The sequence below is a fragment of the Equus przewalskii genome, chromosome 13 (assembly GCF_037783145.1).
Source record: "Equus przewalskii isolate Varuska chromosome 13, EquPr2, whole genome shotgun sequence".
NCBI classification, from domain to species: Eukaryota; Metazoa; Chordata; class Mammalia; order Perissodactyla; family Equidae; genus Equus; species Equus przewalskii.
This window is the reverse complement of record NC_091843.1, coordinates 1,687,652-1,745,485: the sequence shown is the minus strand read 5'-3', so window position 1 is coordinate 1,745,485 and position 57,834 is coordinate 1,687,652. Positions and strand designations below refer to the sequence as shown.

The 57,834-nt window shown below is 56.1% G+C and overlaps 4 protein-coding genes and 2 long non-coding RNA genes across 12 annotated transcripts; 3 read left to right on the top strand and 3 right to left on the bottom strand.

The window, feature by feature from the left end:
* The first annotated feature begins 1,950 nt into the window (after positions 1-1,950).
* On the top strand, positions 1,951-5,078 carry LTC4S (leukotriene C4 synthase). Of its 2 annotated transcripts, none has more exons than XM_070570075.1 (5): positions 1,951-2,156; positions 4,240-4,322; positions 4,424-4,494; positions 4,578-4,659; positions 4,828-5,078. In XM_070570075.1, the coding sequence occupies exons 1-5, from the start codon at positions 2,099-2,101 to the stop codon at positions 5,071-5,073; spliced, it is 540 nt and encodes a 179-aa protein (XP_070426176.1). In that variant the 5' UTR covers positions 1,951-2,098; the 3' UTR covers positions 5,074-5,078. The 2 variants fall into 2 exon arrangements, with proteins under 2 accessions (XP_070426176.1, XP_070426177.1); XM_070570076.1 differs by having other exon boundaries at positions 1,957-2,156; positions 4,223-4,322.
* Positions 5,079-6,031: 953 nt separating this feature from the next.
* MGAT4B (alpha-1,3-mannosyl-glycoprotein 4-beta-N-acetylglucosaminyltransferase B) lies at positions 6,032-15,684 on the bottom strand. Of its 3 annotated transcripts, none has more exons than XM_070570072.1 (15): positions 15,488-15,684; positions 10,341-10,526; positions 10,115-10,255; positions 9,896-10,029; positions 9,438-9,484; positions 9,009-9,122; positions 8,733-8,808; positions 8,506-8,620; positions 8,000-8,130; positions 7,724-7,831; positions 7,410-7,603; positions 6,963-7,041; positions 6,795-6,882; positions 6,597-6,709; positions 6,032-6,473 (listed from the first exon to the last, which is right to left on the bottom strand). In XM_070570072.1, the coding sequence occupies exons 1-15, from the start codon at positions 15,582-15,584 to the stop codon at positions 6,450-6,452; spliced, it is 1,647 nt and encodes a 548-aa protein (XP_070426173.1). In that variant the 5' UTR covers positions 15,585-15,684; the 3' UTR covers positions 6,032-6,449. The 3 variants fall into 3 exon arrangements, with proteins under 3 accessions (XP_070426173.1, XP_070426171.1, XP_070426172.1); XM_070570070.1 differs by having other exon boundaries at positions 6,795-6,902; positions 15,488-15,669; XM_070570071.1 differs by having other exon boundaries at positions 6,795-6,873; positions 15,488-15,669.
* Positions 15,685-23,875: 8,191 nt separating this feature from the next.
* LOC139075227 (uncharacterized) lies at positions 23,876-25,158 on the bottom strand. The gene is made up of 2 exons (XR_011525389.1): positions 24,712-25,158; positions 23,876-24,423 (listed from the first exon to the last, which is right to left on the bottom strand). It is a non-coding gene; the product is annotated as an uncharacterized lncRNA (long non-coding RNA).
* Positions 25,159-26,984: 1,826 nt separating this feature from the next.
* SQSTM1 (sequestosome 1) lies at positions 26,985-40,023 on the top strand. 2 transcript variants are annotated; one of them, XM_070570073.1, is made up of 8 exons: positions 26,985-27,294; positions 29,697-29,792; positions 30,311-30,540; positions 30,636-30,777; positions 31,620-31,700; positions 37,472-37,686; positions 37,978-38,173; positions 39,144-40,023. In XM_070570073.1, the coding sequence occupies exons 1-8, from the start codon at positions 27,090-27,092 to the stop codon at positions 39,299-39,301; spliced, it is 1,323 nt and encodes a 440-aa protein (XP_070426174.1). In that variant the 5' UTR covers positions 26,985-27,089; the 3' UTR covers positions 39,302-40,023. The 2 variants fall into 2 exon arrangements, with proteins under 2 accessions (XP_070426174.1, XP_008532108.1); XM_008533886.2 differs by having other exon boundaries at positions 27,058-27,703.
* Positions 40,024-40,028: 5 nt separating this feature from the next.
* Positions 40,029-55,878, bottom strand: MRNIP (MRN complex interacting protein). Of its 3 annotated transcripts, none has more exons than XR_011525387.1 (7): positions 54,955-55,155; positions 52,348-52,407; positions 46,959-47,047; positions 44,093-44,168; positions 42,763-43,003; positions 42,099-42,174; positions 40,029-40,679 (listed from the first exon to the last, which is right to left on the bottom strand). XR_011525387.1 is itself a non-coding variant. In XM_070570074.1 (7 exons), exons 2-7 carry the CDS (start codon positions 52,405-52,407, stop codon positions 40,194-40,196), a joined length of 945 nt encoding a protein of 314 aa, XP_070426175.1. In that variant the 5' UTR covers positions 55,739-55,878; the 3' UTR covers positions 40,029-40,193. The 3 variants fall into 3 exon arrangements, 2 of the variants coding, with proteins under 2 accessions (XP_070426175.1, XP_008532107.2); XM_070570074.1 differs by lacking the exon at positions 54,955-55,155 and adding an exon at positions 55,739-55,878 and having other exon boundaries at positions 42,846-43,003; XM_008533885.2 differs by having other exon boundaries at positions 42,846-43,003; positions 54,955-55,179.
* LOC139075228 (uncharacterized) lies at positions 55,293-57,404 on the top strand. The gene is made up of 2 exons (XR_011525390.1): positions 55,293-55,852; positions 57,282-57,404. It is a non-coding gene; the product is annotated as an uncharacterized lncRNA (long non-coding RNA).
* Positions 57,405-57,834: the final 430 nt, after the last annotated feature.

Here is a 57,834-nt window from a genome sequence, read left to right as displayed (position 1 = left end):
CGGGGCGCACGCTGTGTTGACTGACGGGCATCAGGGCATGTGGACACGCATGGTTCACGCAATCATGCTGGCACACAGCCCACCCATTGGCATATGTCCCACCCTTCAGGACGGCCTGGCTGGGGCTGGAGGGGAGACCAGAGTAGGGGGCTGTAGTCAGGACAGTTTTCAGGGAGGAAGGGGGCTGAGTGGACAGAGCAGGGTCTTGAGGACGCGTCTGTCATCTGCTCTCAGGCACTCCTGTTTCCGAGTCATTTCTCCATCACTGAGCAGCTACTTCCACCACTGTCAGGCCTCGTCTAAAGCAGAGCACAGACATGGAGACCCGGCCCTACCCCAGAGGAACCCGCAGAGCCCCCAGCTGGGGAGTAGCTGGGTCCCTGGGGTGGTGATGGCCAAAGGGCATTCGCTGGGCATCCACCAGGTGATGAGAGGGGAAAAGGGGTTCTCGGGGAACCCAGCAGGCAGCAAAGCCCTCAGGCTGGAACCTCGGTTTGGACACAGCAAGGAAGGAGGCCAAGTGGGAGGCTAGGGCGGAGTTCCAGAGGTCACACGACCCTGATGTATGGCGAACTCCCAGAGTGACCAGCCAGGGGGCACCAGGGCACCTCAGTGGCCCAGGACCAGGTGCTGTAGCAGTAGCCCCGAGGACCCATCCCTCCCACAGCATGGCCTGTGCTTTCTTGGGGCCTCGCCGCCTTCTGCCTGTGCTTGTGTATCAGTCTGGACTCTGCCACCACTGACCAAAACTGGTCTCAAGCCAGCTTGCGCCAAAAGGAGAAGTGGTCATCTTATAAAACGGAACGGCTAAACAGCCAGGGGGGGGTTCCAGGCGTGGTGGCCCCAGGGCTCTAGGACATGAGCCACTTCTCTCCTTGCAGCATGGCCCCATGTTGGCTCCATCCTACTCAAGGTGGCGAGGGCATACCAGTGGACCCTCGGTTATCTCCCTCTCCACTCCTAGCTCCCTTTCCCAAAGTTCTAAGGAAGTTTCCAGAACTGCATCTCACCATCTTGAGTCAGCCTTGTTTCACACAGTCATTTTTGGTTCACATGTCCATCCCACAGGCCTGGGAGGGGCGGGAGGCAGCTTAGTCCAGGCCACAGGACCTGAATGTGGGGAGGGTCAGGGCCTCAGGAAGCAGGGATGCTGGGCAGGCAGAAACAGCAGGTGACTGTTCTGGCATCAGAGGCCTGGAAGAGGATGGGTTCAGCCATCCTGAAGGGGGTGACTCACCCTGTCAGGCCAGCCGGGCAGCCTTCAGGATGGCCCTTGTGCATGGAGCACAGGTAGCTGTGAGGCTGGTGGACACCAGGTTTCCTGGTGAGGAGTAAGGACATGGCTGTGCCCAGTGTGGTCTTGGTGCCCGGATGCCCTCAGTCAGAGTTGCATGTTACAAAACAGCCCTGGCTGGGGGAGGGGAAACAGAGAAGTGCGTGTGTATCAGTTGCGGGGGCCGTTGGGGGGGGGTCAAGGCTGGGAGCTCCTGAGGAGCCTGCGACCTGTGCCCAGGTGAGAGATGACTGGGGCAGGGTGGGGCTTGGAAGGTGGCAATGGGGGTGGATTTGAGAATGTGTGGGACCTGGTGATAGATGGGAAGTGTTGGCAGTGGGGGCTTCAGGCAGCAGCCCCTAGTTTCCTGGGACCAGACCCAGGAGAAAGGGAGGAATGGAGGGCCAACTGGGACCTGCTGAAGGTGCAGGGCCTGAGGGACATTGGGACGGCGTGGCAGCTGGACATACTCGGCTGGAGCGTGCCTGGGTGCACAGGCTGGGTTCTGCCAGCAAAGGGCTAGGCTCAAAAGGGACAAGGACTGGGAGGAAGTGGCCGGGCTGTCCCCAGCTGGTTGCTATCTCCTGCCCAGGCTGTCTGACCCTGTTTCCGCCCGCCCAGCCTGCCTGGGCTCCCTGGCTCTTTGGTCACCGTCATGCCCCTCCCCCACTCCCCTACCTCCCCCTCTCCCGAGAAGAGGCGAGGAGAACGAGCCACTCTTCCTCTCCTGGGCCAGCCTCCACTCTGAGCAGCACACGGGGGCTGAAAGGAGCTCAGTAGCCAGCCCTCTCACACGCCAGCTGGGCCCACAGAGCTGCGGGCACCATGAAAGACGAGGTGGCTCTTCTGGCTGCTGTCACCCTCCTGGGAGTCCTGCAGCAAGGTGGGTGGGCCTTACACGCCTGCAGCCTGCCTTCTGCCTTCCAGACCCTGGGGAGGTGCTGGAGGGCACAGGCCCAGATGAGGGTAGAGGCAGGGCCCCCAGACCAGACTCCTGGCGCCCAAGCTCTTCTGACCCCACCACCGGAGGCTGGGATGCACCAGGGCTGAGGGCTTGCACTTTCCTAGGGGAGGGGGGAAGCCCTGGAGAGCCGTCTGCAGGATGAACTTCGAAACCCTGGGCAGGGACCAGGCTGAAAGGGGGAGTGATGGAAAAATGCCCCTAGGGACGATTGAGGTAGGCATGCCAGATGCCTGGCTTGGGGGTGGGGTGGTGGCCCCTAGACCAGCATAAAGAACCCCGGAGGAGGATAGGGGGCTTTCAGAGAGCAGGTGGGGCACCCAGCTGTGTTGGGCTGTAGGCCCTGGGAGGTGTGCCTGGATGAACAGGTGGTGTGGTGCTGGGTACAGAAGTGGGACAGCCATGGGCCTGGAGTAGCCCTGCTCCGGCCAGTCCCTGCCCCCACCAGCTGCCCGCTCTCTGGGTGTCCCAGCAAGAAGGCCCGTTCCCCAGCCCTGCCTTCAAAGGCACCCTCTTCATGCTGGGACCACGTGGAGATGGACAGGGTTGGAACTTGCTCCCCAGGCCCCCCAAAGTTGCCTGCTTGATGCCCATCTCAGCTTGGCCCTAGAGAACTCATTCGTCAGCCAGACAGCTCTGCTATTTGGGATACCATTGCTGCACAGTCTATGGGCTAGGACAAGGCACAGCCCGGGACCGGGGCCCTGCAGGGGCCAAGCAGACAGGCTGACTTCACCGCCAGCCACGCCAACAAGCTTGGCCCTCAGCCCCTCCTCATTTGCCACAGGGCCCCCTCCAGACCCTACACTGTGCTGGCATGGCTGCCCTTGGCGCCCTCAGTGCACTTGGATGAGACATGTCTGCAGAGGGCCTGGCACCGAGGGCTCCAGAGCACAGCACGTACAAGACAGTGGGGGACACTTAGCATTAGGGCTGTGTGTGGTGGGGGCCTGCCCTGGGGTCAAGGGTCCTTGCCTACAGAGTTCCCGTGGGGCCAGCCCACCCTCAGCACCCACTCAAGCTGTAATGGAGGGGCTGGTCCCGTGGCCCAGTGGTTAATTTCGGCCGCTCCTCTGCAGGCGGCCCAGGGTTTTGTCAGTTTGAATCCTGGGCGCAGACATGGCACTGCTCATCAAACCATGCTGAGGCGGCGTCCCACATGCCACAACTAGAAGGACCCACAACGAAGAATATACAACTATGTACCGGGGGGCTTTGGGGAGAAAAAGGAAAAAAAATAAAAAATCTAAAAGTGAAAAAAGAAAAGCTGTAATGGAGGGCGGCAGAACCCTAGGGGCTTGGGGCTGGACTGGAAAACTTCCAGCTGCAACCACCTGGGGGCAGAAGAGAGGAAGCCTGTCAGATTTAGGCAAGGGTCCAGAGCGCCTGAACAGAGAAATTGAGGCAGGAGCCCATGCGACAGTCTGGAGGCACAGGGATCCAGGCTTGAGAGACCCTGGCCTGAACCAGGGTCAGGAGGTCCTTCCTGGTGGGCTCTGTAGGTGGCAGACCAGGGACTGTCAGCCACAGGGTGTGTGCTCCCCAACACCTGGAAGGAAGCAGCCAGTTCTGCCTCAGGCCCTGGTGGCACTCCCTGCCTGGGGGGCCCCAAAGAGAAGGTCCTTGCCTAGAGAGTGGGAACTGGGTATTTGCCTCTGTTTTGCTAGTCAAATGATTTGCAGGAGCAAAGTCCCGGGCAGCCCCGCCCCTGGGCAGGTGTGCCTGTGACTATCATTTTCCTCCTACACTGACAATGCACCCAAGGCCCGCACCCTGCCCTCCCCATTGAGCGTCGTGGACACTGGGCAAGGCCGGAGACGAGCAGGGGCGGGAAGTTTCCTTGGGAGAGCTTTAAAGGGGAGTCGTGACGAGGTCAGCTGCAGAAGGGAGGAGAAGAGAAGGTGCAGGGCCGGGCTGGAGGCAGGGCCTGGGGGAGGCTGCAGGCGTCTGGGCGGCCAGACCTGACTCCCGCCCCGCTTCGCCCCCAGCCTACTTCTCCCTGCAGGTGATCTCGGCGCGGAGGCTCTTCCGCGTGTCGCCGCCGCTCACCACCGGCCCGCCCGAGTTCGAGCGCGTCTACCGAGCCCAGTGAGGCGCGGCGAGAGGGCGCGGGGCGGGAAGGTGCGTGTCCCGGGCGGGGCAGGGTCCGAGGCCCCCCGGCCGCGCCCTCACACCGCCCCGCCCCGCAGAGTGAACTGCAGCGAGTACTTCCCGCTGTTCGTCGCCACGCTCTGGGTCGCCGGCATCTTCTTTCACGAAGGTCTGGGCACGGGGCAGGGGCACGCACCGGAGCCCCAGGGGCCCGCCAGCGTGCTCACGGCGCCCCGCCCGCCCCGCTCCCAGGTGCGGCGGCCCTGTGCGGCCTGGTCTACCTGTTGGCACGCCTCCGCTACTTTCAGGGCTACGCGCGCTCGCCGCAGCAAAGGTGAGGGCCCGGGCGGGGCTCCGGGAGGGAGCGCGGGGCGGGGGCAGGCTGCTCGTGGACCGGGACTTGACGGCGGGCCGGGGAGGCCGGCGGGAGGCGGGCCCCTCGGGGAGCGGCCGGCGGAGCCCCGCCCCGCCGAGCCCCGCCCCCGCTGAGCACCGCCCGCAGGCTGGCCCCGCTGTACGCGAGCGCGCGCGCGCTCTGGCTGCTGCTGGCGCTGGCGGCGCTCGGCCTGCTCGCCCACTTCGTCCCGGCCGCGCTGCGCGCCGCGCTCCTCGGACGGCTCCGCACCGTGCTGCCCAGGGCCTGAGATGGAGGACGCCGGGTCGGCGGAACTGGGGAGCCCGGGCCTCCTGGACGGCGGGGGAGGGGTGCTCGCCCCCGCCTTCCAGCCTCGAATTAAAGTGCCTGTGACCGGACCCTGGATGCGCTCTCTGGGTTGGAGGGGCTCGCGCCCTGCAGGCTGTGGAGCCTGGAGGGGTCGCAGCAGCCAGGCGGGTTTCCCGGGGGCGGCAGGGGCGCGGGCGCGGAAGGAGAGGGGCCTTTCCCTGGGACCTGAGCTCGAGCCGCTTCTCTACCGCCCCGCTCACGACCGACCAGCGGGCACCCTTTCCCGCCGAGGTCAGCGCTCTGATCTCCTGTGGCCCTCCTCGGAGGCCTGCCCTCCACTGACCCTCAGCCGCCCTATTCCTTGTCTCCTGGCCTTCACAACACTACGGACCTTTTTATTTTGTCACCCCTCGGTCCCGGGCGTCTAGAACAGAATAGGTGTCGGGGCACCCTGCCCGTGAAGCCATGGGGACGTCGAAGGTGGTCGGTGTAGTCGTGATAGGCGCTCTGAAAGAAACGTCCGGGTGCCTCGGGGGACCGGACCCTGGGAAGGTGGTCGACAGAGTGCCCCTAAAGAGGCGACTTGTAGCCGAGCCGGCAGAGGAGAGCTTTCCAAGCAGGGTAACAGCGTGTGCAAAGGCCTCCAGATGGGCCGGAGACCCTAAAATATGTCAGAGACCCGGGGCGGAGAGATGAGCGAGGCTTGGGGGCTGTGGACGAGGACAGGGCTGAGACCCAGGAAGAAGGGGGGACGAGGCGGCGGGGAGACGCCTTTGGTTTGAGAGGCCGCCGCAGGTTGGGGCGGGATGATGGGAGCTAAGGGACGCACGGGGGTGGGGGTCCTCATGGAGAGAGGGCGGCTTTGGGCGCCCGGACTTCGTTCCGCAGCAGCTCCACCGCCACTTACCGACCAGCCGGGCGGCCCGGACACTCCCGGGAGATGGTGACGTGCGAAACCGCGCAGAGGGCGAGTCCCCCTCGGTGGCATGGCCGCCGAGATGGCCGCGGGCGGGGGCCGTGGGGCGCTCCCATGTGAGGCACGTACTTCATGAACCCTTTATTACAAGTCACGCTCTCATAGAAGTATATGTGGACTTACGTGAAAAAATCAAATGTATCCAAGAATAAAAAACACAGCACAGAAAGTAGTATACGCATTCCAGTGTTCGCGCCGGAGACAGCAGGCGCCCAGGGAAAAGCTCTTCTCCACCGGCCTGGCTCCAGGGCCGGCCTCAGGCACAGTGTGGGGGCCGCCGACTTCTGCCGCGGCCCGGCGCGGGGCAGCACCAGCTCCTGGGGCCTCCGGGCCAGCGGCAAGCCCAGGTCGCCAGCGGGCGCCAGACGGGACCTCCCGGGCTGGGGTGGCGGTGCGTGGCCTGGCACTCCAGGGGGCAGCAGCTACGACCTCCCATGTCTCGGGCTTCATGGCCAGCCGAAGTGGACCCTCAGGAGCCCTGGGCTTAGTCGGCCTTTTTCAGGAAAATCTAGAGGAGCCGGGCTCAGGGTTAGTGGGGGGGGGGGGGGGGGGGAGCGGACCTAGGAGATCCGCCCTGGTCTAGCCACTCGGAACAGCTCCCTGCGCCCTGCCCCGCCCCGCCTCGCCTCACCTCGCTCAGGATGACCCACACAGGAGAGTCTGTCTGGATGGAGAGGCGCAGTGCTTCCAGGGGGCCAAAGGCAGGGTCCACCTCACCCTCCGCCACACCCTTGTAGAAGGAGCCTGGGGGAGGGCAGCGCTGAGAGGCCGTCCCAAGACCCCTGTCGCCCAGCCTCTCCCACACCTCTGCGGGCCTGACCCCACTCACCGATCTGAAGGTAGCCGTCAGGGCTCCGAGGGTACCGGAGGGTGGCTGAGCGGCCCTCCTGCAGGGCCTCCTTGTCAGACTGGGGATTCTGGAGGCAAAATCAAGGGGCTGAAGCCCGTGGCTGGGGGTGGGCAGGCCTCAGGGCACCCCCACAGCGTTCACACTCACATCGAAGGGCAGCACCTCCACAGACGTGTTGAAGAGCTTGTCTTCTGGGTGCTCGATGTTCCCGCTGCGGAAGAAGAACCTGCGCCAGACAGGCCTGTGAGCTGCCGCAGGCCAGGCACGCCCAGCAGGGAAAGGCCGGGCTGGCCTGGGTGGCAGCAGGTGGGCTCCGGGGGAGGCTGCGCTAGGCAACCAGGGCCTTACTGATAGGGACGATGGTGATGGGCAATGTCGCTGAGCTCCTGTGGGCATGCCTGACTCAGTCTTTACAAGCTAGCTACTGTTATGAGGCCGACTTTTCAGATAAGGAAACTGGGGCATGATGAGGTTAAGTAATTTACGGGGAGTCACAGAGGGACATATGCAGGTCCAGAAATGTGTGGTGAGGCCTGTACCCTGGTGGCCACCCTGCCCCTCCTCCAAAGTGGACCTGTGGGTACTGCCACTGACCGCTCAAGACGCAGAGGCTGGAAGAAGCGGAAGCGGATGAAGTCCCCCGCGGCGGGCGTGAAGGCCCAGAAGAAATCCTCCCGCAGGTAGGCCTTCTCCAGGGTGAAGTGCTGGTACGTCTTGAGGCTGGTGCTCACTTCCGCCGGCGGGTTCACGTGCTCCTTCCGCAGAGCCTGCTTCCCAAAGTCCTTGTCCTGCAACCAAGGAGGGACAGCAGTGCCAGAGTGGGCCTGGACGCGCCCTGCCACTCCCTCGCCCCGCCTCCGCCTGGGCTCTGCGGGTCCCGGGCCAGGTTCCAGTGGGGAAGAGCTCACCTTCAGTTTCTGGATCTTGCCGGCCAGCGAGGAGTGAGTGCCCACGTGTTGGAAGAGGGATGGCTTGAAGCGGATCCGCAGGTTGGCCTTCTGCCGGTCACAGTGCTTCTGCGGAGGAAGGGTGACACCCTAGGGCTCAGCTCAGCCCTGCCTCCAGGCGAGTGCTTCTTACGGCAGCAGCGCCATCTCCCTGCGTCATGCGCGGAGACACCGACACAGTCCATGCTAGAGGCTGCATGCCCCACCGCCCCGCCCCCTCTGCGCTGCCCTGCTCACCGCGTCCTTCTCAGGGTTGCAGACCTTCACCCACAAAATGTGGTCCAGAAGCCAGTCGATGGGCTTGTCCCGGTAGAACATGAGGATGAACTCCACAATGAGACTCAGGTCCAGCGACTTAAACATCTTCCCTGGAGGTGGGAGTGGGTGGAAAGGGGTAATGGGTGGGCAGCTCTGCCCTGCTTTACTTCCTCTTAGTTCCTGTGGGGGCCACCGGGGAGGGTCTCACAGCAAACCCTGTGGGCTGGCTGCAGGCAGGCGTGCGCACAAAGGGGTGAATGGGGATGGTGAGTGCAGAGATCCCCGATGCAGAGGGCGGGTGGGAGCAGACCAGGAGCTGCGCCGGGTGCTCCATGCAGGGTCCGATCTGGGCGAAGGCTGACAGCATGACAGTGCACGATGCTGGGGTGAAGGGCAGGGGGCTGAGAGGTGAGGACAGAAAGGCGGAGGTGGGCGGGACTGAGAGGCTCTGGGCAGGTCAGTGGGGTGGGGTGGGGGTGGCACACCTATGAAGCCCAGCTGGGAGAACTCCAGGATCATCCAGTCGTCTGAGGGCTGCTGCAGCGCGAAGTTCTTCATGGTGCTCAGGTAGTTGGGCTTGGCCACAATGTCATCCTCCAGCTGCACAGTGGTGGACAGAAGGGGCTTGGAATCAGCATAGCCCCGGGGTAGCGCTGGACTCCCCACCCAGGCCCAGCAGCAGGGAGGTGGGGGGGCAGGGTCTCAGGCTGACCTGCACGTAGTAGATGCCCTTGGACTGTGCGTACATCATGAGGAAGCAGTAATCGAGGTTCTGTTTGGTCCTCCACCTGTGGGCCAGGAGGGGCCTCTGGAGCTCAGACCCCTCCACCTCCCGGGTGACTACCACCCTCCTCCCCAGGTGGCGGTCCTCCAGTGGAGAAACAGAGGCACTGGCAGGGAAGTGCCTGGGACTCAGACACCAACAGATTGGGTTCTCAGCACAGGTGGGCCAGCTGCTGAGAGCATGGGGGGGGGGGGTTGCTGGTACCTGACTCTCTCCTTGGGATCCCCAAAGGACTCTCGGAGACGGGAGAAGTCAGGGTAGAAGTGGGGGGAAGGGGAGATGACCTCTAGGAGCCCGGAATGGATCTCCGTGGGGAACCTGGGGGACAGGAAGGCACAGTGGGTGTGCAGCCCCCAGGGACTGCAGCAGGGACAGAGCTGAGCCACCCAGACCCAGTCTCTTTCTTAAGGCCCACCAGGCAGACATCCCTCAACACCACACCTGTCCTACGGAGGCAGTGAGGCTCCAGAGGGGCTGAGCCACCTCTACATACCCACCCCCTTACAGCCAAGATGGGAAGCACCCTTTCCCACGGAGGAAAGGCACATCGCGTGTGGGAGGCGGGCACCTGCCTGTCCCACACCCTGCAGAGGGCCCTCCCTCCACTAGCTCTGTGGGGCTGCCAGTACTCACAAGGCCTTGATGTTCTCCGTCACCACCGAGGTGTACTGTGGGTCAGTCTGTGGGGAGACCAAGTGCCCTCCCTAAGCTGGCTGCCTCCCCACATGGCCTGGAAGAAGGAGTTAGGGAGGAGGAGGCAAGCTTCGGATGGCCCTACACACGGAGGGGGTGAGCCCCCATCCTGAGGGCCAAGTAAGGCTGGGCCTCGAGGCCACGGGTCCCTCCAGAAAAGCCCTTTGGGGTACCTGGGTCCACGGGGCGGGGGAAGGGCGAACTAGGTAACTGGCATATCCACGAGGGGGCGCTACAATGTTTCTTTTTAACGATAAATTTGTGAATGAAACTGACGGCTGAACTTCTCGTAGCTTTTTCCTCTGGAATGTTGCTCTGTTTTCATTTCTCCTTCATGTGATTTTGTGCCGTGTTCCTCCTCTGAATGTCCCCCCGACCCCACGCCCCAGCCCACTCGCCTCGGCGATCAGCACCACGATGACCGAGTCCTCCTTCTCCTGTGGGCTCAGCTCCGAGATGAGCGAGTGCAGCGTGTCTGTCAGGTAAGAGTGCACCTCGCGCCGCACGCTGGGGATGCCCATCACCACCGACACTGCAGGGGCGCGGAGGGTCGAAACTGGGCAGGGCGCCGGCAAGGCCCCCCGACCGCCTCTGGCCCCTCCCGGCCCTGCCCCTACCTCCGGTGCGGCCCTGGCCCACGCGCACGGCCGGCTGCAGGCTGCTTTCCTTGGCCAGCAGGTGCGGCAGGTGGTGGAAGACGGTGGGCAGGTGGAGAACGTGCTTGTGTGAGACGTTCCACGGCTTCAGTCGTGGATCCTCTGGTGGGTCGCAAGGGGACGGGTCAGACAGCCGGCCTACGGTCAGCCCCACCTCCCCTGCCGCTTGGGCCCCAACGCCGCTCACCAGTTAGGCGGCCCCAGGTGCGGTTGCCGTCCCCATCTCTCAGTGCCTGCCTCTCCGACACGGCCCTCTTGATCTCGTCCAGCACCAGGTTGAGCTCCTTGGAGCGCTTGAGGCTCTCCTGCTCAGCCGCATGCAACCGGTCCCGCAGCGCCAGGAACTCCCGCTGATACACGTCCACCACATCGCCTGTGCGTGGTACACACGCTGTCAGCCTGGAGCTGGCCTGCTGCCCCTTGAGTGTGCCAGCACACACACTTGCAGCCCATCTGTGCTACAGCCCATCTACATCTGTTCTACCTGATGTTCCAGGTGGGTCACCAACACTCACACTTGGGGGAGAAGAGCCTCCACTGGGGAGATTAGCCCTCTCCAGTATCCACCCCCCCCACACTTTCTCCTTTGAGGAGGTATCTGAAGCAGGAGGTCTGCCGGATCACTTTCAGCCCCAGGTGAGACAATCCTAAGCAGGGGCTGGAACAGCCTCAGACTGAATCCTCTCCAGCGAGTGGCTCCCCAAGCCTCCTCTTGCTGCTTCTTACAGCGTCTGCTCCTTCCAGGAGGTGGGACACCCAATGTCCCATCCATGGCACAAGGACGCAGCCTTCCTCAAGGGGCTTTTTAGCCCCCAGCCTTCCTCTCTCCCACCTCTCAGCCTCTGCACTTTGCTCCCCACCCTCCTTCACGGAGATCACAGGCAGCCCCATCCCCAAGACCCTCTGGGGATAGATAACCTCCCTGGACGCCCCCCCCCCCCCAACCTCCAAGTAGGACTGAGCCCCGGGCCTATCCATCACTGTCCTCAGAGTCAGTCCCTGGTTGCTCATTCTGCACAGGGCACCAGTCTCACACCCTGGGGGGCTGCTGCAGCTGCAGCCCCCAGTACTCAGAGGAACAAATGAAGTTGAGAAATGAGCCCAGGGTCACTCAGCGAGTCAGTGGGCAGAGAGGGGACACAAGCTCTGAATGTCCTGAGGCCTCCTTCTCTGGAGACCTGTGCTGGGCCTGGGCCACCTCAAAGGGCCTGCATGCTACCCTGGGGGACCTATGTCAGAGCCTCTGGCTGGGCCTCAGCTGCGGGCATTAGGGGTGCAGGTGGGCCAGGAGAACACAGAGGTAGGACTGCCTGATGGTGGAGAGGAATTCCCAGGGTGCAAGTACCTGGCTCCACTGGTCTGACAGGGCCCAGCGAGCAAGAATGTCACAAACAACACCCTGCCTGAGGTGCACTCAACACCTTCTCTGATCTCACTTTGCCCATTTCATCTGCCATCACACACAACTCCTTTCCCTTGTCTACTGTCTGTGCCTTCACGCATGCTGTCTCTTCCGCCTGGGATCCCTTTTCTCTTCTGGGCTGAATGAATAGCCACATAGCCTTCAAGGCCTGGTGTCAAAGTCTCCAAGTCTAGGAAGCCTTCCAGAACTCTCCCACTCCAGGCAGCGCTCTGTTCCTTGGTCCCTGGTAGGGTCACAGCCTCCAGAATGCCTTGTGCACCAAAAGTCACAACCAAGGCAAAGTTTGGTCACCTCAGGCCACACCTCCTTCTGCAGCTGCCTTGGAGGGCCAAGGTCTCAAGGTCTCAGTGCTAAGTCCAGGGCAAGAGGAGAGGGTAGCCCCTAGGAGGAGGGAGGGGGAGAAGGGCGGATCCTCGAGAGGCATTCCAAACCCAGCTCCTGCGAGCCTCCCTCCACTCCCTGCCTGCCTGGGGCTAAAGGCAGAGGCCACCTGTGCCTCAGAACCTGGGTGGGAGGGGGTCAGGTTACCCAATCCGCGAGGCTCTGCGCAAGGTTCCAAGGCCAGGTTATCCTGGAAACCTGACCCCTTGAATGGGAGCCAGCCACCCCGGACACTCCCCTGCCTAACCTAGCAGCCACTGACAGAGAGGGGACTGGAGGTGCTGAAGCCCAGCAGGAGGGAATGCAGAGCCTCTTTGACACTGCAGGTGGCCTCCCTCCTGCGTGGCTGAGTCTCCACCCACCTGCCTATTGCTCCCCAATGCCCACCACAGTGAAGTGAAGCCACTGACTCCTGAAGGGGCAACCCCTGTACCACTGGCCAAGCCCAAGGCAGCCCCCTGTGAAGTAGGGGGAGAGTGAGAAGGCCTCACTGCCGCCTGTTCCCCCTCCCTGGCAGTCTTAGCCTGCCCCAGTGGGCAGGCTGGGTGGGCAGTGCTGGGCACTGCTTCCCTGAAGCACCCTGACCCCCGAGGCCTGGGCACAGCCTGCTCCTTATTCTAGCCTTCCTTCCGAGGGCTTTGACCCTTCTATCATTTCCCTGAACACTGCAGGTCCTGTCCCTCAGCAGGCCGCCCCTGTTCCTGCCCTGCCTGCCAGGTGCCCAGTTTGAACCTCGTCCCTGGCTTCTCTGGTCATGGGCCTACTCTGTCCGTGCCTATCAAAGGTAGAAACTCACGTTTTGTGACCTCCCATGGGCTGAGCCTTATGCCGGGGCTCTGCCAGACCGTCCTGGCACTCCACAACCTTTGTGGGCTAGGTGGCTGGATGAAGTGATGGGAGGGGCAGAGACCGGGGGTGCTCCTGGCCTCTGCGGGGTGGGGCAGAAGTTTCTGGGAGCTAGAACTGAGGGGACCTTAGATTCTTCCATCCACACCTTCCTACCCCGGGGCGGGGGGGAGGTGAGGGCCTGGTCCCAGGTGCAGCTGGCCCCAGGGAAGGACTGCAGCTGTGGCCATCGTAGTGGACGCCATTAAGCCACAAGCGGGGCTGGGCGTGAAGAGGGGCAGACAGCTACCTCCTCCCCAGCACTTGCACCTACCCTCACAGTGATCAAGTAGGGTGTCCATCATTGCTGAAGTCTGGGCTGCTTGGGTGGTGAGCCTGGCCCAGGACTGAGGAGAGGGGACAGCCTGGACACTGGAGAGGGTCATGTGGCCAAGGCTGGCCCCCTGGAGGGTGTGCTGTCCTCCCTGGGGACGGGCCTTCAGCAGGTGCTTGGCCGAGGGCCACAGTCTGTGCACTAGTGGAGCTGTTGCACAAATTTGGCCCAAAGCGAGATGTGAAAGTCGGCCCCAAACCTGTATCCAGGCTCCGTCTTGCCAAAGCCTGTCTGTCCTTCCTGGCCCTTGGCCCTGGGCTTCCAGGATGCCACCTGCTCCTGCTGCCTCCTTCCTCTCTGGCTCCCTGCCCACTTCCTCCCTTCCCTACACATCCAGGTTTCTCTGCCCTTCCCCTAAGTACTGGTGCCCAGGCCAGGTGCATGCTGAGCCCCCCACTCACTGCAAAGTGGGAGCCAAGGGCTAGTCTGGCCTCTCTGTGGGCTTACTACAGTTGTCTACAGATGTACTAAGAATGACAAGGATTCACATGAGAGCCCAGATTCAGAATTCTCTTGAGGCCTCTAAAGACCTGGCCCTACTGAGTCCCTGCAAACAATGATAGCCCTTGACAGGGACAGCCCAGGTTACCCCCTTGCCATGCCTCACAGGCTCCTGGGCTTCCACACCCCAGGAACAAGGAACCCCACACTTCTTTGGCCGGCAGTGTTCTTGTTGTCCCCAGGCCCTTAAAGTGCTGGCCTCCTGGATGGCCCCCCTCATGGAGAGTGGGCCCTAATGGAGTCACTGGTATCCCCCTCACTCCACTGCTCTGGAACACTGGCTCCCTGTGGCCAGCCAGGCTCCTAGAGATGGTGTCCTGGTGGGGGCCCTGCGTTTCAGCTCCTGACATCAGGCTGAGGGCACGTGGCTGCTGCAGGAGGCACACAGGAACTGTGCCCTGGCTGAAGACAGGGTGCAAGGGCTTGTCACTTTACCCACAACGGGACAGATGTGCCCCAGCCCATTGGATATGGCCCCCCCTTGGCCTCCGTGCCAGTCTGCTTATGTGGCCACTCTCCTAAGGGTTCAAAATGCCACTCCCCAGGTGACATACCCCACCTAGAAAGAACTTTGCCCCAGCCACACCCTCCCTCGGGTGACACACCTCATCTACAGAGCTATAGAGAACTCTGCCCCAGCCATACCCTCCCTGCGCCAAGCCCTAGGGGCGTCCCCTTAGGGCCCCTGGAGCCCCAAGGGCAGGCCAGGCCTCCGCCCAAACAGGAAGACTGCAGTAGGCTAGGCTGGGCAGGGCAGGCTGGAGCCTGGAGCATCAGGCAGGCTCCGGCTCCTTCCCCAGCCTCACTGAGTGTGGTGCTGGGGAACAGGGAAGCAGGAAGCGAGAGCCAGGGGGCAGCTGGCCTCAGCTGGATCCTGCTTCGGCTTCCTGCAGGAAGGCCAGGGGCAGGAAGGAAGCAGCTTTTCCCGGTGCCTCCTGGACTGCAGGCTGGGTGGACAGGGCCTGCCCAGGCCTCCAGAGCGGTTGGCCAAGGCCCCCGTTAGCTCCAGCCTCCTCCACCAACACCAGAGACTCCAGCCAGTGCTGCCCCTGCCCCAAGTGTGCTAGCTAAACTCAGAGGGCCACAGGAGTGGACTGGCCAACCTGACCAAACTTCGTGGGGGCGGGGGGGGGGCGGGGGGACGATGGCCCAGTGAGATAGCAAAGTAAGTTAACGGGTGGCCGGGCCAGGCTGGCAGGTCGTGAAGCCCTCCACACCCTCCCCAGGCCAGCAGCCACAGCAAGGCTTCCCCAGCACCCAGGTCTCTCTGGAGGAGGCCTGGGGCCAGATGTCCTGGAGGAGGGCTGCAGAGTTCCCAGGGAGCAGCAGGCGCAGCGGGCTGGGGTGGAGGGTGCTGCCTGGATGTCTGGCTGCGCCCTCACACCTGTCTCGGAAACACTGCCTGCTCTTGCCCGGGTGCCTGGAGCTGGTACCTTGGGGACTACCTAGTCTCGGCCACCTCCGTGACCTTGTGTCTCTGTCCCTCTCTGAGAACTCTGAGGTCCCCAGCTGGCCAGTGGGAGCGGCCACCCTAACCTCGGCATCACTGTACTCACAGTGGCCGGGCCGAGTGCCGCACGGGGCACCCACCGACTGCTCGGCCAGGCCGCCCAGTGCAGGCCGGGGAGAATTTCGTGATTCCGGCAGCAAACAAGTGGGGGCGAGCATGGGAGGGGCGTCCTGCCGCACCGCCCGGGCGGGGAAAGGGCGCCGGCGTGGGCTTCCGGCCGCTCCCTGGACCCCCTCGCGCGGCCGGCGTCCAGGTGCGGGGCCGGGGCGGGGCGGGCCGGGGCCGGGGCCGGGGGCTCACCTTTCTGGCCGCCGAGCGCCGCGTACCACGAGAGCGAGAGGAAGGCGCACAGGCAGAAGAGCAGCAGCGTCAGGAAGGGGCCATTGCGGAGCCTCATCTCCTCGGGTGCGCGGGGGGCGCCGGCGGGGCCGAGGCCGCATGGCCCGGGGGGCCGGGGCCGGGGCGCGGGGGCCAGGGGGCGGCGGGGGCCCCGGCCCCGGGGCGGGGGAGCTGCGGGCCCGGGCCGGGCGGGGCGGGGGCCGGCCGGGCGCCGCGCGCGGCCTCGGCTCCGCGGCGGGGCTGGCCGGGTCGGGCCGGGCCGCGCTGGGCTGGGCTGGGCGGCGAGAGCCGCGGCCCGGCCTGGATACGGGGCCGCCGCGGAGTCGGCGGCGCAGGGCGGGGCGGCCCGGATTTAAAGGGGCCGCATCAGCCGCCGCCGCCACCAGCACCGCGAGGGGGCGGGGCAGGCGACCTGCCCCCGGGATCCCGCCCGCCGTCTCGGGACAGCGGCCCAGCGTGGGCCGGCGCGTCCCGGGCTTTGGGCCGCTCTGGGGCTGCCGCCTCAGGTAGGTCGAGGCTGGGGTCTTCGTGAGTGCGCGTCGGCTGCGGTGGAGGCGGCGCGCCGGGGCCCCCGAACCCCTTCTCCGGAACATCTCCATTAGGAAGCCTCCCCCAGATCCATACCCCGGTCCCATTTACGCAGGAACCCTCAGGCCCCGCCCCCAGGTCTGAGGGCTCTAAGCGGTGGGAGGGGAAAGGTATGGCTGGAGCTGGTGTTGCCTCCCGTTCGGAGACTCGGCGGAGTGACAGCAGCCTGCACCGGCGCCCACGGGCACTCCCCCTCTCGTGACCTTTCTCTAGACTGCCGGGTAAAGGGTGCTGGGAATGGGCAGGTGCTCTTGCTCTGTAAAATAGGGACAGTGGGCCATTTTCAGGATAAAAGAGCCAACGTATGTAGGTGCTGGGCACTCAGCGGGGCTGGCCTCCGGCACCAGGCGCATACGGGCAGGTGGCAGGCGGAAGCGCAGAGTGGTGCGGACTGCCTCCCCTAACGGTCCAGCGCCGCCTCTGCCTTCACTGCAGGGAGTTTACACCTTCCTTCTGTCCTAATTGCAGGCTTTCCTCAGCCCTCTGTGGAACCGGGAAGGGTACAAACAGTAAAGGGATTCGTCCAGCGCAGGCACTGGGGCAGCGCCCTTGTCACTTCCCTGCTTGGGCCTGGGCAGCATTCCTCAGTCCTGGTTCCCAGCTTTGGCTGCAAGGACCCCTGGGGGCCCACTCTTGGGGTGGGTTCAGACTGGGAGGCGTTAGGGGTTTGTTTTCCTCTCCCAGCCCAGGCCCACACCTGGGGCAGCATGCCAGAAGCTGGGCGTTGGTCTCTGCAGAGGTACTTAGCCAGCAGCAGGTGAGGCAGGGCCGGGAAGGGAGGCCTGTTTTCCTGAAGGCTGGATTCTAATGCTGACACAGCGGGAGTGTGCTCGCTAATGAACTTGAACTGAGATGGGCCTTGGCAGAGCCTTCTGCAGGACACTGTCTCGCTTTGTAAGAAGTTCCTGTGTTTTCACAGGCATCTTCTATTTGTGGCCAGAGATAATGCTTTTTCATCTGGACTGTGATACAAAGGGTATAACATTTTTTCTAAATGTGTATTTAAGTTTAAAAGTGGGTTGATTTAACGAAAATTATTAAAGCAGTAAAAATTAAAGAGATGATGTCAGTGACTAAAGTTTGGGCAGCTCACCTGAGTCCCCTCGGCCTCCACACCCTGAAACTGATGGCTGGGGTTGGGCAGCCATAGAGGTCCAGGCTGTGGAGAGGGCAGTCTCTCCAGAGTCCCCCAGCCAGTCTGCCTGTCCGGGCTCCTCCCCACTGCCAGGCAGAATCCCAGGAGGGGTGCTCTGTGCTATGAAAGGGGCACACACCCACCACTTGTCTGAGAATGGGTCAGCACCAGGCCTGACTATCCTGCCAGGGCTGTCACCGGTGAGAAGAGACACCCTGAAGGAAAGCCAGGGTGCTACCAGCAGGATGGGGCTGGAAGTGGGATGGTCACGGAAAGGGAGCGGAAGCTTCCCCAGTCACCCAGGGTCTGTAGAAATGACATCCTTGCTTCATTAGTTCCTGTGTGCAGTCATTCATTCTTCCTGCCCACTGCTGCCGAGGGCCCCCCTCGGCCTGGGCCCTGCTGTCCCAGCGCTGAGAGGCCTTTAGCCCAACCCTTCCTGTGGCCTCCGTACTCCCAACTTTTCCCTTTGAGACAGGGCTAGTGTTCCCCTGTTCTCTGTGCCTCTGCGGTAAGGAATTCCTCGGGGCCCGCCTGCAACTCAGACTCCTCCCGGGCACTTCCAGGCAGGTGAGCTCTGCCTGTCACCCTGCGGCCCAGGGTGGGGCACCCCCTCACCTGAGGCTTCAGTTTCTTGTGCCTGGGGACAGTAACTCCATTCCCCACCCAGGAGAGAGGATGGAGCCAAATGGGCACAGAAAAGTCCTGCTTTCTCTTCAGACCCCAGGCTGTGGGCCCTTCCTCCTTTGTTCTTCTTGCTTCCCACGGAATGAAAATGCCCTTTTGTGTTGGGGTTACATGCCAGCCCTCAGCTCAGTTTGCCTTCCTGGAGATTGTCTGGGACAGCTCTTGGAGGTGGCCGGTCCTTCCATCCTTCTTCACAGGGCTTCTTTACCTGTGGTTCAGGGATCCAGAATTGGGCAAGTCCAGCTGAGATGAGAAAAAAAAAATCTGTCTTTATTTTCACCAACCTCTGACCAAAATTTGGTATTTCCTTTAATTATGAATGGAGGCATCAAAGTTCAGCCGAATGAGCAGTGTTACCACACAAAAATGGAGCTCGAGGGGGCCAGCTTGGTGGCATAGCAGTTAAGTTCTGGCACTCTGCTTTGGCAGCCCAGGGTTCCCCTGTTCGTATCCTGGGCATGGACCTACGCACTACTCATCAAGCCATGCTGTGGCAGGCATCCCATATATAAAGTAGAGGAAGATGGGCACAGATGTTAGCTCAAGGCCAGTCTATTTTTTTTTTTGAGGAAGATTAGCCCTGAGCTAACATCTGCCGCCAATCCTCCTCTTTTTGCTGAGGAAGACTGGCCCTGAGCTAACATCCGTGCCCATCTTTCTCTACTTTATAAGTGGGACGCCTGCCACAGCATGGCTTACCACACAGTGCCATCTCCACAGCCAGGATCCGAGCCGGTGAACCCAAAGAGCCGGTGGGCCACCAAAGCACAACGTGTGCACTTAACCGCTGCGCCACCAGGCTGGCCCCAGGGCCAGTCTTCCTCAGCAAAAAGAGGAGGATTGGCAGCAGATGTTAGCTCAGGGCTAATCTTTCTCAAAAAAAAAAAAATGGAGGAAGATGGGTACAGATGTTAGCTCAGGGCCAATCGTCCTCAAAAAAAAAAAGGGGGGGGTTTCCTATGTGATGCACATAAACAAGCCAATTAATTACAGCTTCAGCTTTTGGGAGAAGAGTTCAGCTGTATTCTGTGAGGTCGATCTGCAAGGATACTGGGTGTGTGCCTTCAGATCTGTCTCCTTGATTCAGATCTGTCTCCTTGATTCATGATTTGGGGCCAAATTTAAGAGGTTAAGAGAACAGGCTGGCACGCAGAAATGCTGGCAGGACAGGGATTTTTGTTTTTGTTTTTGTTTGAGGAAGACTGGTCCTGAGCAAACATCTGAGTCCATCTTCCTCTACTTTATATGTGGGACACTGCCTCAGCATGGCTTGACGAGCGGTGCCATGTCCGCACCTGGGATCCGAATCAGCCACCCAGGCTGCTGAAGCAGAACGTGTGCACTTAACTGCCTCGCCACCTGGCAGCCCCCAGGATAGGTTTTGACTGGTGGGCTTCAAGCACTATGGTGAGGTTCTAAGCATTTCTGATGAGGTTCTAAACTTTTACCACAGGACTCTAAGCATGTTTGATGAGGTGGGGAAGGAATTTGAACACCGGATCTTCCTGCATGACGGACTCTTCACTTCTGCTAAGAGTCGACTTTTTTTTTTTAAAGATTGGCACCTCAGCTAACATCTGTTGGCAATCTTTTTTTTTTCTTTGTGCTTTTTCTCCCCGAATCCCCCCAGTACATAGTTGTATATTTTTTTAGTTGTGGGTCCCTCTAGTTGTGGCATGCAGGACGCCACCTCAGCATGGCCTGAGGAGTGGTGCCATGTCCGCGCCCAGGATCTGAACCAGCAAAACCCTGGGCGCCAAAGTGGAGCACGTGAACTTAACCGCTCGGCCACGGGCCGGCCCTGAGATTTCTTCTGTGCGTGCTCTGGCTAATACAACTTTGCAAATTTTCTGAAAGACAGTTTCTTCATTACTCTATTGATAAGATAGGGCCAGTTGAACTGGTCCTGGAAGGCCCAAGGTGACAGTAGTACTTGTGACTGCCACACAGAAATCACAGAGCTTTTCATACTCACTACAGGTGTTGCAGACGCTTCAGTAACCATTACACACTCACAACTATTTCATATTTCTGTTATTCATTAGTCCTGCCTCTATATCTCATAAGTTAATGAGTTAATAAAGAATCACAGGTATTTCTATATCACAAATTTGTGTGTTTTTCTATATTGATATCTGCATTTCAATACTAGTAGTCTTTTTGTAATGTGATATACTTTATTTTATGCATTTCGAACCATGGTTCTGGGGGGTCCTTGGTCTTCACCAGAGGCTGATGATGGCTGGCACAGTGGGCATTTGGCAGTCCTGCCCTGAGGATCCCTTGCCTCATCCCTCCACTGGCCCTTTCCTAAGATGTCTCCCTCCCTTATTCATTCAGAACACATGTTCTGAGTGTCCACCATGGGCCAGACGTGCTTGAGTCACTAGAGATACAGACACACTGTGTGCTAACATTGATCTGGTCCCTGCCCTGCCAGAGTCCTGCCTGCAGCCACCGTGCCCAGTGCTGGAAAGGTAAGTTTCATGGAACTCAGAAAGCTTATAATGGGTGAAATTACTGTGCCAAAGGACAGAGGGCCTCCCTGGGAAAGTGAAGTTAGGAGTTTGACGCAGGGGAGAGGAGGAGTTGCTTCAGCAAAGGATGGATCAACATATGCAAATAAATATGCAAATATATTCAAGGAGCCCCCAGGCCAGCCTGGGTAGGGCTCTGTGAGAGAGGGGGCCTGGGGTAGGCAGGGGCAGGGCTGAGAACCAGTCCAGAATCCGCCACTGTGGCATAAAATTTATTTTGAGCTGAATGCATTTGAGAATAGGCTTTTTCCCCCTCTGGAACTATCTGCTAAAAGCACAGCCTCCAAAAGATCTCAGTTGTCCTAAATCCCTCCCCAGGAGCAACCAGGGAAAGATGGACTCAACACCTGATAACAAAACAGACATTGTCACAAAACTATCAATCACACCTCCCATCTATTCTCCTAAGGACCCATTTATCTTTCCTAAAAGTCATTTGCTTTCTCTCCCCATCTGCCCTCTCTGCTTCCTCTGTTAAATTGGCATATGAGCCCCCAAGTTCTAATCGCCTAGAATGCAAATAAAAATATTTTTTCTTGCTTTTGTCAGTTTAATTCACAAGTGTCATGTACTGAACCTAAGAGGGTAGAGGAGAAGTTTTTCTGCCCTGACATAGGCATCTAGGAGAGAGATGGTCTGGAATGGGGGACAGGGGTTGAAGATGAAAAGTAGCTGGGTTCAGGACAAACTTTAGGAGGCTGTTTATCATTGAGCGCAGGAGTGTGGACTAGAGAGACAGCCTGCTTGGGTTTGTCATGTTGGTCCCACCACTGTGTGACACAGGCTCTGTGCCCTTGGGCAAGTTACTTAATCCTTTCTGTGCCCATTTCCTTGGGGTGTAAACTGGGGATAATAATGAGTCAGGATAGGTTTGATTATGCTGCTATAATAACCCCAAATTTCTGTGATTTAATAAAGGTGTGTTTCTCAAAGCTGTCTATCTATCAAGGGTCCCCTGGGGGCTCTGCTCCTGGCGGTTCATGCCCAGGCTCCAGGAATAAGCACCTGAAGTCTGCGGGCTTCCCTGGGAAAGGGAGAGAGCTCCAGAAGCTCTGGCGTGGCAAATAAGTAAACACTCTGCCTGCAAGTGATGCGTGGTTCCTCTGTTGGGTCCTTGGCCAGAACTGGTCATGGTGTCACCTCAAGGGAGCAGGGGAGTTAATATATATAAAATATTCAGAATGCTTCCTGGCATAAGGAAGCATTGAGTGCTGTTGCTGTGATTATTAGGAAGTACAATCAAGAGAAAGCTGGTGGTTTGAGGGCAGGGCATGGCTACAACCGACCCTGCATTTCTGGTGCACGCGGTCATGCCCATCAATGCCGTTGGGAATCTGCCGCAGGCATGAGAGGTGAGGAGGTGGTGGTCCACTCATCTTGGATACAACTGACCAAGACCCAAATCAACTGGCTTAAGCCGTCTGAGGATCCCTCCTCAGGCCTGCCGCCCAGATGCTCACAGGCAGGCTCCTGCTTCCAGGCAGCCGCAGTGGGCCTTTCACCCTCCAGCTTGGGCTACATGCCCATCCCAGCCCCAGGAGGCTACCATGCTCTGGTTGGCCAAGCAAGTCCTGTGCCTACCGCACCCTATGCCCAATGTAGGAGAGAAACGAATCCCCAAAGGAAAGTTTCCATCCAGAAAAGGGATGTTAACTGAGCACGGCCAAAGGACTAAGGAATGCTTATAAAATCTGGAAGCCAGGGCTTTACTCCTCGCCTCACCAGAACTCCCGACGAAGGGGACCCGGCGCCTGGAGACCTGCAGCGCCTGAGGACGGAGGAGCGCATGTTCTCACAGCCCGGGGGGCTGGGCCCTTCTCAGGAGCTGCCAGCTTCTCCCCACCTGACATGCCTTTAGCCAGGTGGCAGTGGTGGCCGTCCTGCCAACTCCGGGAGTCTATGCCGCTCTCTCCTCAGCTCAGGGCCTGCCCCACAGGAACCCCTGGGCGCCAGGCAGAGCGGGGTGCTGAGGGCGCGGCCGCCGCCCCGCGCCCCGGCCCGGCCTCCCTTCCCCGGTGACTTGCGCCCTTGCAAGCCGCGGCCCGGCCCCGGGGGTGCGGCAAGGGCCCCGGCTGTCCGGGTTACGCGGCGCGGGTTCAGGCGTGGGGGCCGGGCCGGCGGCGGGGGGGCCGCGCGGAGGCTCGGGAGCACGTGAAAGGGCTAGATCCGCACAGCCAGAGGTTTCCAGAAAGTGTCCGACAAGAGGAGCACAGGAGGGACAGGGCCCTGAGCCTGACCCGCAGCGGCCGCTCTCTCCACGTGACCCCAAAGTCCTGCCGCTGCGGAGAGCGTAGGCCCCGGCACCCGCTCAGGGCCCGGCCTCCCTGGAGAGGGCCACGCTGACCCCTCTGCCGTCCCGGCCGAGCTGGGGCCCCCACCCTTCTCCCGCGCCTCCTCTTCCCGCTCTGTCTCCAGCTCCTGCCACTGGTCCCGCCAGGCCCTGGCGCCTCCGCGGTCTCCGGCCTCCCTTCGGCATGGGACGCCTGGACTCATCCGGGGTGATCGCGCGATCTCTTCACAGCTCCCCTCCCCGACACCTCGTGGCTCCTCCTTTCATCTTTCCAGAACCTTCTGCAGTCACGCGGGCCCTGTGCCTTGGGGGCAGTGCCGGGCCCGGGGTAGGTCTCTACTGAAGAAGGGACAGGCCAGCGAGGGGCGGGGTCCTGGGATCTCAGTGGTGACACTCGTCCGACACCCCCCAACCCCCACCCCGGGAGCAGATCCACTCAATGAACAGCCCGACCGGACCACTAATGACCAGCGGGTCTGAGGCGGAGAGCGAGGTGTGCTCTCCCTGGAAACCGAAGCGCTGGCCGGCGGTCTCAGTTGGGCAAAGACCCCACCCAGCCCCGGGAGCCCAAGGACACACGCAGGGGCAGAGGTGGCTGGCTGGTTTACGCCGCTTGGGGTTGGGTGGGGCGGGGTCGGGTCCAGTCTCCCCGGGGGCGGCGCCCCTGCAGGGACGAACAGCCCCCACCCCTACCCCGGCCCTAGCCCCTACCGCTACCACACCGGGCGGCACGTTCCTTGCGGACCAGGCGCGTGGGGCTGGGGTCTCAGCCGGAGAGGTCCCTAGCGCCGCCCGTCGGGCTTAGTGTTTCCGCCGATCGGGCGCCCGGCTTTCTGATAGGCAGACGAGGCCCCGCATTAGCCCTGGGTCCGCCTCACCTTCCCGCATTTGGGTAGATGACAACTGTTTCCACCGCCCCAAGCGCATGGCACGTCAACGACCCAGGCGGCAGGCACCCCTTCAATGCCCCAGGAGGGCGCAGGCGTCCCGCCCCCGCGTCTAGTGAGCGCAGCCAAGCCCAGCACAGCTGCTCCAGCCCCCCAGCAGCTGTGCAGGAGGGCCCCGTGCTCCCACACCCCGACAGCTTGGCATTACCGAACTCTCCAGCCATGTCTCTTCGTGGCTTTCATTTCCCCCACCGAGGACTTGAACCCCTTTTCTTTTAGAACCCCGCCCCCACCCCCATAGTCCCTGACACCTCTTGGCTAGGCTGTGGGCTTTTGCAGGAAGGGCTAAAACCAAGCGATGTCCAGTGCCTGGGGATTTTCCCCAGGGGGTGGTCAGCGAAGGCCCCACTGAGGAGTTGCCATTTAGGGTGGGAGATTGCCTTGCTGGGCAGCAGGAAAAGGGTTTCAGGCAGAGGGAGGAGCCAGGAGAAAGTCCTCAGGTGGAATGAGTGGGCACGGTCAGGACCAAGCAGGGAGTGTGTCCCTGCGGTGTGAGAGGGCGGAAGGGAGTGGCATATGGGTCCCAGAACAGTGCTGCATGGAGGCTACCTCATCCACGACCCTGTTCCCCGTGGAGAAGCAGACGCATCTCTTGAGCCTCATACCGAGGTCAGGAGGGGCTGGTGATCTTCATTCTCAAGAGTGGCCTGGGGCAGCTCAGTGGCCTTGTCTCCCGCTGCCCCAGCACCCACCTCTAGGCTTGGCTCTACACCCTAAAGAAAACAAAGGGAACTTCAGAAAACTATTGTCAAAGGATGGGGTTACTTTTGGAAGGGAGGAGGGGGGACTGAGGAAGTGGTTAGGACACACCAGATCCAATCAGACGACCTCTCAGCCACCCCTGCTGCCAGTCCCCCCAAAACTCGACTCAGGTCTTGTCAGCGTTCCCCACTCTTTCACTTCTACTGTAGGTGCACCTCCTTCCTTCCTGACTACCCCTCACCCCCACCACCAGCTGACAAAGGCAGCCAAACGACCACTGGCACACTTAGGGGCATCACCTGGGAGGGGCAACTCAAGCCGTCCCACTCCAGCCCCATTTCAAAGATGAGGCAACTGAAGCTGCGCATTTGCTCAAAGATGGCAGGGCTGGTGGATATCGGTCTCCTTATTCAGGTGCCAAGATTCCCCCTGCTGCAGAGTGTGCACTCCCATGTTCTGGAGGGTAGGGAGGGAGGCAGTGGGCACAGGAGAGGCTGGGGGAGCTCCTGGCTGCCCAGGGAGGAAAGGACAGCAGATGTCAGAAGGAGGCCTAGGTTCACGGGGACAAGGTCTGGTTGGCTCTGGTCTCCCCGCTGCCAGCTCCCTGCCACCCTGGCCTCTGTGGGCTCTTTTGGCTCTGGGGTCCCACAGAGGCCCATGCAGCCCCTCCCCACCCCTGCCGCTTGGCTGGCTGGTAAGATGTCATTGAGATTGGTAGCATGGGGCCGGGGAATCCCCCCTGTAAGAACAGTGGTCATGGGACACTGACTCACTGCCGGCCAGACCACCTGACCACGCAGCCGCAGGCAGAAAGGGCCCTGCCAGGGGGTTCCCCGGCCCTCGGCCTTGTTTACCTTTCCAGGCCTTGGGGGAGGGCAGGAGCACGGCAGGGTGAGGGCCGGCTCAGCAGCGGGGCATGCTGGGAAGGCCGGACCTGGGGCTCTCCAGGGGCGGGGGTCTCACGGGCTGCTTGCCAGGGCCCCATTTCCTGCCCCACCTTTCTCCCTGAGCTCTCCATCCTTCCTGGCAAACCCACCACGGCCCCAAATGGGGCCAAATAGCGAGAAAGCAAGGCATTCTGGCCATCGGTCTCTTCTCTGCTGCTTGTTTGCACGGGGCGTGCACCTAGGGCCCTTCCTGAAACCAGAGGCTCCTCAGAGCCACAGGGCTTGCCTTGTGCCCCCCACCCACTCGAAGCAGGATGCTGAAGCTGGGGCGGGGGTAAGGGGGGGGGGGGCGTGGGTGGGAAGCCTGCTCTAGGCCCAGCAGGGGCCAGGCTATGAAGCTCCCAGGCTGCTGAGTCACAAGCAGGGGCAGCTGTGGCCCGCTGCATCCTCCGCCCGTCTGCTGGGCAGTGGGCAGAGGACCACTTTCCCAGGCTCACAGTGGGGATGCAGGGAGGGGCCTGAGAGGGGACCATCCTCTCTACAGGCCAGTTTGGGCAGGGGTGTGAAGCTGTGCCTGCCCTGCCGTCCTCCGGGAAGTACCAGCCACATCTGCGGAAGGCCCTGCTGTGCTCCCATGGGCATATCACCTTCATACCTGACTAGCCAAATGCACCCAACCCTCTGTGGTCTCTGGGTTTCCCATCCCTTGAAGTTTTACCTGCTCGCACAAACCCCACTATGAAAGGACATGACTTTGATTCAGCAAGTCTGTACTTTCACTCACAGGACCTCACCTCGGAGACTTCATAGGCTGACATACCCTTCCCATCCACATCCTTCCGAGATCTCCAGCCCCCTTCCCCAGGCCTTGCGAACAGGTCACTTTCACACATAAAGCAGTGTCTCTCGGTTCCTAGCTGGAGGGCTGTTGCTCTGAGGCCCTTGGATATAACCTGCTGAACTGAACCCAGGCGCCCCTGGGGAGTCTCTCACGTTGCAGTGACCACGTTGTGACCACTGAGGCTCCAGGAAGCTTTAGTTGGCCGTCCAGCTGGGGTGGAGTTGGGGGGGCAGATTCTGAGCTCTTCCCCTATTCAACTGGGAGCTTCTCTGATGGTCAAGTCTGAGTTGGGGGTATGTCCCTCACCCAGTAAGGGGCTGTGACCAGGGAACCAGGCTAGGCCGTCATGGAGGATGTTGGGTATGGTGGAGTGGGCTGCCACCTGGGAAGCTCGTTCCTTCGAATGGATGGGGGGCTCCTAAGAGTGGCAGGGTCAGGACAGCACCTCTGGAGCCAGTTTGTTGTGGCCGGCGGTGCCTGCTGAGCGCCTGGGAACCTCCTGGCTTCGGGCCTCTGTTGCGCCCCTCCCTCCGGAGCTGGGCATCCCCGGGCGACCCGGGTTCTGCTCTGCTGAGTCACCGTCAGATTCACCCCTGGGAGGGGTCAGGGCGGGACCCCTGCGGGTCCCTCCCCAGGTGCAGAGGCCGGAGTCCAGACATCTGTCAGATCGCTCGGCCGGCCTCTTGGGGTCCCCGGTGCACTAGGGACACTGAGGAGAGGGGTCGCCAAGGAGGGGGTACGGGCGGCGGCGACGGGATGGAGGGAGCGGCAGGCGCGGGGCCCCCGCAGGGCGGCTCGCGAGCCGCGGGCCTGGCAGTGGGGGCGGGGCCAGGCACGCTAGGGCCCCGCCCCCAGGAGGCCGGGCGGGGCGGGGCTTCTCGCTCTCCTATAAAAGCCGCGCGGCGGTTGAGGCCGCCGCCTGCTGCGCTCCTGCTTCCTGACCGGTGTGATGGCGTCGCTCACCGTGAAGGCCTACCTTCTGGGCAAGGAGGACGCGGCTCGCGAGATCCGCCGCTTCAGCTTCTGCTTCAGCCCGGAGCCGGAGGCGGAAGCCGAGGCGGCGGCGGGCCCCGGGCCCTGCGAGCGGCTGCTGAGCCGGGTGGCCGCCCTGTTCCCCGCGCTGCGGCCCGGCGGCTTCCAGGCGCACTACCGCGGTGAGCGGGCGGCGCCCTCGGGGCGGCGCGGGGCCGTGACGCAGGCGGCCCGCGAGGGTGGCCGTTCCTTGCTTGTCGTCGGGCCCGGTGGTGTCTGCGGGGGTCTGTTCTGGCGGCTCACTGGATGGGCGGCGGCCGGCGTGGGCCCCAGTTCGGCCTCGGGTGCCAGCCTAGTGACCGGGAGTGGTGACCAAGGCCGGCGCCTCTGGGGCTAGGCGCTGCCTGGCTCTCCGGGCGGATCTCGGGCCCGGGGGCGGGAGGCGCCACCCCTCCCCCCGCCATGATGTCGCAGATCTTGGCGAGGGCGCGCTTGGGCGTCCTCGCCGGTTCGCGGCGGGCACGGGCTGGTCAGGCGGACACTCAGGTTACAGACGTCTTGCTTTGCCGAGTCTGGGGCTGCCGGCGCCAGGTAGGGGGTTCAGATAATGCCCCCGAGGCCCTAGGCCGGGCGGGCAGACGCGTAGGCAGGGGAGGCAGGGAGAGGAGTGACGCGGGTAAACAAGCGTGGGGTGCGGGGCCGGGGGCGGTGCGGGCCGGCGGGGAGGAGACGGGGACGGACCGCAGAACGCCCGGGCCGGGCCGAGTGCAGGCGTTATCCCGTTGGCAGCGGTCAGAGGAACACGACCACGACGTTTTTCAGAAGTGTTAGTGTAGGGACAGAAGCCCGGGAACTAGCTCAGTGTCTTGCGGTACTGGTGTGACTAGTGGCTTCTGGGGTGGGGTTGGGAAGGTTTTTGTGGCTGGGAGGAGGCGGGCAGCCAAGGCCGGCCCCTGGGAGGGGCAGTGCTGGGACCTCCCTCAGGAGTGCTGCCAGCTGGCTAGATCCTGGCTGGTTTTGTTTTCTTTTGTAACGATTTTATTGAGCTGTAATTCATATACCATACACTCACCCATTTAGAGTGTACAATTCCAGCATATTCACAGGTTTCTGCAATCATCATTACAATTTTAGAAACTTTTCATCACTTTTTAAAGGAGTTCTGTACCCTTTAGCTCTCCTCCTATCCCTGTTATCTCACTCTGCTCCCCTCAGCCCCAAGCAACCACAAATCTCCTTTTTCTCTATGGATTTCCGTACTCTGGACATTTCATATAAATATATAAATGGAGTCATACAATTATAGTCTTTTTTTTTAAACACTTAAAAAATTTTTCTCCTTTTTCTCCCCAAAGCCCCCTGGTACATAGTTGTATATTTTTAGTTGTGGGTTCTTCTAGCTGTGGCATGTGGGCCACCTCAGCGTGGCCTTGTCTATGGCCAGGATCCGAACTGGCGAAACCCTGGGCTGCAGAAGCAGTGTGTGAGAACTTAACCACTCGGCCACGGGCTGGCCCCTGTATAGTCTTTCCTAACTGGCTTCTGTACTTAGCATGATGTTTTCAAGGTTCATTTATGTTGCAGCAGGTGTCAGTGCTTCGTCTCTTTTTGTGGCTGAATAAAACCCGTTTTACGGACATGCCACGTTTTGTATCCGTTCATTAGTTGATGGATGTCTCGGTTGTTGCCACACTTTGACACTGCTCTGTTCTTTTCTTTTCATTTTTAAAAATTTTATTATTTACTTATTTTTTTTTGAGGAAGATTAGCCTTGGGCTAACATCTGCTGCCAGTCCTCTTTTTTTTGCTGAGGAAGACTGGCCCTGAGCTACCATGCATGCCCCTCTTCCTCCACTTTATGTGTGGGACGCCTGCCACAGCATGGCGTGTCAAGCGGTGCCATGTCTGCACCTAGGATCCGAACCGGCGAACCCTGGGCAGCCAAGAAGCAGAATGTGCGGGCTTAACTGCTGCGCCACCGGGCAGGCCCGACACTGCCCTGTTCTTATGGTAGACGTGGCATCTGGTGGCCCCCAGACCTGGCCGGCCTGCAGATGCCCTGTGGTGCTTTACAACCATTTGAGCCAGCATCTGTGAACTGGCGACTGCGTACCAACACCTAAGTTTGGCTTTGTGGGGGAGGAAGCAGGCAGGTGTGTTTGTCTACTTACTCTCCTAAGCCACAAGAGGCTCAGGCTTTTGGAGGAGCTGGGCGCCCCCAGGAGCAGGCCACAGGTGGGGATCGCCCACAGTTGAAGATGGGCCTGGACCTGGTCAGCTGTGGACTGAGGCAGCCCCTTCTGAAGGGCCAGGTGGCAGCTACTCCCGCTGCTGCCCCTGCGCACACGGGCTGCCTCCTGAACGCCCGGGGCCCAGGTTGGAGTGTGTCCTTCCAGGCAGTGGCAGAGTGAATGGGCAGAGCGGGGGCAGTCTGGCCTCAGCCCAGCTTCCCCCTGGCTCAGACAGGTGGGCTTCGGTTTAGAGCCCTGCAAGTGCCCCTTTGGCACTGGCCTCAGCCCTTTTCGGTGCTTGTGTCCAGCCTTGAATCCCTGAGTGCTCACGTACTGTCTTGTAAACAATCCAGATGAGGATGGGGACTTGGTCGCCTTTTCCAGCGATGAGGAACTGACGATGGCACTGTCATACGTGAAGGATGACATCTTCCGCATTTACATTAAAGGTAAGGGGCTGCTTTAGGGGGCTGCCTGAAGCCGGGTGCTCCCTGCTGAGTAAAACCAGCTTGAGATTATAGAGAAATTCCCCCAAGGAAGGGTCGAGGAACTTGGGCTGTTTAAGACGGGAACGTAATCATCGCTGGGCTTGGCCTGAGAAAGGAGTCTGGATCCACCACGGCAGGGGTTGGAGGGTCTCCGGGTTCATTCTGGATTGTGCCCAGACCAAGCGCCATGGGCTGGGGCGACTTTGGGGGCACTGTGGGGTCTATTTTAGTGAGGGGTAAGGCCACAGTGGTGCAGACACAGCTCCCTGCTGCTGCTTTTCTGTGTGGGTCTTACGCGTCCGGGTAACAGGTATGGGGACTGGGGAACCTCCTGGCAGATTCTCAGGTGGCTTTCTTGCTGTCACTTGAGCAACTGAATTCTGTATGGACTTGGTGTCTGGTCTCCTGACAGTCCCGCGGTGGTGACAAGCGGGAGACTTCATGGGGCCCCACCTCTCATCTCTCTGCCCTCCCTGCAGAGAAGAAGGAGTGCCGGCGGGACCACCGCCCCCCGTGTGCTCAGGAGGCCCCTCGCAACATGGTGCACCCCAACGTGATCTGCGATGGTTGCAACGGGCCAGTGGTAGGGACCCGCTACAAGTGCAGTGTCTGCCCTGACTATGACCTGTGTGCCAGCTGCGAGGGGAAGGGCATGCACAGGGAGCACAGCAAGCTTGCCTTCCCCAGCCCCTTCGGGCACCTCTCTGAGGTGAGCAGGGCCTCCCTGTGGGCCTGGGGCAGCCGTGTGGTGGCAGGAGCCCACTGACCTGGCACCGCCCTGCCCTTCCACTTGCTCTTCCCCAGGGTTTCTCTCACAGCCGCTGGCTCCGCAAGCTGAAACACGGGCACTTCGGGTGGCCTGGCTGGGAGATGGGCCCACCAGGAAACTGGAGCCCGCGTCCTGCTCGAGCAGGGGATGGCCGCCCCAGCCCTGCTGTGGAATCTGGTGAGGCTTTTGTCTTCTGGCTTTTGAAGGGCGAGATGGGAGGGCTGGCGGAGTTGCCTTCCCCGTGTCCTGAATTCCTCCTGTGCCTGTGCCTGGGCTGGGCACTTCACGGCCGCTCGTGGCATTTGACCCTTGTGAAACCCTGCAGGTGTGGCGCATGATCTCCATTTTATGCATGGGAAAACTGAGGTACCTAAGTGCCCACGGCCACTAATTTTCTTGCACTAAACCAGCCTAGACCCTGCCACCCTGCTCCCGCCTTGCCACTCTGCCCTTCTCAGGTGCCCTCCCGGACAGGCCGGGAGGCCCTCCCAGCATCTGTGTCTCTCGCATGCTCCCTTCTCCTCTTGTGTGTTAGCAGCCAGGAAAGTCACAGGCAAACTTGTCAAATCTACTTAAACATAGTCACAAAGTTCAAAAACTTCCACATAGCTAACACTCTAGATTTTTGGATTCTGGGTTTTATTCTGATTTTATTAATCTTATTGTGTCCTGTGATTCATCTCATTCTTTGGGACAAAGGTGGGGATATTTGTTTGATTTTAAGTCAATAACATATTTAGGATGTGGCCAGTATTTTATACTGTGTACTGGGTCCCCCATGGGCTTCCAAGCACCAGGGTCACAGACAAAGGGGGAGCCGTTCTGGAGGAGGGAGGGCCCAGGGAGTGGCTGGAGCCGGAGGGAGAGAGGAAGGTGCTGGGAGGGTAGGCAGCCAGGACGTGGCCTGGGGGAGGCGCCTGAGGCGGGGCAGGTAGGACTGAGACAGCCATCCAGGTCATTGAGAAGTACACTCTGAATTAAGGATACCTTTGTTTTGTTTTGTTTTGTTTAAATCAAAGCTTCTGGACCATCGGAGGATCCCAGTGTGAATTTCCTCAAGAACGTAGGGGAGAGTGTGGCCGCCGCCCTCAGCCCTCTGGGTAAGTGGCTACCCTGTCTGTCCTTCGGTGTCGGCAGGCCGTGTTGGTAAGTCGGCGTGTTGGGTGGCCGTTGGTGGCCTTCCCTGGGACGCTGTGGAGGCGTGGTACTGCTGGACCGTGAGACTGTCAGGATTTGTTGCCTCACGTGGCCCTTTGCCGAGTGTTGTACCACCGGCCACTCAAGGGTGAATGCCCTGACAGATTCGTGAGCTTTCACGTGGAGTGGAGTAGGATGAGCCAGCACTTGGTTGGGATAATCCCGCTAGGGAGGGTGACCAGGCTCAGTTGCAAGGCTGCTCAGCGTCTGCCTGTCCGTCCTCTGGGGGAGAGCAGTCTGCATGTCCCCTAATGTGAGCCTTGGGCTTCACTCAAGGGCTTGGGTGAGTAGTTAGTTGAGATGCCATTTCTCTTTTCCTCCTTTTCTTGCAACCCCCAACGTTTCCGGGTACTTCCTGAGTGCTGGGCTTGTGCCAGGAGCAGGCAGGGATGGAGGAAGGTGCTGTGTGACACCAGGGTCACAGTAGGCCCCTGGGTGGGTGAACCACAGTGTGCACCTCCCACAGTGGTGTGACCTGGCCAAGCAAGTGTCCATCATGTCTGCTAGCCTGGCCGGGGCGCTGCAGGGCGAGGTCCTGCGGCACTGGGAATCAGCCGGTGAAGGGGACTTCTGGTTCAGTGCTACGATGGGTCCACGCTCTCAGATGAGAAGAGAGCTCAGCTTGGTGACTGCTGTGGCAGGAACTGTCCAGTGTGACCAAATGTTGTCCCCAGGGGCCAGCCCAGTGGCGCAGCGGTTAAGTGCACATGTTGCACTTCGGTGGCCTGGGGTTCGCTGGCCCGGATCCCGGTTGTGGACATGGCACCCCTTGACAGGCCATGCTGTGGCAGGCGTCCCACATATAAAGTGGAGGAAGATGGGCACGATGTTAGCTCAGGGCCAGTCTTCCTCAGCAAAAAGAGGAGGATTGGCAGCAGTTAGCTCAGGGCTAATCTTCCTCAAAAAAAAAAAAAAAGTTGTCTCCAATGTCTGAAAAAATGCTGATAGGAGGGTGCCCAAACCCCACCTACCCGCCACCCTGTGGCTTACAGGGCATGACTGCCATTGCTTCCAACCTGAGACTGTTTTTGCTCAGTGCTCACTCTGCCCCAGGACGGGATGCAGCTTGGAAGCAGCAGTGACATCTGGGCATTGCTGCTACCTGAAACAGCTGAGATCATACATGGTTTCCATTCTGGAGTTAGAGGCTCCCAGTGAATGAGGAAAAAGAATTGATATTCCTTTTTTTTTTTTTTTTTTTTGCTGAGGAAGATCATCCCTGAGCTAACATCTATGCCAGTTTTCCTCCACTTTATATGTGGGTCGATGCCACAGCATGGCTGATCAGTGGTGTAGGTCCACGCCCAGGATCCAAACCCATGAACCTGGGCCACTGAAGTGGAGTCCGCCAAATTTAACCACTATGCTACAGGGCCAGCCCCAACTGATATTCTCAGTGCTTTCCAAGGAGGATAAAACAGTGGGGCAGTGCTCAGATTATAATTGGGAGATAAGCTGTGTCTACACTCTGTCTGCCACTCCCTTAAGAACCAGTGAAGGTGTGAGAGAGTGAGTAGTTTTGAGAGATGGTCACCTAACTAACTGGCTGTTACTGAGGGGCCATGGGAAGTTTCTCTTTAAGAGACAGTAAACGGGCAGTGCTTCTCAGGCCTGGCTGAGCATCAGAATCACCAACAAAGGTTTGGGGTTTTTTTGGTATATATTTTGGTGTATGGAAACTTCATTAAAGTTAATTATTTTGAAGAACAGAGTCCTTTACTAAAAGACTGGGTGGGACGACCTGGGAAGTCACAAACCAAGTGTAGGTTTAGGTGGAGAACTTTCCAACCGTGCGGAGTCCCAAGGCCCAGCTTCCTGATGCTGGTAAGTAGCTGTTGGCTCGGGCCCAGGATCTGTGCGTTTTGAAGGCTTCCCAGGTGTCTCTGGATTGCACTTGGCCACCCTGAGACCCATCTGAGCTTGTGGAGTGTTTCAGAACGTGACCTGGATTCCCCACTCAGGATACATGGGAATAATTTTGGAAGCGCTCACAGGTCTTTTGGGATAGGATAAAGGTCTTTTCAGGTCTTTCAAAGCGGATAGAGCTGCTTTCTTCCAGCCAGGGAGAGCCCTGGAGCTCTGCAAAACGAGGAGGCTGGGCAGAGCGTGCCTGTGCGTAGTTCCCGTGGAGGAGAGCCATCGGAGGCGCAGATTAGACTACTGTTGGAGTTAGGGTATTTTCCTTTCTCGTGAGGAACCGACAGGCGGGAGGACCACGCTGCTGCCTGCCTAGGAGGGACTGTCCCCAGAGCAGTCCGTGGCAGTGAGTCAGTGACCTGAACGTAAAAACCCAACGCCTTTTTTTGGTGAGAGGTGTGAGAGCCGCTGGAACTGGCCCACCGCCGAGGCTCAGGACTGTTCCTGGCTTGAGGTTGTAGTCCCTGACGTCTAGGACTTCAAACAGCAGGACCTTTCCTTGTCACAGGCTCTTCCATAAACACCCCACACACACAGGCTGTGGGGCATCGGGGCACAGACTGTCACGGTCTTGTGAGCCCTGAAGTCTTGGGTTCATCACTGGGTTGGGGAAATCCTTGCTCTGTAACCTCTGATCCGGCTACGGCAGAGTCGCATGATTGACCCATTTAACAAAGTGAGGGGCCAGCCCCATGGCCTGGTGGTGAGGTTTGGTGTGCTCTGCTTCAGCTGCCTGGGTTTGCAGGTGCGGATCCCGGGCGTGGACCTACACCACTCATCCGCCATGCTGTGGTGGTGGCCCACATATAATGTAGAGGAAGACTGGCAGAAATGTTAGCTCAGGGTTCATCTTCCTCAGGGGAAAACAAAAGAAGTGAGACAGTCATGGGTGTTCAGTGTACTGTTCTTCCAACTTTTCTGTTTGCTTGAACCTTTCATAATGAAAAGTTGGGGGGAAATGGAAGGGGAAAAACAATTTAAATATTGCAGATGGGGGTACTGGTACGTGAGCCTGCTTTTATCTCTGTTCGATTCTCAAACAGTACAGGGATTTAAAAAAAAGTATAAAGCCACATGGACAAAGAAAAGGGAAAAAAGTCATAGAGGACAAGATAAAACGATGTTATCCAACGTTGGAAGATGGGAAATGGGTGGAGGGTGGTAACCAGCAGTGGAGGCATCAGAACCCTATGCGCCTGTGCAGGGATTCTGCTGAGAAGTGACACCAGCTGCTCAGGGACCACGAGAGGCCAGTGAACAAGGGAGAAGTTGAAGTTCTCTGTTAAGGATTACATAGCGACTTCAGGGCCCCACTCAGCCTGATGACAGCCCTCGCCAGCCCTTGCAGCAGCCCTGATGTTTAATTCCTGAAGTGCTTGGCCTAGGGAAGCTTCAGCTCTGGGGACACCAGGGACAGAAGGTGGGGTGAGGCGCCAGCCTGAAATGGACATCATGAGTGAGCATGGGTCCAGCAGGAGCTCAGGGATGCCTGCTCAGGAGAGGCTGCATGTGCCAGAGAAGCTTCCTGCAGCTCTGCCATCTAGGATCCAGTGCCTGCCAGGCCTCAGCCACCCTGCAGATGGGATGTGGCCTGGCCCCGGGGAGAGTGCTTCCTGCAGCCTTCTCCTCGTGCTCCCTAGGACCAGACAGTCACGGGCAACAAACCGTTTGGAAAAACCTCTGCACATGGGAGAGAGGGAACTTGGGGAAGGACTTAGGGAGAGAAGGACAACATCCTCAGTGAGATACAAAAAAGTATTTGTATCCATGAAAAGAGAACAGGATACCATTGGGGCCAGCCCCATGACCTAGTGGTAAGTTTGGCACACTCCACTTTTGCAGCCTGCGTTTGCAGGTTGCATGTGAACTTAACTGCTAACCGCTGGCCTTCCCCATCTTTAAAAAAAAAAAAAGAAGGCTTAGATTTTAAGATCATCTCAAGGAAATATTCCAGAAGCAAAACAAATAGAGGCAGGAGAGGAGAGATGAAAAAATTCAAGGATTAATCTTGGAGGCCCAAAATAGGATGACTAGGAATTCCAGAAAGAGCAGAGAAAGCTGAAGGGGGGAACTTAACAAAGACTACAAGACAATTTCTTGGCCCTGAGGACATTAACCTCTGGGTGGTAAGGAACCCCTTGGACAGTGACTGAAAATGACTCCCCAACAAAGCTTGTCGCTGTCAAGTGTCAGAACCTTTAGGATGGAGAGGCTCCCCCCCTCCCCAGATTACTGGAAAGGCTTGGGGGAAGACGGCACGGCACTGGGAGCTGGAAGACAGTGCACAACTAGTGATTTCCAAAGTCAGCTAAAATGGTTTTCCAACCTAGAATTCTATACTCAGCTAAAATGATCAGGTGTGAGGGCAGAACAAAGTTGTTTCCAGGTCTTCTTCATCTTAGCTGGGCTTGAACCCCCCCTCCAGCCAACATGAATGAACAGAGAGGTCCTCAACAAGGGGACCCAGCACAGGAGGGAGACTATGGCTGTCACCAGGATGGGAGGAGAGGCAGTCGTGGTGGAGTAGCTGTGCCCCTGGCCTGGAGAGCTGCCGGTCCAGGGGGAGCCAGAGGCTGCCGCCAAAGGGACGGTCTCCAGGGACAAACCAGAACTGCAGGGTATCAGCATGCTGAAGCGCTGTAGAAACCCTCTGGAGAAGCTGTTGGAGAACAGGGAGAGTTAGCCGTGAGAGAAAAGGGCGTTGCTACTGCTGCAAACCCCACACTCCGAGGAAATAATCAAGTTGCTCCTCGGCCCACAGACAACAACATTCCTGCCATGGCACTAACAGACACGGAATGCTGTTTTCACTACAAGTTGAGCTTTTGAAAGGATGGGGAGGGGTGACTGGATCTTCTAGAGTAGGAAATAAACAGAATGGGAGCCGTCGGGGACCGGATGGGCTAGGCCGTATATTGGGGGAGGCAGGTCTTTTTCACTAGAGCCTTCTGGGCTGTTTGACTCTGAGCTGTGGGCATGTAGTCCTTTGATAAATTAAAACTCATTAAAAACACAGCGCTGGTGATTGTGCCCTCCCTCCCCATCAGTGAGCATGTGCCCGGAGCACGAGAGACTGGAGGTGGACATTTGGGGCTGTGCTTCCTGCCTCATGGCCCACAGGAAGCTGGCATGGCTGTCTGCCCTCTAAGCAGAATCCCGCGTTGCAGTGGGGGTAGTTTTCACAGTGCCAGGCCCCACCACAAAAGCACCGTGCTTCGTGTGGTCCCCAGTGCTGGGCTGGGGGATTTCTGGTCACGTGTGGGATTGGCTGCCACCCTGTTCCTAGGGCCTGGCCCTGCCTGCCGTGTGGCTGCTGTCCTGCATAGTTAGGGAAAAACAAGGTCTCTTTATGGACTTTCTGGCTCTGAAGCTTATCTGGGATGTTAGCTGAGGTTAATGTTTTACTACGTTGGAGAAAGAGAAAAGTCCAGTGAGGTGGGCATGTCAGCAGAGTTTTGTAGAAACCAAGAAAATCTGGGGCTGGGAGATGGGGAGGAGCACTTCAGCCCTCGGGACCCCGCAGATCACAGATAAGCATCCATTTGCCTTCTGGCTGCTGGGTTGGCAGACTGGCCCCATCCTGTACCAGCTCTGTGACTCTGGGTTCTGTACTGGGTGCCAAGGTCTGCATCCACACGCGCTCGTGGGGACTAGATTTGAAAGAGCTTTGTAAGCCCACAGTCCCCCAAGTGATGAATCTTGCCTGCAGGTTAGCCCTCTGAAGGACTTAGATTTCTGTTTCCTCCGTGGCCTCTAGGTATCGAAGTTGATATTGACGTGGAACATGGCGGAAAAAGAAGCCGCCTGACCTCCGTCTCTCCAGGCAGCTCCAGCACAGAGGAGAAGTGCAGCTCTCAGCCAAGCAGCTGCTCTTCCGACCCTAACAAACCGGATGGGGACATGGAGGGCACAGCGCAGTCTCTGGCAGAGCAAATGAACAAGATAGCCCTGGAGTCGGGGGGGCAGCCTGAGGCAAGCACCCTCCTGCCTGTCCCGGGCTGCGCCCCGGCGCGTCTCCCATCCCTCCAGCCACAGCACCCCCCCGCCCCCACCAGCACCTACGCAGCCAGTGAGACCCCGTTTGTCACGGAGTTAATTCTGTGGCACTTAAGTTATTCTGTGAACCTCCCGCTAGAACTCTGTAAAGAAAAATGCTTGCCTGTAGCTCCTTGCTGTCCTCCACACCCCCTTGCCCAGGCGCTGGGGCTGCCGTCGGGGCCTGTTGCACACATCCCTCGTGTGCTCATGGGTGTTCTGTTCCAGGAACAGATGGAGTCTGATAACTGTTCAGGAGGAGATGACGACTGGACTCACTTGTCTTCAAAAGAAGTGGACCCATCCACAGGTGAACTCCAGTCTCTACAGATGCCTGGATCCGAAGGGCCAGGCTCTCTGGACCCTTCCCGGGAAGGACCCACAGGGCTGAAGGAAGCTGCGTTGTACCCACATCTTCCACCAGGTAAGTGATTTCAAGCTGTTTTGTATTTCTTTTTCATTCGGAGCACCCTATTACCTGCCTTTAGCAACACAAGAAGATGGCGTGTTCTCTACTATGGGGCTCGGCTACTGACATGAGAGAAAACTGCGAGTTGGTTTTCTCTGGTGTCTATACTGAGCCCCAGTGAGCACAGCTCATTTTAGTAATTTCTAATTAGCATCCAGACCCAGAATCGCGAAGGCAGATGTGGTGTAGAAGGTGGCACTGGCTCTGGCCTGCCGTGCGCTACTAAAAGTGGACTCAGAGTCCATCCTCACTGTTTCCGCACGAAGGCAGCTTCGAGCAGGGGCCACAGCCACGATCTCTGTAAGGAGCCAGGCAGGCAGCTGTCTGAAGCAGGGGGTGCGGAGGGTGGTGGGTGGGACCTGGCAGCCAGAGCGCACACTGATGAAAGAGGCGGCCGATGCCTGCTCTACCTCATCACTCTCCACGGCGACGAGGGTTAAAACAATATTCAAGTGAAAACCCATCTGTGGGCCGAATTTTGCCCTTGGGTCACCAGTCTATCTCCTCTGCCTGAGAGCAGGGTGCAGCCTATGGGCCAAGAATGATTTTTTCATGTTTATAATGGTTGGAAAAAAGTTAAGACATATGAAAATTATATGAAATTCAAATTTCAGCATCCAGAAATAAAGTTTCATTGGAACGCAGCTGTGCTCATTTGTTCACATACTGAACCTAAGTCTGGCTGCTTTTATGCTGAGGGCAGAGTTGAGAAGCTGTGACAGACCAGGCAGCCTGCAAAGCTGCTTACAGTCTCTCATCTCTGGTCTTTTATGGAAAAACCTTGCCAGCCTCTGCCTCGGAGGGTTCCTGTGAAGAGCTGGGCCCTGCAGATACTGGGCGCTTGCTGGCTGGACAGGGTGCTGCTGTGTCTGGACTCCATGGGGCCCAGCAACTGTCCCTGACGGCTCTCATTACTCTCTGGCAGAAGCTGACCCCCGGCTGATCGAGTCCCTCTCCCAGATGCTGTCCATGGGGTTCTCCGATGAAGGCGGCTGGCTCACCAGGCTCCTCCAGACCAAGAATTACGACATTGGGGCTGCCCTGGACACCATCCAGTATTCGAAGCACCCCCCGCCGTTGTGACAGTTTTTCCGCACCTGCTCTGTGTCCCTTTCTTGTCTCATAGTTGTGTTGAGCTAGTGTAGAACCCTAGGGCCTCTGTGAGGGCCACTTTCTCTGTATTTTTCTTCCAGGCTCTGGGGGCGGGGATGCAAGAAGCCATTAGGGCAGGAGGACAAGCAGCAGGAGTGGGGAGTTGAACGTGCACATGTCTGAGAAACACCAGCTTCTCTCGGGTAGCCTGGCCGGGCCCCAGAGGCTTCCTCTGGCAGAGCGAGACTCCTTGCTCGAGGACACCGAGGCCACACTGCATCACATGCCTGCTCTCCCCCCAGGATTACACCAGCAGCCCAGAACATATCTTGCTCATTCGCCTTCTGCTTTTTCTTTTTTTAAATGACTAATAGTACGCTGATATGTAGGTGATTTTCTGCTAGAAACCTGATATACTCAGGTTTAGCGTCCAGCCAACATTCTGTCGGGGCAGAGGCAGCGGTCCTGGAGCAAGTAGGGGAGGACAGCCCCGCACTGTGGCCTTCCTATGTGGGGATCAGAAGAGGTAGATAGTGGAGGCAGTGGTGTTCACTGAGTCCTGTCTCTGTTTCATAACCACTAGAGTTCCCTCACTTCCAAATGTGTCAGTTGCTTTTAAAGTGAGAAAATCCTTTTGTGGCCATTCTGTTATATTTGTAAACACTCAGTAATTAAATGGTATAAGCACTTTAATCAAAGATGTTGCAACAAGAGATGATCTGTTTGATAGTGATTTTTATTGTCAGTTCTCGGTAGTTCCCATAAATCATCCTCAGTCCTATTTAAAAGCAACTTAGGGAGCCCTATTTCCAGTGGCATACGGTCTAGTGGCGAAGGGCTCATTTAACAAATGTGTCTAAATTTACAATATACTAGTCTTGGTTCACAGATCATCATCAAAGTCCTCACCGGTTTTAAAGAGGTCACATAGATGCATGAGTGGGGGCTCCTGTGTCCCTCTGACTGAGGGCCCACCCTCTGCCCGATGTGCTGTGCCCCACAACTGCTCAGGGGCCTTCCCACAGGGCCTCTTGGGCCCAGATGTGAGAGTGTGTGTGGCCTCAGGAAGCTGGGGTGCACCGGGGGACCTGCTGAGGAGCCTTTCTCTTGGGGTCTGGGTCCTGAGGGTCCCCTGCTCAGCCTGTGTTGGCTCAGCTGGCCTGAGGCCTCTGTGCAGGGGTGTTGGGGGCTCCATGTCCACGTGTGAGCTGCTTCCAGGTGGCAGAAGAAATCGTTCCCACTTAGAAGACACGGGCCTGAGCTGCTGGGCAGGATGTGATGGTGCCCCCTGAGGAACAGTGAGCTCCCTGGTGTCCCAGTCCTCGTGACTGCTTCTTTCTTTGATGTTCCCTGCCAGGCCCACGCGGCCCTGAAATGGAAACGACAGCAGATGGCCATAGCCTCCATTCAGAATAAGTGCCCCCTGCCCAGCGGGACTGAGGGACAGGAAGAGAAGGGTCCTCTTGCCTCCACTGCCACATCCTCATCTCTGCCTCAGGATTCTGACATTTTCTGCTCCATCCTCTACTTACTAGCTAGTCCTCAGGCTGGCAGGCTAGGGACGTGCTTTGATTTTGAGATTTAGCAAAGCAAATTAATGCCCTCAACCTCACCCCAAATCCTCTGCTCAATTCTATTGACCAGGCTTACCAAAAATGCAAGATACTCTCATGCAATCAGGCGATCATCTCATGGGGACCTTAGGATCAGGGAAGAGGGCGCTTGTGAGGCAGTGCAAGCAAGAAGGGCCCTAGAGACCATCTGGGAGGGGATGGAGACACTCCATCCTGCCTGCTCAGTGCCAGTCGGATGGGGAAAGTCTCTGCAGAACTGTGTTGAGGGTTTCGAAACTGGGAGTGGCTGCACAAAGGCACCTGTGGGATCCAACAATAATGCTGGGTCCTGGCTTCTCCCTTCCACTTGAGGAACCAACGATGCATGAAAATTGGGTTTCACTGCCTACAAAGGGATTTGAAAGCAATGAGAGGTGGGATCCTGCATCAGCAGCCCCAGGCAATGTGGAAGTGTCGCTGCCACTGACTGACTGTGACCTCACTGAACCACTCTGCCAGCCTTGGTCCCTCATCTTCAAAACAAAACAGTCCTGTGTTGAGCACTGAACATGATAACGCAGTGGAAATGCTGAGCTCAGGGACGGGCATATGGTAGACTCAGTAACTGTCATTATCATTATTCTAGCATTTGGAGACTCAGGGCCACATCTTTACACAGCTAGTTGGTGGCAACACCAAAGTTTGACCTCCCCACCATGGCCTATGTTGGGGGGTAGCAGTGACTGACACCCAGCTGAGTTCCTCTGCCTCAGTGCTGGCAGCTCCCATGACAGTGGAAAGCATTCTGTGGCCTTGGAAGTGCGGTGGGTCTGAAGCATCAGGAACAACTCCAGATCCTAGGTGAAGAGAGTGTCTCAAGTGCAAAAGAATGCATGTGGGTGAGTGAAGGGGAGGATGACACAGTTGCTCAGAAAGCCAAGGCAGGTCCCATGCGACAGTCTGACAAAGAGCTCCACTCTATGCGGAACGGAGAGAGCAGTCCTGACTCAGAAAAGCCCTCCTGGTCAACCTGGGCTGCCGCCAGGGCATCAAGACACCCCTTTGACCAGAAGTTAACACTACCGAGAGGATGAGTGTGGCAGGGAAACAGGCCACAGGCCAGAGAAAGGAGCTGGCTTCGGACAGAGAAGACAAGACATCTGGGTGTTAAAAAATCCTGTGTGTGCCCAATGGTCACTGGGACCAGAAGAGAAATGCTGTCTTCAATCACTGACCTGGGGCTCCAAGGTGAGCTCAGAGTTGCCTGAGTCCTGGCCGTCAGGAAGCTGAACCGTGCTCTGGCTCCATTTCCTGGCAGAGAGAAAGTGCTGTCAAGAATCCAGTCCTATCACTGCACAGCGGCCAGATCCTGACTCCATGGTCATCTGGTCTGACACCCAACACAGGTGAGGACCTTGTCTTCCTTACAGTTTCCCAGGTGCCTGGCTCAGCTCGTACCGCTGGTCCCCTCCAGACAGTAACAGGCTGCCCACCTACATACAAGGCGGTCCACTCTGCTCCACAGCTTGTAGTTATTAGAAAGTTCCTATTTTGAACTGGAACCTACCTCCCAATAGCGCCTGCCCCATAAAAGCCACCAAAGACCTGGATAAGGCAGTCTCAAAAACCTCACAGAAACGCACAGTACGTCTGCAGAAGAAACCTATACAAGTCTTTCCTGCTCTAGGCTGAAAGCTCCCAGCCACAGTGGCTACTTGAGCCGTATGTCACTTTCTCAGCCCTGCCCACAAAATAAATTCCTCCCGAGATCAGTGCCATCGGCTAGGCAGCACTACCTGAACATCGAAAAGGCACCCACGCTGGGTCCTGCCCGGCCCGACCCCTGCAGAGCAGCGCCTGGCCAGTAGCGCCTGGTGGTGACGGCACCCACTAGCTCACCCACGTTGCCACGTTGCTGCCCATTAGAAGCCGATCATCAGCGCCCATCCGTGAGTCACCGGGAGCGGGGCAAGGGCTGGCACCTTTTCCTTGGCAGGCCTGTCCTGAAGGGGGGCTCTGGCTCCTCCGTCTTGGCCTGGGGCTGTCGGCTGAAACCCACTCCTCCTTCCAGCCGCAGTCCTTTGGAGGCCCCTTCCAGATCCTTCTTCATCCAGCCCTTCTCTGAGGGCTGCGGCTTTCCCTACAGGATGGGGTGTTTATTTCAGAGTTGGAAAGCAGGCACTTTTACTGAAAATCCCCAGCCCAACTCTGAGGCCCGAGGGTCTCAGGACCCATGTCTCCCGTCACCAGGAGAGGCATTTGGCTGGAGGGCAACAGAGAGACAGATGTCCTGAGACACCACTGGCACCCTGGCACAGGCTGTGCAAAAGCTGTTGGGCACAGCTTATCAAGAACTTTGCAAATGTCCACGCTCTCTGGCCCAGTGGTTCCAAAGGAAGACAGAAGCACAAATATGCTCATCAGAGTGTTATAAATAACAACAAATATTTATAGTAGCAAAAGGTTGGAAATAACCTAAATGCCCGATAAGGGAATAAATATGGGTATGTCCACTATATTCTGTAGAAACTTTTAAAAATGGCAATCATTGAAAACCATATAGCAACACAGAAGAATGACATGCAACAAGAGCTCCCGTGTTAAAGTGGTGTGTTTAGGAGCATTCCCTGTCTACAGAAACAATCTGAAGGGCATGTGGAGAGGGCTCGCCCAGTGTGACTGAGCGCGACAGTGGGGCTCTGTCCTCAGGTGGGCAGGGAGCCTGTCTGACAGTTGTTCCCATTGCCCCTGCCCCGGCAGGACACAGTGTTCCACACACCAACGGCAGCCCCTACTCACTCAAGCTCCGACCGATACCGCCCCCACACTGATGGAGCACCTACGTCACCAGGCACAGATACAGAACCTCTTTCTGGCTCTCAGGCTGTGGAGCACACACGACCCAGGCGTTCCACGACAGCACCCCTCCCCCACCAGAAGTTTGCCCAGCGCTGTGGGACAAGGGAGGAGCACAGGAGGCGAAGTGCAAGCCGAGTTCAGAGTTCTCCAAGCCCTTTTCATGGAGCATTGTAATTATTTGTACACGTGGCTGTTTCTACCCTCACAAAAGGGACAGCTTTATTCATTTTTGTGTTCCCTATAGCTTTAAGCCAAGTGCCTGTCATTTGGTGGCATCAGCAAGTGTTTGCTGAATAAAACAAATGAAACTCCCTCCTGTGACAAAAAGCCAGCCCAGGTGGCTGAGCCAAGACAGGTGGTGCTGGCTTACCTGCAGCCTCGCGTGCTCAGCCTGCCAAGGACCTGCATTTTCCTCTTCACCGGCATTTACAGGTTCTTCCAAAGACCTTAGAGAAAGATTATACATAGGTTCTCTTGAAAATGACCAGGAAGATCAAGGACAGGGAAGACGGGAACAGCAGGATGTAAGGACTTGACCATGGATATCAAAACCCTTCTCCAGGGCATCTTGGGATCTCCTGTTGTTTTGAAGTGGTTCAGTAATCTTCCAGCAGCTTAGGCGGCTGCACAGAGGGACCATTTGTTCCCTGACTGAGACTGGCAGAGCCCTCCATCAACAGGAAAAGTGACACAGGGCAGAGAGGCAGACTCTTAACCCACAGAGACCAGAGTTTGCATCCTGGCTTTGCCAGTGACTGGCTGTCATTATGACGGTGGGACTTTGGGTTCATTGCTGTATCCCAGATTCCTGATCCACAAGTGGGGATAATACTGCATGGCTGATTGTGAAGATAAATAAGATAACACGTGTGCACATGCCCTGCTTACGGCCTGGAACAGAGAGGAATGTCCGCTGGCCTCCGGAAGCACAGAGCTGCTCCCGTCAGTGGTGGAGAGGCCTCCACTACACAGGCCACATGACAGTCTTTACAGTGCTTACATCTCCACCACTGCAGGAGGGGAGAAGGCGTTTTACTGAGCCTGACGTGTCTCAGTGACTTCCCAGCCTCCCAGGGGCCGCAGGGCTCTCTCACCACATAAAGAGCGAGGAGTCGGAGCCTCTGCAGCCGCGAGTGGGGATGGATGGGCAGTGAAACATTTACTGTGTGAGGGCTGGAGGTTAGAGCCCAAGTCACGTCCATTCATGTCAGACAGGCCTACTGCACCACACAATCGAACTGGCACGCTCTAGGGAACTGGGAGAACCCCAACCTCTCCCAAACATGGGCAGCTCTCCTTCAGTTTCTTCATCTGGAAAAAGAAGTCTATTGGTCCTCATAGGGTGATTATGAAGATGAAATGAGATCACGCACGCGCAACTCCTATCCTGCCACACGGTTGCTACTCCAGCCTTCGGGTGGGCAGCGTCCTAACAGCTCCCAGCTGGAGCTGCGCTCACCTGTCTGGTTCAGGAGCCCCATGAACCAGAGGACCCCTGGGCACTCTGAAGACACTAGTGTGTCCTCTCGCTTCCAATGTTACCATTGAGAAGCTGGCTCCACTATTCCTTTTTAGGTCATCTCTCCAGCTACTCTTCAGCTCTTCCCTTTGTCTTCTGTGTTCTGCAATTTCATTATGTTGTTGTGTCTAAGGGCAGATTTTTCTAACTTTTGAAATTAACTTATTGCGGTATAAATAATACACACTAAAATGTACAGTTAGATGATAAATTGATACATTTTGATAAATTATACCTTTGAAACTATCACCCCAATCAAGGTATAGAAAGAAAAAAATTTATTATTGATATAATTGACAAGATACAGAAAATTTTCAACCCCCCCAAATTTCCTTATATACCTCTGCAGGCAATTCCTCCCTCTCCAGAAAGCCAGCCATCCCTGCGGTGTGCAGTCTTTTGTGTCTGGCTTTAGCAGTGTTTCTGAGATTTGCCCACGGTGTTTCTGTTATAGCATTCCATTGTATGAATACACCACAGCTTGTTATCCATTCACCTTCTGAAGTGTCTGTATGTCTAGCCTTTCATCAGTATCACAGTGTCCCGATTGCTGTAAATCTTGCGGTCAGCGGTAGAAGTCCTCTGACTTTGTTCTTCTTATCAAAATTGTTTCAGCAATTCTAGGTCCCTTGCATTTCTATATAAATTTTACAATCAGTTTGTCAATTTCTTAAAAAAAAAAAAAAAAAAAGCCCGTTGGAATTTTGACTGGGATTAGGTCGCCTCTACAGATCAATTTAGGATGATCTGACATCGTAACAATATTGAATTTTCCAGTTCATGAACATGCTGTCTCTCTTCATTAATTTAGATCTTTAATTTCAGCAATGCTTTATAGTTTTTTTGTTTTGTTTGTTTTGAGCTAACTACTGCCAATCCTCCTCTTTTTTGCTGAGGAAGACTGGCCCTGAGCTAACATCCATGCCCATCTTCCTCTGCTGTATACGTGGGACGCCTACCACAGCATGGTTTGCCAAGTGGTGCCATGTCCGCAGCCCGGATCCGCACTGGCGAACCCTGGGCCTTTTTTGACATATATGAAATCTAGCTGTAAGTTTTTTTCTCTTCTTCCTCCCTGCACATTCGCTGTTTTGTGAGAGAGATATAAGCTGCGCTTAAACTCACACCCCTCAGAGCAGTTCCGTCAGAGTGCTCTGTTGGACTGTTTTCCTGGGGCTCGAACTCCTCACGCTGATACTGAATAAATTCTGTCACTAATGTCACCTAGACTCTCTCTTTCAGTCGGCATCCTCCTCAGCCAGTGCCAAGGTGACACAGGCAGGCTCCCTGCAGAAGGGGTGCACTTCTAGCTCATTGGCACACTGATGGTGGAGTTCTTTGGAGACTCAGCTTTACACAGTGTCTCTGACTGACCCCCGTGCTGGACAGGCCCCAGGCCGCGTCTCTGTCTCCCGCATCCTCCCAGCTGTCCAAATGGAAGCCCAGAGCTCCAGCCGCCCATGCCCCCAACAGCCAGCTGCTGACTCTCTGGATTTGGGCTTCTGCTTCATTTTTGACTTCTGATAATTATCTACTTTCCTATCATTTCATCAGTGTATCTGAAATATTGTAGTTGGTATTTTTAGTCATTTTCAGTTGGAAGACTGTCCAAATTGTAAGACATGGAGATCTAAGGGACTTCTCCACCGTACACTTTCAGTGTCTACTCAAGATAAAAACAAGGCAAGGTAACCGTGTCATTCTCAAACAACTGTACCTGAGTGACATCTCTGAAACTTGTCCCTGCAGCAGATTTAATTTTTGGACATGGCGCCTACAGTCAGCACCAGAGCCCTCACCGTAAGCCTGAGAAACAAAAAAATACAGTAAGTTTAAAAAGCGTTGAGAGAATGCTGAGAAACAGATCCATTAGAGATGTTCCCCAGGGAGGGGACAGGGGCACTCTGCAAGGCCCACAGATGCCTGAAGCACCAGGCAGGAATCCTAACAGCGGACTGGTGCGTCTGGAGTGACTTACAAATGACCAGTCTCAGGAACCGACAGTTTCAGTCTAGCTGGCTGCCCTCCGAGCATCTGAACTCCACACATCAAGCCAGCTCAACCCAGAACCCCACACGGAGTGGTCAGTGAGCACAAATAAGAAACTCAGAAGAGAGGTAACACAAACTGCCAATAAACATATGAAATGACACTTGACCCTCGCTGATAATCAAAGGAACAGAAAATAAAGTGAGGTACTTCTTTTCACTTAACAGTTACTCCTTTTTTAATAAATACTTATTGAGCACCTATTGTGGGCCAGGCCCCGGACCAGGTAAGGAGTGTACAACACAGGAGTGGCCAAGAGTCCCTGCCGTCACGAGCTCACACTCTAGTGAGGAGACAGACAGCAGACGCCTCAGTCAACTGCCTGGCCATCAGAGGGGGAAGTGCTAGCGAGGAAGAGAAGGCGATGGAAGGGGTGGGCTGGAGTGGGGCCAGGACAGACAACTTTACACAGGGGGCTCAAGGTGGTGAAGGTCTGGGTCACTGAGAACGTGACATCTGAGCACAAAATAGGAGCTATGGGGGAGGGGCCCTGTGGATACCTGGGGGGAGGACATCAGAAGTCACGGGACGAGGATGAGGGCAAAGACCCCAGCCTGGCACTCTGCAGGCACAGTGAGGAGGCCATGCGGCTGGAACTGAGTGGTCTAGGGGGAAGATGGCAGGAGATGAATTTTGAAAGCGTAGGCCCTGCTATCGGCAGAGTCAGCTTCGTGGGCATGAAACCTGCTCTGCTGTCGCCATCTTGCAATTCTTAATAATCTTATCTTAGAACTTGTGCTGTGTGAGTGAAGTACGATGGGACAATGGAGCACGCCTGTGAGCAGAGGAGAAACGCATGCTACACGTGTCCACTGCTCCTTGCCACCCCATTTGCTTCAGTATGCTCAGTGCCCCTGGAGCACAGAATTCCAGTGGACTCACAATGCGTGAGAGTTGAGTGAAACTCTGAGTGTAGACGTTAAGTGTGTGTTGTCTATGCCTGAGTACGTGGTGGGGGGGCCCCACAGTCTGAGAGGCTAGGCTTTCCACTGGAACCAGAATTTGCTTCAAATGTAGAAAAAAGGCAAGGGTGTTCTAAAAGGCATGAACAACCACAGAACGCTATCATATCTTTTCCTACTCCTGTTACTTCCCTGAAATAGCCAATCTCCTATGCTGAAAATGATGACACAGAAGGGAGGGAAAGCTACGGCAGCCCACAGTTCCTCTCAGTCCTTCCTTACTTATCAGTGAGCTGAAGGCAGAGTGGGAAGAATGTGTGTACCAATAAGCGAAGTGAACACAGCTGAGTTAATATTGGGCAGCACTTCCACTGTACCAGTAAGAATGAAACACGCAGCCATGTGGAACTGCAAAATACCACCTGTGCAATTTTCATGATTCTGCACGTGTTCTAAATGCTTTTACTATTCCATATAAATTCTGCATGTTCTAAATGCTCTTATATTATTCCATATAAATTCTGCATGTTCTAAATGCTCTTATATTATTCTGTATAAATTCTGCACATACCCTGCATGCTCTTATGTTATTCTGTATAAATTCTGCGTATGTTCTAAATGCTCTTTGCATTTAAAACGAGTGTTGCACAATATAAATGGTAAAATTCATGCCAATAATTTAAAATGTTAGTTTTTCTTTATATAGAAAGACATCAAGTAGTAAATAAAAGACCATGAAAAGTTGAGAGACCATGAAAGAAAAGCTTAATATTTTAGTACCTTTAACGGTACTTTTTTCTGCTTTGGAACAAGAAGCTCTACATTTTCATTGTGCACTGGGCTCCCCCAAACCCAGCCCTGTGTGTAGGACCACAGATACTCCTCTAACCTGGAAGGTCTGAGTGCGAGACACGGCCCAGCCTATGTCTCAAAAGGCCCCTTCGGCTGCGCTGCTGAAAGCAGACTGTATGGCAGAAACAGGTGGCCCAGCGGGAGGCTGCTGCAAATGCGGCAGCTCAGAGCCCTGTCGTAACAAGCGGGCATAGCCTGGGCATAGTGTGAAGGCAGAGCCGACTAAACGTGCTGAGGGACTGGATGCAGAGAGTGAAAGAAAAAGAGGGGTCACGGAGGACTTCAAGGTTTTTATCCCAAACAACTAGAAAGAGGGACTTGGCACTTAAGAGATGGGGAGGACTATGGGAGAGCAAGTTGGGGGGTGAGGTGAGGGCTTCCGCTGTGGACATACTAGTTTTGGGAGGCCTGTTGGATAATCAGTAGCAGCCAAGTGGGTGGTAGCACACACTAGTTCAGGGGCAGGCCTGGGGTCTGAGACAGACGGTCCAGAGCTGTCAGATGAGCTCACTTCAGATACTAAGGGAATGAGCGTAGCTAGAGAAGAGGTCAGAAAAAACAAGTTCCAGAGCACTCTGATGTCTATACATTGGGCAGATGGGGAAAAACTACAAAGAGGACTGAGACACGGGCAGCAAGGAAGGAGGAAAACCAGGAGCAGGATGGCTAGAAGTTCAAGTGAAGAGGATGCTTCAAGGAGGGGGAAGTGACAAACTCTGAAAGACACTGCCAATCACTCAAGACACTTGAGGACTGAGAACTGATCACTGTTTATAGCAACATGGAGATCACTGCTGACTTTGACATGAGCAATTTTAGTGGACTGGTGAGGAGTAAAATCCCATTTGGGGTAAGTTCAAGTGAGAATGGGAGGAGAGGAAGAGGAAAGGTGAAGCGCAAAGTTTAAAAAGCCCGATAAGCTCCCTCTGGCCTAACCAGTAGCGTACCTGTTCCCCGCGTGGCAGAGACCGCAGGCTGAGTACTAACATGCTCTCTCGTCTTATCTGGTGCACACTAGACTACATTTTCCACTCTTCCCTACAGTCAGCTGTGGCCATAGACTAGGTTCCTTCCAGTGGAATGTGAGCCACTGCCAGGCCTGGCCCCGAAAAGCCTCTCGGGTAGCTCCTCCATGCTCTTGCCCCTTTCAGTGGCTAGAGGCAGCAGGAGACAAGCCTCAGGGAATAACAGGACCTCACGACGACAGGAGCCTGGCCCCTGAATGACCACACCAAGGACAACCGCCCTGCTCACCTCGCTTCCTCCCAGGACTGTTACAAGAGCAAGAGAAACAACTTCTATCTTGCTGAGTCCCCGCAACTGTGGTGTCTGTTTGTTACTGTGGCCTAGTCAACCATAAGTCATCTACCGTGCACATGCATGGAGGCACCGAAAGAAGGCAAAGCCTCCTCAAGGAGGATTTAGAAACACGTCCTGACCTCTAAACCAGGAGCCAGGCCCATCTCAGAACAAGCATCAGCAACTGCTCATCCCCACGCCCAGCCACCCCAGCCACTGGACCAGAGGTGGACATGAGTCAACCAGGCCACCCAGACTGCTCTTCCCAGGAGTTTACAATCGGGACTCAGCTATTTCAGTTGGCTTGAAAGGAGATGCTGTGGTCTGTGAGCAGAGTATGTACTGTGAATGTCTGGGAAGAGGGAGGAACGGAAGGAGATGAGGCAGAGGGAGGAGAAGATGCGAGGGGAGAGTGGGAGGGAAAGATGAGGCCTGTGTGTCGACAGCTTTTCAGTTCCCGGGGCTGGGTCTTCAACGAGTCCAGGAGGAAGCTCTGCCCCTGGACCCCCGAGACACCCCATTACCTTGTCTGTACGTTTTTTTATTTTGCTGAAGCTATTCTGAAGGGTTTTTTTTTTTTCCCCTATTATTTGCAACTAAAAGAACCTTGGTTGAAAGATATCCTTTGAAACAGCACTTTGACTTCAAGGAATTTGTCCTAAGGGCAGAGTCGGTCAGGTGAAGAAAGAGGCATTTGTGAGAAGCTTCACTGCGCAGCTGTGCAGAACCATGGAAACCAAAACCAACTAACGCCCACCGGCGGGCAACGGGGCACGACTCATTCAACAAATATTTATTATCAAGCGAGCACCTACCATCTGACAGGCCCTGTGCTACACGCCATGTGTGTTTTCAGTAAACACAACAGGCAGAGCCTCTGCTCTCATGGAGCTTACAGTCTGACGTGGACAGCACTCATGTAAACACACCCAAACAGAATTTCCGATCAGGATGAGGAGAAGAGCCGGCAGAAGCCCTGTTCAACAATGAGCACAAAGGCCCTAGGAAGGGAGCAGCTACGGATTACTTCAAGGTCAGAAAGAGAAGGCCCTATGGGGTCAGCCTGGTGGCGTAGTGGTTAAGTTCACACACTCTGCTTCAGTGGCCCTGGGTTCGCAGGTTCAGATCCCATGCGCACAAAGCACAGCTCATCAAGCCATGCAGTGGTGGCAACCCACATAAAATAGAGGAAGACTGGCATAGATGTTAGCTCAGCAACAATCTTCCTCATAAAAAAAAAAAAAGACAGAAAAGGCCCTATGGCTGAAGGAGGAGAATGATGAGATGAGGCTGGAGAGGTGGCATCAAGGGCTGAAGCAGGTGAAAGAGGGGCTAAAAGAGGCAAAAGATGCAGGACAACTTGTGGTATTAAAGAGATCAGGTAGGTCAACAGGTGTGGACTTGAACTGTGACGCTAGGTGAAAAAAGCAAGCTAGATAAGAGCGTTGACAACTTGCTCCCTTCAGTGCACACAGCCCTATGTCTCTCCTGACTGCCCTGCCTCCTGAGCCCACCCTCCCGCACACCCCTGCATCCACCCACAGCTGACCACCCACCCCTGGTTGGGTCTGATTCCAGTTATCTTCTGACAGGCCCCTACACTGTCCTTTCATTGTGCTCAGTCTAGTTGTAAATTACGTGCATGTGCATGCATGTGCACAGGCACACGTGTGTGGATGAGCTTCTCCTCCACTTCCACACGAGCAAACCTGTGAGGGCAAAGATGACAATGGTCTTACCTTCTACTGTTTCCGCTGTGCCTGCACACAGAAGTACTCAGTAATCCCTTGCTGCCTAAATCAACACAGGAAGGCACCCTTCCAGGTACTGCTCCCTCCCTTTACTTTCTGAAGGAACAGCAACCTAGAGAGCAGGAGCCCTGTTTCTCCAGAACTTGATCCCAATCGTGGAATGCTGGGACTCCGTGAGAAACATGCTTCAGCAGGGCTGGGTCCCACCTGCTTTCTGGCAGGGGCGTTAGACGCCCTATTTCCCAGGACTCACCCGCAAAAACGCCTGCTTCTCCCCACAGGCTTTGCATGTCCATTTGAGACTCTTCTTCATCTACAACGAAATTTCAGAAATACAGCTTAGATAATTACTTAAAACAGGTGGCACTGGATCCGAAATAATTTAAAAAGGTCAATGGAAAAGAACAAACAGTCCAGAAACAAACCAAAACATACGCATAAAAATTCAGAATATTATCAAGGTGAGGAAAGAACAGATTATCTAATAGGTGGCGCTGGGAACACTGGCACCCCACACGGAAGATCGCAGACCTGTACCACCTACGGTTCTCAAAAGTCATCCCGAAACGTAACTTAATCGGATTCTCGATAAATCTGGCTGGATGGGTTCTCTTTAACATGATAAAAGGCCTTACATTGAGCTCTAAAGCTGCAGAATCACTGTCAGCATTCCCATGAAAGTCAAGAACAAGCCAGGGTCCCCACTATTATTTATCATTTTTTCTGCACGTACAAGCCAGTGGAATTGTAAAAGAGTAAATACTAAGAGGTATGAAAATGGAAAGGAGAAAAAAAAAGCTATCATCATTTATAGATGCCTTTTGTTTCTGGAACCCAAGAGAATCAAATGAAAAACTACTAAAAACAGTAAAACAACCTAATATAGGGGCTTGGTAGAAAATTAATATATCTTCAAAAATTAATACAGCCTTTTCAAAAACTTATGTTTTTGCTGAGGAACACTGGCCCTGAGCTAACTTCTGCTGCCAATCTTCCTCTTTTAGTGTGTGAGCCACTGCCACACTGTGGCCACTCACAGACAAGTGGTGTAGGTCCACACCCAGGAACCTGGGCCACCAAAGGGGAGGGCACCAAACTTGACCACTAGACCACTGGGGCTGGCCCTAATACAGCCTTAATATAAGCAAACATCTAGTTAGAAGAGATAATGGAAGAAGAGTCCATTTTATAATAGCAACAAAGAAAATGTTATCAAGGGGTACCAAATTTGCTTTGAGAAATGGAATGAAACAGCATGATTTTTTTTTCCCCCTGAGGAAGATTTGCCCTGAGCTAACATCATTGCCAATCTTCCTCTATTCTGAGTGTGGGTCACTGCCACAGCATGGCCAACAAGTGGTGCAGGTCTGTGCCCAGGACCCAAACTCATGAACCTGGGCTGACGAACCGAACTTAACCATTAGGCCACAGAGCTGGCCCAAATAGCATGATTAACATCATAAAGATGTATAGGTTGATTCATAAAATCCGTATGATTAATATGACCCTAATACAAAAATCATCAGGGCTTTTGGGGAAGTACCCAGAAGGAGTCTAAGGAGGACAAGCAGCATCTACAGATTTAAGTAGTTACAGCCTAAGATTTGGTAATTCTACTTCTCAGTATCTACCTTCCAACACCATAAAAATACTGTCTATCTTCTATGGGTACATATGCAAGTAAGAAATGCATTTAAAAAAAACAGAAAGGTCTGGAAGGACACAGTAACTGGAAACTGGCTAGCTCTAGGGGGCTGGAGAAAGGTAGCATGGTGTAACAGGATCTTTGCAATGGGACAGCCTTGGCTCTGCCACTTATTAGATGGAGAGACCACTTGATTTCTCTGGACTTCAGTATTCTTGTCTCTGTTAAATGGGAATGATATTTAATCCAGAGGTTGCTGAAATTAAATGAGATGTGTGAAATCGCCTGGTACATAGCAGACTTGGATTAAATTGTTAACTCTCTTCTCCTTGGTTTCACTTTTCAGAGAGTTGAAAACGACCACGAGAGCATCAAACCTTATATATGTGTAAACTTAAAAGTGGAAATAATTCCCACTTATTCTTAACTCCTAGAACCAAAAAATGAAACAAGTGAAAACAGCTTCTAAGCCCCTAAAATAGCCTTTACAAACTCTCGGCAAGCCACAGGCGCATACTCAGCATCTTACTGACTTCTAAACATACATTTTAAAGAAATTTGATGCTATCCTTTTTCAGGGCACAGGACTGGCAGATAACCAGGAGGAGGAGGGGATGCTCAGAAGCGGAGACGCTGACAGCCGCGTTAGGTGACATAGAACAGGGAGACAGAATACCATTTAGGAAAGAGGAGGAGAAGTGACATCCCCTATCTGGCACTGGAAAGTCAGGGAAGCAACACCTTTTAGAAATACCGATTTTCCTGTTTACGCTTCAGGGAGCAGGCGTCCTCACCACGCGGATAAAGGTGCGGGCAGAGCCAGGGAGGGACAGCAGGGGGAGCCCAGTACCGTCTCAGTTTTAAAAACTGTCAGCTCCCCTGTAGTTAAACGAAGAAAGAGCCACTTTCGGGGCTACGCGTGCATAACAGAGGCTGTCCTCCACCTGGTTTTCCCAACTACCTGCTGGAACTCACGAGGCCGCCTCCGCAGAAACCATTACCCCTGGTTTCTACGAATCTTACAACCACCAAGCAAAAAAAGAAAAAAGCGTAGAACGGCGTTATGGAGAAGCAACATCAATAAAGCCTGGTCCTCAGGACAGCCGTCGTCACTTGTCCGGACCCCAGGTACACCCGCAACCGCAGGAGACGGCGCCCGCCAGCCCTGACCGCCGTCCCCGCGCCCGGAGGAGAGGAGGCCGCCGCCCGCCCCACCTGGTGCGCCTGGAACAGGCGGCAGCTGCAGCACCGCAGGACCCGAGCCTGCTGTGGCTGCGCCATTGCGGCCGCCGTGGCCGCTGCGCGGGTTCTCCACTTTCCCGTCCGGCCTGGCTCCGCGCCGCACGCGCTGAGGTTCCTCTAGCGCCTGCAGCGCCGCCTCCTGTGCGCGTGCGCCCTGCGCTTCGGCCCGAGTCAGCCCCGCGCCACCCCCCCACCCCCGCGCCGCCTCCTGTGCGCGTGCGCCCTGCGCTTCGGCCCGGCCCGGCACCGCCCGCACGCGCTCGGGCTCCTCTAGCGCCCCCGCACCGCCTCCCGTGCGCGTGCGCTCGGGTGACGGCCTGAGGCCCCTTCCGGGCCCAGGCTCTCCCTGTGCTGCGAGCATCCGCCAGGTCCCCGACTCGCTGTCCGAACTCGCGGCCAGTTCCCATCTCTTTCCAAGGCAGCGTCTGCGCTTAGGCTCGCTGGGGACTTTGCCGTTGCAAGGGCAGAACCTCCAGCCCACCGCCTTCCTCCGGCTTCCCCAAGTCGCAGAGAGGGAGCTGTGGGCGCCTCCCTGCTCCGGCCCTTGCCTGGGCCCCGTGGTTGGAATTTGCAGAAGCTTTGGGCAGAAGCAGTCAGTTAACCTCTGAGTCCAAGCCCATAGGGCCGGAGAACCGAGAATCCCGGGAAAACAGGTATCACCAGGCCCACGCTTCCCGGAGACGGACAGGAGGCGGCTGAAAACAAAATCAGTCCTTCTTACTGCCCCCCAAACCCCGCAAGCCACACCGCGACTCACTCAGGAAGTGGAGGAGCAAGTCCCACTCTGAGCAGGGAGGAGTATCGCACTCCTGTCGCAGCTGCCCTAGGACCCTAACGCCGGTCCTCCAAGACATTCACTCGTTCTGACAACGTAAGCCATCTTGTTAAAAGGAAATCATAACATCCAGTCCTGATGAGGATGTGATGAGAGAGGAACCCTTCTCACATGATGCTGGTAGAATGAGAAAACCATTATGGAAAACAATTTGGCAACTTGGATCGCTCAGATTTATTACTTATACACTAGTTTCATTGAAATGTAAGAGGAAAAAATGGAAATAAATGTTCTAAAGAATGTTTATGATAATACGGCATGGATCAGTATTCAGGTTCATTTCAAAGTCTGAGTTTGAAGTGAAAATGGCGGCATGTGTATGTTGGGAAGCAAGGAGGTTACAAGAAAAGTGTGCATTTCAGTTATGTAAAGCCAGACATTTATTTCCAGGTGTAGGGAGTTAGGGTTATGGATGATTTTAAATTTTTTACATTTTCCAAACTTTGCACAGTAGCATATATTAGAAAAAAACAAATTAGCTTAAAAAATTGTTTGAGGGGGCCGGCTCCGTGGCCGAGTGGTTAAGTTCGCGCGCTCCGCTGCGGCGGCCCAGGGTTCGGATCCTGGGCGCGGACATGGGACCGCTCCTCAGGCCACGTTGAGGCGGTGTCCCATATCCCACAACTAAGAAGGACCTGCAACTAAGATATACAACTATGTACGGGGTTGGGGGGGGGGTGGTGAGATAAAGCAGAAAAAAGAGATTGGCAACAGTTGTTAGCTCAGGTGTCAATCTTTAAAAAAAAAAATTATGTTTGAGAGACCGTATATACAAATGGACAGAGACCAAACCACATATGACAGCCTCTACAGCAGCCAGCCCCTCCTCCCACCAAGTCAAACTACAGCCTCCAGAGCAGCCAGGACTTGTCCAATGACTGTCAGCTTCCCTAATTTTTGCACCTCCCTCCATCTCAGGACCAATCAGAGAAAGCCAATTATGCTCCCCAAACAGAAGACATCTAGGTAGGCAGCCTCAGCTTCTGCCAATAGGCTCTAAGCAGCACACCTGAAGCCGTCCCTTGTTTTTACTGTAAGGGATGCCCACTCCTCTGCCTGCCCTTGAGCCTCTGCCAAAGACAACAGATGGCAGCGGCCTCCTTCTCTGTAGCAAGCTCTGGATAAATAGTGCCTGTTCTCATTTAGGTCTTTAGTTCCACAGACTTGAGTTATTGGGGCTGAAAGCAGAAGGCCTCTGCAAAAAACGTTTTATGCTTAATGAAAAGAGCAGAATAAAAATCTCATGTAGACTATGAGATCAACTTTGAAAAAGATAAAATATAGAAAAAACAGTAGTAGTCTTAAATACTGACTAGTAGGAAAAACAGTTTTTCTACTTTTCTGTATTTTTTCCTCCTTTCTGCAATAAACATGTAAGCCTTTTTTTTTTGCTGGGAAAGAGTCACTCTGAGCTAACAGCTGTTGTTAATCTTCCTCTCCCTCTCTTTTTTTTCCCTCCCCAAAGCCCTCTAGTTGCAAGTCCTTTTAGTTCTATGTGAGCCACTGGCACAGCATGGCATTTGACAGACAGGTGGTGTGGTTCCAATGCGGGAATCTAACCTGGGCCACTGAAGTGGAGCATGGAACTTTAACCACTAGGCCATCAGGGCTGGCTCACAGGTAAGCCTTTAAAAATTCACATACATGTATTTTTTTTCTTGGAGATTATATGAATGACTTCAATGGTTTGGTACAACATATCACTTGGTAAGCAGTTTCAAAATATACAATTATGTTTACTTATAGAATAAAAATATATTTAAAACTGTGTTATCCATATATTATTTAGTGTTACTGTTCTGGTTATTAAACATCTTGAACATCATCCCAGGCTGAATGAGAAGATGAAAGTACTGTGGTAGATTTTTCTACATTCTTTTATCATAGGAAAAGGCTAGATTCCTCTTTTATGTTCTTCTGTTTAATTTCTTTGGTATATTTCCAAATTTATACTTCTACATGGTTTATAAGACATTTATCCAAATTCCAAGTTACTTAAATCTTTCTAATTGATTACA

Coding starts and splice junctions, on each gene's coding strand:
- LTC4S (XM_070570075.1), top strand. CDS start 2,099: ATGAAAGACGAGGTGGCTCTTCTGGCTGCTGTCACCCTCCTGGGAGTC. Junction 2,157..4,239: donor CCTGGGAGTCCTGCAGCAAG/GTGGGTGGGCCT, acceptor TTCTCCCTGCAG/GTGATCTCGGCGCGGAGGCT. Junction 4,323..4,423: donor GAGCGCGTCTACCGAGCCCA/GTGAGGCGCGGC, acceptor CCCGCCCCGCAG/AGTGAACTGCAGCGAGTACT.
- MGAT4B (XM_070570072.1), bottom strand. CDS start 15,584: ATGAGGCTCCGCAATGGCCCCTTCCTGACGCTGCTGCTCTTCTGCCTG. Junction 10,030..10,114: donor GGGCCAGGGCCGCACCGGAG/GTAGGGGCAGGG, acceptor GCGCCCCTGCAG/TGTCGGTGGTGATGGGCATC. Junction 6,883..6,962: donor TGGAGGTGCTGCCCTTCGAT/GTGAGTGTGAAC, acceptor TTTTGCCTCCAG/AATCCCCAGTCTGACAAGGA.
- SQSTM1 (XM_070570073.1), top strand. CDS start 27,090: ATGGCGTCGCTCACCGTGAAGGCCTACCTTCTGGGCAAGGAGGACGCG. Junction 30,778..31,619: donor CAGCCCTGCTGTGGAATCTG/GTGAGGCTTTTG, acceptor TTTAAATCAAAG/CTTCTGGACCATCGGAGGAT. Junction 38,174..39,143: donor GTACCCACATCTTCCACCAG/GTAAGTGATTTC, acceptor ACTCTCTGGCAG/AAGCTGACCCCCGGCTGATC.
- MRNIP (XM_008533885.2), bottom strand. CDS start 55,020: ATGGCGCAGCCACAGCAGGCTCGGGTCCTGCGGTGCTGCAGCTGCCGC. Junction 44,169..46,958: donor GTTTCAGAGATGTCACTCAG/GTACAGTTGTTT, acceptor TCTTTCTCTAAG/GTCTTTGGAAGAACCTGTAA. Junction 42,175..42,845: donor ACAGGCCTGCCAAGGAAAAG/GTGCCAGCCCTT, acceptor TCTCTCTGCCAG/GAAATGGAGCCAGAGCACGG.